This window comes from Urocitellus parryii, chromosome X (genome assembly GCF_045843805.1).
Source record: "Urocitellus parryii isolate mUroPar1 chromosome X, mUroPar1.hap1, whole genome shotgun sequence".
NCBI classification, from domain to species: domain Eukaryota; kingdom Metazoa; phylum Chordata; class Mammalia; order Rodentia; family Sciuridae; genus Urocitellus; species Urocitellus parryii.
The window spans coordinates 34,589,857-34,661,945 of NC_135547.1; positions in this window are offsets into that span (position 1 = coordinate 34,589,857).

Sequence of the window (72,089 nt, forward strand, 5' to 3'; positions counted from 1 at the left end):
ATTCCTCCTGGGATATTTGAATTTTAAAAGGGAACAAATGTTTAATGTCCCCCAGTTATCTGGCAAAGGAAAGTGGTTTTGGGGAGCATTAGTTAGAGCTATGGGGATGGGAGAGGAATTGTTGAGAGGTCCTTAAGTCACACTTTGCAAGCAGCTGCCAGAACATCTCCACAGAAGGCTGGTCTTGCCTACAACAACTGCCAACTGTGGCTCTGAGAAATGTAAAATTATGCCACTAGTCCTCTTTACTAGTGGACTTTCAAGATGGGTTGTTTAGCCTGAAGATCATCTGTCCAAATTAAAATGGGAAACTGCTGTAAGAATAAAATGTGTCCCATCTTCATACAAATGTCCATTTTCTGAAGTATTCAAACATTCCACAACTTGTTTAAAGAGTTCTTTTCTTTCTTCTATTGCAGTTTGTGGGTGGGGGGGCAGGCAGAGAAAGGCTAGTTTTGGGAAGTTGAATGCTGCCATCTGCTGACTGATGGGCAGCACTCAGCTGGAATAGGGAAATCTACCAGACAACAAAAAACAAAAAACTCCACACAGCTAAAGGAATGCCATCAGATATACAAACTAAAAATTAACTTCAATATTTTTATGGCTTCTTATTTTACCACAATTGTATTTTATTGATATAAATAAAATATGGTTATTTCAGAAATTTGTAAAATATGGAAAAATGTATATGGGAAAACACAAACTATAAGCTATAAGCCCTCAGATTCTAACATGTTAGTGTATTTTTTTCCAATCTTTGTTTATTACATACTTTTTCAGTGCTGGGGATTGAACCTAGGTCCTCAAACATGCTAGGCAAGCACTTTTTCACTGAGCTACACTCCCCAGCCTGTGTTTTACATTTCTTACAATATTCTTTCATTCAAAATTCAAATTTTCCATTCAACAAATTTTCAATGGGAACCTTTTATATATCAGGCTTTGGTGAAGAGCTGGAGATGTTCAGAGTGCCTGCCTAGCATATGTAGGGACCCTGGGTTTGATCCCCAGCAACACACACACACACACACACACACACACACACACACACACGTGCATGCATAAAATTTAGAAAGTGCCCGCCCTCACAGAGTTTTCCTCCAAGAGGAGTGAAGGGACAATAAACAAATAAAAATATAATGGAATGTTAGAGCATGATAAATGCTGTGAAGCATGACAAGGGGATAAAATGTGATTGTAGTGCTTCTTTAGGTATAGGGTAGTCATGGAAGTTCCCTCTGAGGTAGTGGAAGAAGTCACATTTGAGCGGCAGTCTGAATGACGAGGGAGGGGAGCCACACAAACTTGTGGGTGAAGAGCCTCCTAAGTGAAAAAGTGCTCTAGGCTTATGGAAAGGCAAGTGCAAATGCCCTGAGGGCAAGAACATGCTGTGTTAGAGGCTTGCAAGGAAGCTTGTGTGGTAGGAAAGGTGTGTGATAGATGAAAACCAGAATAAGATAAAACAGCATGGGCAAGGATCAAATCAAAAAAGGGCCAATCCGGGGCTGGAGTTGTGGCTCAGCGGTAGAGCGCTCGTCTAGCACTGGGTTCAATCCTCAGCACCATATAAAAATAAATAAATTAATTAAAGATATGGAATCCAACTACAAGTAAAAATTAAGTATTTAAAAAGGGCCAATCTATATACAAGGCCCTTGGTAGCGCATTACCCCATCAATCCATTTAACTTAACAAGAGTTGCAGCCTGAAGGATGAGCAGTACACACAAGAATGCAGGGCTGGGAGTCTAGCTCAGTGGTAGGGCTGAGTTCAACCCTCAGCACACTCACAAAAAAGGAGGAATGTATTAGAGGGGAGAGGAGGGTGTCTGGCATATTAAAAACTAAGAAGCACAGAGATAGACAGCTGGAGAAAGGGAGACAGCAGGTAGGTGCTATAATTTCACAAGATCCTAGGTAGGAATTTATTTACCACTTAGGAGTGGGATAGTGTATAATGTCAGACTTTAGTATGCATCCGGGTCCTCTGAAGGGTTTGTTAAAACGCAGATTGCTGGGGTTCACATCCAGAGTTTCTGATTTAAGAGGTTGAGGTAAGGCCTGAGAACATGTAAGTTCCCAATTATCTACAGCAAAGGGCTGATAAAGTTGGTCTGAAGATTACATGGGGGGCATAAATGCTATGACTGACGCCAAATGAAGCAAAAATGGAAAATCTAGTCAGCCTGTTTCTTTGTTTACACACTATCAAATGACAGAATGCTAAACTCTTGGCATTGTCCAAATTGACAGTTTGTGCTCCTGTGTGGTGAGCCATTTCTGTGTACTGTGGCTGCCATTACAAGATGGCGCTGGTCTCCGCTGTAGTCTGTGACAAACAACTCCTTATCAGAATGAGTTGGCACGCTGTGACTTGGCACCCTATGAGAAAAGTCCACGTGGCAGTTGTGCATTGGGGCTTTATCTGCTTTATTAAGGCTGGGGCACACGGGAGTAGAGAGGGAAACAAGCTAAAAGACATGTCTAAACAAAGGCCTGAATAAACTGCTGAAGGAAGAATCCTGTGTCGTGTTTCCTTTGCTGGCGAGGGGTCGCGGCACTCCTGTATGTCTAATGTTATTCAAAGTAGAGGGTGACAGAGTTATGTTATACCCCTGCTGTTTAATAAAGACACCATTTGGAGCTTGGACAATATTGCTAGGTTTATTGACTTATTCTGTTTCTCTTTACCTATCAGCAAGCAAGACACTGAAAACAATATTTCTAACCAGTATTCTCTGTCAATGAGGATATGAGAAAATATTACCTTTCTGAGCAGCAATTTATCAATACATGTTACATTCTAAATATGTACTATTTGAACTTGCAATTCTAATTCTATAAAATTATCATATGGAATGCATGAGAGGTACACTACAAAGATGAAATGCTATACTAATGAAATGAGTCTCATCATAAAGCATAGCTTATAAAAACTTGCTGGATGGTCTGGGATTGTAGCTCAGTGGCAGAGTGCTTGCCTAGCACATGTGAGGCACTGGGTTTGATCCCCAGCACCACATAAAACTAAATAAACAAAATAAAGGTATTGTGTCCATCTACAATTAAAAGTAGTTTTTAAAAATTAAAAAAAATGCTGGAAATAGCCTGTCCAGCAATGATAAATTGGATATATATTGTGGAGAGCTTTGCTGTGGAAGAACTCTTAGTGACAGGAAAATAAATATGGAGGTAGATAATACAGCATTTGTGTGTGTGTGTGTGTGTGTGTGTGTGTGTGTGTGTGTGTTTTGTACTGGAGATTGAACCCAGGGCCCATGCATTCTAGGCCAGCATTCTGCTACTGTACTACATCCCCAGTCCTTTTTTATTTTGAGAAAGGTATTGATAATTTGCTGAGGCTGGCCTTGAACTTGTGATCCTCCTGCCTTAGCTTCCTGAGTAGCTGGAATTACAGGCATTTGCCACCATGCCCATCTATGTGAGTGATTTTTAATTTTTGTTATTTTATTTTATATTTTCTAAAATTTCTGCAATGGCCATGTATTATTTTTGTGATCAGAAGAAACATTCACTCTCCAAATCACTTGACATTAGGAAGCATCATTCACACTGTCATTCTCTATATTCAAGATTAGTACTTGGCAACTATCTACAGCAAAGGGCCATAGGTATAGTTCAGTGGTAGAATACTTGCCTAGCATGCATGAGGCCCTGGGTTCAATCTCCAGTAACACAAACACACACACACACACACACACACACACACACACACACAGAGCTGTAGCAGTCTATACAGTCCTTAAATCAAACTCATGATCCTTTTTCTTCTTGACACAATGATATAGGTAAAGAGAGTCTTACTAGCTGTTAATTTGGTTCATAAAGCAGTGCCAGATTAGACTCCATCTTTTCTTATATCTTTATACTGTACTACATTTTCCTTGTATAAGCAAATATTAAATGTGAGGACAGAATTTTTTTACAATAAAAATACCAGCCTTACATGGAAGTATCACATAATTATAAACTCATCATTACCATTTTACTCTAACAGACTTAAGTGAACAGAGGAGTTAAGGTTCAAATTACATTTTGACAATTCATATCAGAATCACCATTACTTAACCCCAAATATCAGTGGACAGAAAAAGTCACATTAATTTTTAAGCTTTATTTATTTAACATAGTCACAAAAATGACAGTAGAAGACTTAAAAGTTCTTATAATAAATCCATGTCAAAAATAAAACTATAAAAAATCTTATAAAAATGTAAAATGTAAGATGCAAGTTGAGCATTTTAATAATCAGAATAGAATTCAATCTTACAACTTTTGTGGCATAGAACATTGAATTATAACAGAACCTTATCAATTACCTATACTGATGAAATGCTATACTAATGAAATGGAGTCTGCTTAGGACTCATGTAGGTTCTAAAGCTTAAGGGATAAGATTAAAACACAGAAACAAATTCTCTAATGCCAAAAATTTGGGAAAAAGCTATTTTCCTAAAAAGCTGTCATTTGAAATCACCTCCTTCTTGCTCACTTTCCTGTTCTTTTATGCAAACAAAGTTAAACATTTTTTCTTTCTTTTACTCTTAGTCTCGAAATATTATTCCATTAAAACTTACATAAGGTGGGCTTGGGCTATAGCTCAGTGGCAGAGCACTGCCTGGAACTGAGGCATTTGCCTGAGACACTGGGTTCGATCCTTAGCATCACACACAAATAAACCAATAAAAATAAAGCATTTTGTCCATCTACAACTACAAAATTTTTAAAAAAACTTATGTAAGGTGGAATACTTTAATAAAACAGTACAAATTTAAGTGTTTAATAAATGTATATAGGTTCCTGAATATAATTCACTACAGTTGTCCTGTTAACAGTGGATGTTTAAGAAGAAAGGACATTTTGGTCTTCAGTTGATGAAAGATCCTGGTTTTCTCATAATTTTCAGCTTAGAGAATCTCTCGTTGAGTGAAAGTTTAGTCTGTGAAGGAGAGAAAAGCTTTGACTTTGGAGGTTAGCAACCTTACAAAATACTAATGAAATGTGGCTACTAAAAATACACAGGGAATGGCTGGAGAAGACTCTTGAGGGAGATACTGAAGCCTCTTGAGTTTGAAGAAACTGTGTAGAGTACTTCTCTGTGACTTTAGGAGCATAAGTAGTTTGCCTGATCTTCAGTAAGACAGAGGCCACATCTTAGTTCTCACAGGCTAAACAGTGGAATAAAAGGGCTTTAATGGAAGAACAGTGAAAAACGCATACTATTGTGCCACAAAGTAAGTGCATAAGTTCCACAGAGGAATGAGGGTCAGACTTACCTTTATAGAGTGGAGATAAAATACCTTGACTATGCCCAGGGGATTTGTGATCTGCTTTGTGAAGACAACCCTAGGGTCAAGTGACTTCCAATTGGTATTATTAGTTTACAACTGCTTACAATACTTCTAAGATTGTCCAAGACTGAACTTCCAGTTTCATCTTTATATGGACTGCCACTGAGCCCAAATTTCTTTCCCTATCTTCCAGAAATACCTTTCTCATCCCAAAACCTTAATTAGAAACCAGATTGGTACTGCTCTGAGGCACCGGTAGTTTGAATTTATTAGAATATATTGCCTATTTTCCTCTTATGAGTTATATACTTCTATGCACAACACAATCAGAATATGAATGGAGCAGTGTTCTCTGATTAATTTAGTCTGTTGCTAACTGAAGACTGGCAGAAAATTCTTTCAGTTTCAATCCCTGCTATGAAAATCATTAAAACTACATTAGTACAGTTTCTTGCTTTAGTACATGGTCCAGTAAATGTAGCTGTCTCCCTGACAAGTGAGAATCATGTTGAGCCTTAAGGCAGCCACAGTTGTAAATGTATACTAATTTGGGCTAAATCCATGTTTGACTTTGTAAGGTCCTTGCTTAGCATCTGGACAGCCATCTAAAGTGACAGCCACCATTTTAAGAAAAATTTCACTTTCCTGCCCAAGGGCGTTTCCAAGAGAGACTAACAACTCCCTCATACCAACCCAATCCTTAACTGCTGCATTAGGACCCCCCACCCCTGCTCTAATCCCTGAGCCTCCCCCATAAAAGTTCCAGAACTCAAGCTTGTTTTGCCTCTCTCTGTCTATGGAGAGATGTCCTTTATTTTGTCAGCTCTGAAAAATAAACTTTCGTGTGTATCTCTGCCTGGTCTCCGTCTTTCATTTCTCGCTCGCCCATCTCCCAGTTCCTCACTTTCCTTTCAGACTTTAAATTCATATAAAAAAAAAAAACTAATCAAGTTGGATTATTTTCTTGACCTTTGTGCCTTTCACAAAGGTAGTATACAGAGAAAAGATTTCTAGTGTATTAAGGGCTCCAGATAAGCTCTGGTTTACCACATTTTTTCTATACATAAAAGATACCATTTATATATCAAGTAGGCCTAAAATAGACATGAATTCCTTAACATCTGTTGAACAGATTTATTGTACAATTCTGTTTACCTGATTCCCCAGTGCTCGAAAGTTGAAATTCAGGAATACTCCTTTGGGCTGGTATGAGGAACTCTTGGTTGTAGTATATTTAGTTCTCATTTGAAAAGCTACAACTCCACGACTCACATATCTGTCAATTAAGCATAATATTTAAAAATATATACATGACAGCCACTAATTAGATGAGTAACTAATGAGCCTTTCAACTTAACCTTCTAGATCTCATTTGTACCAGCTGTGGATCCTAATTAGAATAAGATATACTCCATGTTTGTATAAGTAACTCAAAGTATACTCTACTGTCACATATAACTAAAAAGAACAAAAATACAAAACAAAGTATATTCAAGAATCTTAAGATTCCTTTTAGAGGCCAGAGTTGTGGCTCAGTGGTAGAGCACTTGCCTAGCATGTGTGAAGCACTGAGTTTGATCCTCGGACCACATAAAAAAAATAAAATAAAATAAAATAAAAGTATTGTGTCCATCTACAATTAAAAATTTTTTAAAAAGATTCCTTTTAGCCGGGTGCAGTAGTGCATGCTTATAATCCCAGTGACTAGAGAACTTGGGAATCGATCTAACAAAAGTGGTGAAAGACCTCGACAATGAAAACAACAGAACACTAAAGAAAGACACTGAAGAAGACCTTAAAAGATGGAAAGATCTCCCATGCTTTTGGATAGGCAGAGTTAACATTGTCAAAACTGTTATACAGATTTAATGAAATTCCTATTAAAATCCCAATGACATTGTTCATAGAAATAGGAAAAGCAATCATTAAATTCATTTGGAAAAATAAGGCACCCACAATAGCCAAAGCAAGCTTTAGCAAGAAAAGTGAAGCAGGAGGCATCACAATAACAGACCTTAAATGATACTACAGAGCTATAGTAACAAAAATAGCATGATATTGGCATCAAAATAGACATGTAGAAACATGATACAGAATAGAAGACACAGAGACAAACCCACATAAATACAGTTATCTCACAAAGTCACCATAAACATACATTGGGGAAAAGATAGCCTCTTTAACAAATGGTACTGGGAAAACTGGAAATTCAAATGCAGCAAAATGAAATGAAACCTCTATCTGTCACCATGCACAAAACTCAACTCAAAGTGGATCAAGGACTTAGGCACTAGACCAGAGACCCTGTGCCTAGTAGAAGAGAAAGTAGGCCCAAATATCCACCATGTTAGCTTAGGATCTGACTTCCTTAACAAGACCCCTAAAGCACAAGAACTAAAATCAAGAATCAATAAATGGGATGGCATCAAACTAAAAAGCTTTTTCACAGCAAAGGAAACAATCCATAACGTGAAGAAAGTGTCTAAAAAATTGGAGAAAATCTTTACTACATGAACCTCAGAACATTAATCTCCAAAATATATAAAAAACTCAAAAAGCTTCACACCAAAAAAAAAAAAACCCAATCAATAAATGGGCTAAGGAACTGAACAGACATTTCACAGATCAACAAATATATTAAAAAATATTCAACATCTCTAGCAATTAGAAAAATGCAAATCAAAACTACACTGAGATTCTATCTTACTCCAGTCAGAATGGCAATCATCAAGAATACAAGCAACAGGGGGCTGAGATTGTGGTTAGGGGCTGGGATTGTGGCTCAGCGGTAGAGTGCTTGCTTAGCACAGGTGGGAGCCGGGTTCAATCCTCAGCACCATATAAAAATAAAGGCATTGTGTTGTGTCCATCTACACCTAAAAAATAAATGATTTTTTTTTTTTTAAATACAAGTAACAAAAAAATTTGGCAAGGATGTGGGGGAAAAGGTACATTCATATGTTGCTGGTGGGACTGCAAATTGGTGCAACCACTTTGGAAAGCAGCATGGAAATACATCAGAAAACTTGGAAGGGAGCCACCATTTGAACCAGTTATCCTACTCCTAGCTTGATACCCAAAGGACTTAAAATCAGCATGCTACAATGACACAACCCCATTGATGTTTGTAGCAGCTCAATTCACAATAGCTAAATTATGGAACTAACTTAGGTACCCTTCAACAGATATTCATCTGGAATGGATAAAGAAATTGTGATATACGCACACACACACACAATGGAATATTACTCAGCCATTAAGAAGAAAGAAATCATGTCATTTTCTGATGAATGGATGGAACTGGAGAATATTATGCTAAGCGAAATAAACCAATCCCAAAAGAACCAAAGGCCAAATGTTTCCTTTGATACATAGATGCTGATTCAAAATAAGGATGGGGGAAGAAGAATAGAAGTACTTTGGATTAGACAGAGAGGAGTGAAGGGGGGGGGGGATATGGGTAGGAAGGACAGTAGAATGAATCAGACATTATTACCCTATTACATATATGATCATACTACCAGTGTAACTCTACATCATATACAACCAAAAGAATGAGAAATTACACTCCATTTATGTATGATGTGTCAAAATGCATTCTATTGTCATGTATAACTAATTAGAACAATTAAAAAAAATTAAAAAGACCCTTTGTAGAAACTTACAAGGAACCAGCCAAAATCACCAAGTCAGTCTGGTTGATTTCTTTTTAGGTGACCTACAGTAAACTTTGCTCATTATAATAATAAATTCTCTGCCCAAAGGCATTCCTGTCTGCAATTATTTGAACATGATCCTCTAACTGAGCATGCTCAAGAATGTGCCCACCTCTACATGTGATGATGAGTCTTTCCTACATGAATATGTGTAAGCTTTCCCAATAAAAGCCCTTGCTTTCTTTGAGGAGAACAATGGTTTAACAATAATCACCAGTACTCTCCTTGTTGCGTGTAATAAACCTCTCTCCTCTCTTTTATCTCCTGGTTGTGCTCTTTGGCTTTGTACTCAACATGATGTAAATCCATTGTGACCAGTTATAGAAATTTGTTTAAACAACAGAAAATGAATATGCTAGGTAGGCTTTTAGGGATTTGGACCTCTTCTTTACTTGTAGTTGTGGAGAGACAATATGAGAGAGTAGAAAACCCACTGGTTTTGTAGACACAAATTAAATTTGAATATAGTTTCTAGCTCCCATTAGTTGTATGAGTTCAGGAAAATAAAATACCTTTTTGAGCTAGGGCTATATCTCAGTGGTAAAGCATTTGTCTAGCATTCGGGAGGCACTGCATTTGATCCCTAGTACTGCAAGAAAAATAATAAGTCCCTCCTTAGTTTATTCATCTGTGACATGGAAATATTAATACTCTGTACAGGACTGCTGGGCTAATAAATTAAATCACAAATGTAAAGATGTTTACTTGGTGCAGTGCTTAGCACATGATAAGCATTTCAGTAAATGCTAGCTATTCTTATTCATCTGCTTCTAGGTCTAGTGTACTTTCATTCCTTTCACAGGTGCCTTCCAAGGGAGGTAACATCATTCTTTCCTTTCTGGCTGCATAGATGCTCCTGAATCATTGGTGGTATTTTAGGACAAACCATCCCAAAATATTACTGTAGGAGACCAGAATATGCTGCCCCAAATCTCAGAGCTAATTAGTTTGAGCAATAGGAAATATAGGAAAAACTTTGAAAACAGAGTAGATGTTACCTTTCATATGAGAAATTTACACCTTTAAAAGAACTCTCCATTTGTAAGGATATTTCTCATTTTGCCTCAGAGAAGGATGAGCAGCAAAGAATTTTAAATCTCCTTCTTCTCCTTCTCCCCCTCCCCCTCCCCCTCCTCCCCTCCCCCCTCCCCCTCCCCCCTCCCCTCCCCCTCCTTCTCCTTCTCCTTCTCCTACTCCTTCTTCTTCTTCTTCTTCGTACTGGGATTTAATCCAGGGGTGCTACATCCCCAGTCCTTTTAAAATTTATTTATTTATTTTTTTAATTTTGAGACAGGGTTTCCCAAAGCTGCTTAGGGCCTCTCCAAATCACTGGAGGCTGGCCTTGAACATGTGATTCTCTTACCTCAGCCCCCTGAGTTTCTGGGATAACAGGTATGTACCACCACACCCTGCTAAGAGTTTTAAATCTTAATATTGAAAACGAGAAAAAATTACACAGCACTAAATTCTTTGGGGTGACAATTCCTGCATGTTTTAAGCAAAATACAACATCAACACATTTATACACACCATAGGAAAGTGATACATGGAAATCTCAAAAGTAAAAAATAAAAGCAAGCCAGGCAGTTTCAAGAATTTTCTGGTTCTGTATTAGGATTGTTTACAAAAATTGTTAAGGATTGTTCAGACTCTAAGGCCCCCTGCTGGAATTTATATTTAATCTTATTTTTTCATATTTCTCCCTAAGAATAATTAAATTACTTGTATAGATGTCTGTCTGCAATTACCTCTCATAAGTTCTTTTATTTTCATTGGAGTTGCGCTCACTTTCTGGAGTTACCTAAATGGAAAAAGTTGAAACAAATAATGCAAAAGCCTAACTTAGCACAGGATGTTTATTGTCTGCATTTGAAATTGAATCAGTATTTTCAGTGATAATATTCTCTTTGCTTTATCCTTAGTCTAACATTCAATTTTTGACTTTTTGCCCCAAATTACAGCTATAAGAATGTCAAAGCCCAGTGGACATTTAGAGATCAAGCCGTTCAACTCCCTCTCATTACATATGAAGAAGCTGTAATTCAGAAGAGTCTAATGATTTCCCCAAAGCCTTACAGCTAGTAGTGACCTGCAGGAAAAGTCTTTAGGATCTTAATGTGGCATGGATCCAAACACTGATTATCTGGAGCTAGGTAAATGAAAAGGGTGACCTCAACATTTCCATACACACACACACACACACACACACACACACACACATACACACATATGTATATATAATATATGTATATAATATATACATATATATGCACATATGTATATATGTGTATATATATATAATTTTATACAAAATATATATTATTTTAAATGATATATAATATAAAATTGTATATAAAATATTTATAACAAACCTGACACTTTGACTGTATTCATGGGGGGGGGACTGTATTGTCCCAATAACTTAATTTTAGAAAGTGTCATTTATGTCAATTAGACATTTCAAGTGCAAGTTAAATTTTTTAAAATAATTAACTGATATCTCTAATTCCTATAATTACTGTCCAAGTGACAACATATGTTACATCTATATTTGGTCAATGAAACAGACCAAATAAACATATCAAAGCTTTTGATTCAAATGTTAGTTGGCCCAGATCACTCTAACTGAACTGGTTGCAGTGCATCCAATTATATGTAGATGGTGTTTAAGATGGTACTGCTATTTTTATATGAAGTCTTAACCATAGATATAATTTTCAGGTAAATTTGTTATTAAAAATTCTACAAATAATATAAGTTTATAGAGCAAGAAGATTGTACAAGCAAAATAACACATGGAGCTATTCTTAAGGGTTAATGTTACAGATCAACTATTCTCTTATTGGAATGTTCATGTTTAGGTTGGAACCATATATTAGTACTTTCAAGTAAACATGCTACTGTAAGCAATCTCAAATTCAGGATAGATGTGTGTCTAATGGCAATGTCTCCATAAGTTAAACAGGGCTTCCTGGATGCATACCCCATATTGTACTGACTGAAAAATATTTTAAAATTAATCATATCAATGTGAACATTTGGTTATTATAATTAATAATCTGATGTAATCATAATCATAGTAAATGAAAAAATAATAACTTCAACTTAGAGAATGCTTACCATAATCCAGTCTTTATCTTAAAATGTCTATATATTTTTCAATTAATCATCACAACAACCTATGATATAAATATAATTTCCATTTTACAGTTGAGTAAATCAAGTTGACTTAATCAAGGCAATAAATGCAGCCAGTCAGTGCAATAGCTGGGAAGGGAAGCCAAGTCTCTGAGATCCAGACTAGTACTTTTATACTATATCATATTGCCATTTATGCTAGGTAGAGAAGTACTGGAAAATATACCAGTGTATCATGGGCAGAAATAAGTACTAAGTGTTTCATATGGGAGTTACATCTTCTCAATAAAGTATTTGACCTAAATACTTATGTCAAACACATGTTTTATATTAAAAATGGAAATTTCCAGCAAAATACTTGATTAGCTTAATGAACATACTATTTATATCATTTCTTGCTATTGTTTGTTCACAGACATTCAGTAAATAATTAATAAAGTAAAGTTGATGTCCTAGGGATACGATGGTTGTTAAACATATTGTTTAAAATAATACATGCTACTAGTATGTATTAGTTGTGTCATCTTTTCTTGCTCTTATATAATGCCTATTTAGAAGCTAAATGATGTAATGGATTATATTGGGATGAGGGGTAATAGAAAGAATGAGGGAAACTTTGGTAACTAATTGCCTTTAAAGCTAGAAACACTTGGCTATTTGTATAGATATATAATGATATGTGGTTTCTTCATATATTGATGTTGGTAAATAAGTTTAAAACTTATGAAAGCAACCATCAATATAAGTAGATGTCAAAACTCATAAAAACAAAAAGCTGCAAAGGGAAAGCCTAGTCAGATGAAAATGATATATAAAACCATATAGATTCTAAGCTATAAAGTTGAAAGTGCTGACACTTACCCCTCGGTTCACATTCAGTAGGTTATTTCTTTGTTGTATCTGCCTATGGAAGTATTCATTCCTTTTTTTCATTGCAAAAGACCTGACATCAATCATAAAGGATGAAAAATTTTTTAAAAGTAATCTTTTACTTTGAAAGAAATTATTCAGAATAAATGTTTTCAAGCAATATTCTTTTCTTATTATATATTGGCAAATTAGCATTTTTAAGATGAGATAATTTGAAATTAACTCTTTTTTAAAATTCTTTATTTTTATTATTATTATTTTTAATGTTTTTATGTGGTGCTGAGGATCGAACCCAGGACCTTGCACATGCTAGGCAAGCACTGTACCGCTGAGCCACAACTCCAGCCCCCGAAATTAACTCTTAATACAAGAGAGCCACCCCTAAATGTCTAAAGTGAAAGATATAGACTATTGAAACCAGCAAGAGAAAAGTGATTCATCACATTCAAGGAAACTTCCATAAGATCATCAGTAGACTGCTTAGAAGAAACTTTGCAGGCCAGAAGAGTGTGGAAAGGTAATATTTAAAGCAATGAAAGAAAAATAAAACTGCCAACCAGGAATATTGTATCTTACAAAATGGTCCTTCAAAAAAACGAAGGAAAGCGTTGGGAATATAGCTCAGTTGGTAGAGTGCTTGCCTTGCATGCACAAGGCCCTGGGTTCAATCCCCAGCACCCCCCCACACACACACACACAAAATGAAGGAAAGAAGCTGGGGGTATATTTCAATGGTAGAGCATGTGGTTTAGCCTACATGAGGCCCTGTGGTCATTCCCTGACACCCACCCACCAATGGTAAGTTTATTACCACTAAATTCATTCTACAAGAAATACAAAAGGGGGCTGGGATTGTGGCTCAGCGGTAGAGCGCTCGCCTAGCACCGGCGGGACCCAGGTTCGATCCTCAGCACCACATAAAAATAAAGGCACTGTGTTGTGTCCATCTACACCTAAAAAATAAATATTAAAAAAAGGAAATACAAAAGGAAGTCCAAGTTGAAATGAAAGGATAGTAGACAGCAATATGAAGCTATAAAAAATAAAATATTCTCTGGTAAAGGACAATATAAGAAAAAAAAATATAGTAACCCATACTTCTACACTTTTGGTGCATACGATTTACAGCCAAAACAAAAAAAAAGTATAAAGTTATGTTAATGAGTATACAATATGCAAAGATGCAATTTGTGGCATTGATAACATAAAGTGGGAATGGGCAGAGCTATAAAGGAGTATACTTTCTATGTAAAAAGTTAAGTTGCTATCAGTTTGAAATAGAATGTCATAGCTTAAAGATGTTTTATATGATTGCAATGGTAACCATTAAGAAAATCTCTTTAGAATACACACAAAAGAAAATTAGAAAGGAACAAAAGACTAGCAAAACAAAAAAATCAATAAAACATAAACATAAAGGAAAGCAATAAGAAAAGAAAGGAGGGACAAAAAGCTCTGACACACACAAAACAAGTAACAAATGTCAATAGTAAGTCCTTCCCTATCAATAATTACTTTAAATGTATATTGATTAAATTTCCCAATTAAAACGTATAGATTGATTAAATGGATTCAAAGAACAAAGATCCAGCTATGTGCTATCTCCAAGAGTCTCATTTTATTTTTTTATCTGACTCAAAAGCCTAAGCTTTTTTATTTTCAATTTATAATTAACACATATTGATTGTATAAATTAATGGGATACACTGATATTTCCATACATGCATATATCATGCTTTGATCATGTCCATAACCTTCCTTTACCCTTTTCTTCCTCCCCTTTCTCCTCTTCCCCAGCCCCCTTCCCTGTCCCTAATAGTCCCTCTTCTACTTTCATCTTTCTTCATATATACATATCCGGTGGTATAAAGTGATGATATCTCATTGTACTTCTAATCTGCATTTCATTGTGATTAATGATGCTGATAATCTTTTCATATACAAATGGCCAAGAAACATATGAAAAATTCTAAATAGAACTAACATATGATTAGTATCCTGTTATGCTACAACATGAATGAATGAACCTTGAGAATATTGTGCTAAGTGAAATAAACCCATCACTTGTTGTATGAGTCCACTTATATGAGATATCTGAAGTTGTCAAAGTCATACAAAAAGAAAGTAGAATGGTGATTGCCAGGGGCTAGGGAAAGAGAGACAAGAGGAAACTATCGCTTTATGTGTTTGGAGTTCCAGATTTCCAAGATGGAAATGTTCTAGAGATCTGTTTGCAAAACCATGTGAATGTACTTAACACTTCTGAACTGCACCTTTAAAAATGGTTAAGATTAGGGATGGTGGTGTTGCTCAATAGCAGAATATGTGCTTAGCATGTGCGAGGCCCTGAGTTTGAGCCTTTAGCACCAAAAAGGAAAAAAAAAAAACAGGTTAAGATGATACATTTTATATTTTTAACCACAATTTTTAAAAATGAAAAAAAACCCATTTTTAATAAACTAATGTTTTTAGTTGGTATATGTCTTTAAATTCATATGGTTCAAGTTTTTCCTTTCCTATATTAGGAAATTAAGACCCAGCAATATTAACTAATTTGTCTAATGTCATATTTTGAGACAGATTTGGGACATGGAGTCATGACTTCCTAAGTTGCTTCCACTCACTCATGCTACTTATAGCCCCTTAAAGGCCAATTCCTTAGAAAAACAGACCAGATTCTCACTGGCATCTTTTTTTTAAGAAATGAGAAAAATAGTGGCGATTAGGCAACAAATGAGGCTAGGTGAAAGTGACGAATTTGAGAACAAAAAAGAGGAAAATAAAATATAAAAACTTTTACTTTCAAAGTGAAATACAGTATTTTTAGTATATTAAAGATCAGATAATCAAAGGTTTCATTTGTCAATTACAATCAGACCTGAAACTATTTGAGGAATTACTTGGAATGATATCTAGTATTGATATCCAAAGAGATGCTGAATGGTAAGGAGATATTAGTTATCACTCTATAATTGGAGATGGGGAGGGGTGTTTTGTTTTGGTTTTTTTGTTTTGTTGGTATTAGGGATTGAATTCAGGACTTTGCCCATGCTAAGTACTTATCTGACTCACTGAGTTATATTCCCAGCCCCTATTACTGAAGTTTAAATAGCAAGCACTCCAAAACTGAATAGCCCATTCCTTCTGAAGGTCTTGTCTATGCTTAGAAAAGCTTTCATCAGAGGGATGGTCAAGCTAATTTAATGATATACAGAGTTTGCCATTCATTTTATGTAAGTTACTTAGTACAGGCACAAAAGATAGGCTGTGTTCTGCTATTTCTCTCTATTTACCCATCAATTCAGCCAAAGAAGTCATTGATTGAGAATGCAGTCACCATGTCAGAAAAGAGGGGGGAAAATATGAAATTGTTATCAGGTATTTTAGGGGATTTAAACATCCAAATTTAAAGCTGGGCATGGTGGTGATAGCCTGTAATCCCAGCTACTAGGGAGGCTGAGGCAGTAGGATTGTGTTTGAGGCCAGGCCAGGCCATCCTTGACAAAAATAGTGAAAATCTGTCTCAAAAAAATAAATAGCCTGGCACAGTGGAACACGCCTGTAATCCCAGAGACTTGGGAGGCCAAAGCAGGAGGTTCACAAATTTGAGGTAGCCTGGGCAACTTGGTAAAACCCTATCTCAAAATAAAAAGGTTGAGGCTGGGGTTGTGGCTCAGTGGTAGAGCGCTTGCCTAGCATGTGTGAGTTGATTCTCAGCACCACATATAAATAAATAAAAATAAAGGTCCACCGAAAACTAAAAAAAAAAAAAAAATTGTAAAAAAAAAAGGTCTGAGGACGTAGCTCTGTGGTAAAGCAACCCTGGGTGCAATCCCCAGTACCACCAAAAGAAATAAGTAATAAAAGAAAAAGGAGGCTGGGGATGTGGTTCAGTGGTAGAGTGTTTGCCTAGCATATATGAGGCCCTGGGTTCAATCCCCAGCTCTGCAGAAAAGAATGAAAATGGAAAAACCCAGATTTATACCTTGTTCACAATAAATCCTATTAAGGGTTGTTATTCGGGGTATTAACAGTTTTTAATACTGGAAATATTTCTTGTAAATCTTCACAAATAAGTGATATTCTGTATACAATCATATTTTATTTGAGATGTTTGCCCAGCTACCTCACTTTTTATTAAGACTACATTGGGCTTCTAGGTTGACTTATTTGTTTAATGCAGAAATTTATTTAGCATCTGTGGCATGTCTTTATTTTCTGGTGAAGCTGGCTTGAAGGGGAAATTTTATATGGCACATGAAATTACTGAAGTCTTCATTTTATACTTAGCACAAAAGCAAACTAGTTCTAAAATATATTATTAAACCTATCTAGTCAACTTATATATGCATATTAAGTGGAAAGTTATAGAGGAGAATTAATCTTTAGAAGACCAATTATAAATATATATTAATTTTTCTCTATGTGTTCATTCCTTAGTAATAGTTCCAAATTTGTTAACTTTAACCTTAACTATTTAAGGACTATTTATTTGTTTTGAGGGTATAAAAATTATAATGACAGAAGATAAAGGAAAAAATTAAACATACCTATTCATTGTATTTAAATTTTTTTCTTTTGTGATGCTGAGGATCAAACCCAGGACTTTGCTCATAAAATGTATTTGCAAAATGATAGAAATATATCACTGGACGATAATGTAAAGGGAATTTTCAGTGTCTTAATGAAAGTATTATAGCACTTAACAAAAATGAATATGTAAAGTTAAATAAAACATGGAAAATCCCTAATAAATGCAGACACATGGATTGCTTATCATTGCTATTAATCACATTTTAATTTTGTGTAACAAATTATGTTTATTTTTTAAAGATATTTTTTAGTTGTGGATGGACACAATACCTTTATTTGTTTTTTATTTTTATGTGGTGCTGGGGATTGAACCCAGTGCCTCACACATGCTAGGCAAGTGTTCTACCACTGAGCCACAACTCCAGCTCCACAAATTATGTTTATACTGCTAATGTGAGATGGAACCTTTTGCATTAAAGTGATGTCTGCATCAGACATTCTATGTATACACAATAACTCACACACATTTTAGAAATTTTTTGTTGAAATCACCAATTCTGTGCAATGCTTAATATAAACTCAAATATTTAACTAGACATTTATAGACAATGCAAGCTGAAGGCAATCACTGAAAAATTTGAAAACTAAATTTTTATTCAATAACCTAATAAATTGCAATAAAAAGATCTTCTGTTTTTGAAAACTAAATTCATAGAACTATTTATATTTCTCTGATTCTTTTGCTAATATAGACAAACCTATGCTAATAGTTTTAGAAGGCAACAGTGAATATATGTAATATATTCAAAATATACTTAGAAGGTTAGTATTGAATTTATGTACAAAATAGGCATCCTCTTTTATGGTCTGATTTTAGGAAAAGCAGAAAAGTTCAGCTGTCCAAAGACACATCTATTATTTGTCTCCTAAGACTCTCTGAGGACTTTTTAGGAAGAAGATAAAGGAAGGATACAAATTTATTGGCATAGATTTTATATAAATTCATAGTAGTTATTTTTAGACCAGTTTGCCTCACAGGTTGGAAGATCCAAAGAGAATAGAATACTGACTAAGTCAATATATTCTGAATTCTGATTGTGGGGTAGGCTCAGTAGAAAAGGCTGAGTACATAGAGCTCTGCAAGGAAAAACAGACCTAGATAAAACAACTTAATGAGACAACCTAGGAAACTGGATGATAGCTACAATATATCAGTAAATTGAAAGAACATTGATTATATATATATATATATATATATATATATATATATCTTTACATATTATATATATCTTTACATATTATATATATCTTTACATATTATATATATTCTCTATTTCATTAATATCTTTGTCCCAATACATGTCTGTTAAAACAAACACACATTTAGCCATTAAAATATAGAAATAGAAAGCATGTCTTTACATTTCCATATCACTTAACATGTACTAATGCTTAAGTATTCTTCGTATTTTTACCTGTCAAATTCGGACTCAGTTTCTGGTGATGATTTGAATCTTCCTCCTGGTGAGTATCTTCGATATCTCTCTGATTGGCCATAAGATCGCCCTGATTGACCATGATATCTCTCTGAATAATCATGATATCTCTTTGAATGACCATTAGATCTCTCCAAACGACCACGAGATCTCTCCAAACAACCACGGGATCTCTCCAAGCGACCACGAGATCCCTCTGAGCAACCATGAGATATCTCTGATTGCTCATGAGATCTTTCTGATTGGCCACGAGATCTCTCTGATTGACCATGAGATCTCTTGGATTTGTCAGGAGATCTCACTGATCGGCTATGAGATCTCTCTAGGTGGCCTCGATTTCCTTCTGATTGATGCTGTTTTTCTTCCGATTGGCCTTGATTCCTCTCTGACTGGGTCTTATTATTGTCATTGCACTTCTTCTGTAAAGGACCCCAATTATACAAAACAAATGAAACATATGCTCCACAATTTGATTAAGTCACAATGATATTTCTTAAGACCATTTCTATGGGCAATTATTTCTCATGAAATTCTACTGTGATTACTTTTTATATACTAGTTTTTAGAACTACCTTGTAGAATAGCTCTGTTGTCCCTTGTCATTGGCACAAAGAATATTATGCAAATAAAACTTTAATAAAATGAAAATATGGAAAATTAGTCGCTTTATGAATTTTAATATATTCCAAGATCATGTTCTACCTACCATTTTTGGATCTATATTTTGTTAAAGAAACAAAGATCATATGACTTTATAGTTTAGGAGAGGCAATATTTAATAACATTTCATAGTATACATCCTTAGGATCAAATACTGTTTTTGCCAGCTTGATGATCATTTAAGAAAACAATCTATAAATTCAATATAAAAACACTTAATTCTAGAGAGAAAAACAAAGTGCAGGAAAGAAATCTATAAAGGAAGCAGAAGGTTGGCTTAATACTGTTCAAGTAAATTGACCTGGTAATGACTCAGTCTTTCTATCTTTTCAACTTCTAAACCAAAAGGCAATAGTGTGAATCAGCCAAATGGAAATAATGAAAGTTTGACAAATCTCTATGATATTACATAAAATAAGTGGATAAAGTTATGCTGAGAAATCAAGCTTTCCACTAGCAAATGTTGCCTGGCAAAGAAAACATGCCCTAGATTTGGCATTATGCCTTTCTTGTATTACACTGCCAGAGGTGAAAGCAACTGCTAAATAGTAGGGAAGGCACCAGCACAAAGAATATTCTGAATAGAAAGCGTCAATAACATAAAAAACATGAAAAAAAAATTTACTAGAGCCTAAGGCCATAGACACTCCCCAGCATTTCTACTGAAAAGTAGACTGGGTGAAATACACATGTATCTCTTCTAAGTGAATAGTATTGGGAGCACGGTGGCTCAGCAGAAAAAATAGGATTGAGGCCTAACTCCTGAAAACTCTTCTCAAAGGAATTGTGGTCCTTTCATAAATGTTTACAATATGAAATAGTTTCAGGGGCCATAGAGTACATTTCTAGCATGTGTGAGGCACTGGGTTCCATCCTCAGAACCACATAAAAATAAATAAAGCTATTATGACCATCTACAACTAAAAAAATATAGATAGATAAATAGATAGATAGATAGATAGATAGATAGATAGATAGATAGATAGATAGAGTTTCAGGATTAAGATATAGCTTAGTGGTAGAGTACATGCTAAGCATGAATGAATCCCTGGGTTTAATCTCCAATACTCCCCCCAAAATAAATGTTTCACCTTTAGAAAATGAAATACACATTAGTTATCCTTCCTTATATGCAAGCAGAAACTTCCTATCAAAAAGAATTATGTTGAATAAATCCAATTTTATCCTATTTAGTAGATTATTTATCCTATTCTTAGTAGATTAAATCTTTCAACGTATATAACTTGCTTATTAGAGTTGCAAGGCATTGTTGGGTGCAGTGATGCACACCTGTAATCCCAACTACAAGGAAGGCTGAGGCAGCAGGCTCACAAGTTTGAGAACAGCCTGGCCAACTTGAGACCCTGTCTTGAAATAACTGGGAATGTGGTAGTGCACTCGGCAAGCTTGTGTTAGGACCTGGGTTCAATCTCCAGGATCAAAAAAAAAAGAAAGAAAAAAGGAAAGGAGAAAGAATTGCAACACACCATCAGACACTAATTATTCTATTTATTGGTAAAATAATTATGGTTAACTTTCTTATATTTCTTTACTGTATTTTTGTGATGAGTTTTGCTATACTGACAGTCTCAAAAGTTTCAAAAATGGAGCTGGAAGCTAGGCATGGTGGCATACTCCTGTAATCCCAGCAGCTCGGGAGTCTAAGGCAGGAGGATCTTGAGTTCAAAGCCAGCCTCAGCAAAAGCAAGGCACTAACCAAATCAGTGAAACCCTGTCTCTAAATAAATACAAAGCAGGGCTGGGGGTGTGGCTCAGTGATCCAGTGTCCCTGAGTTCAATCCCCAGTACCCAATTGGGGCTGGGGTTGTAGCTCAGTGGTAGAGCGCTTGCCTAGCATGTGTGAGGCACTGGGTTCCATCCTCAGCACCACATAAAAATAAATAAATGAAATAAAGGTATTTTGTCTATAATTTTTTTAATTTCAAAAATATGAGTTACATAAAGATACTATCAATTTGAAAACAGTTTTACAATATTCAGTTTATTTCTGCATCATGGACTGTATCAAAAAAAGCTCTCATTCTTCTTTTTTAAAAAAAATTATTTTTTTTTAGTTTTTGGTGGACACAATATCCTTATTTTATTTTTATGTGGTGCTGAGGATTGAACCCAGTGCCTCATACATGCTAGGTGAGCACTCTACCACTGAACCACAACCCCAGTCCAAGCTTTCATTCTTCTTTCCAAATTTTATCCCAAACCTCCTCATCCTACAAGATATAAATCAAATGTCATCTCTTCCATCAGACTTTCTGAATTCTCCCCAGTCAGGATGCATTACTGCATCTCTATAATGTAGAACATATACCCTATTAGAACATGTATTTCATCCTGCCTGGCATTACATTTCTTTCTTCTCTTTCTCTCCTACTACCACATATGGTATTTGAAGCAGGCTGCTTTAATACCATTCGGGGGCTGCATAGAGTAGGCGCCTAATAGGTATTTGATCAACTTAAATTAATCGTTCAAATATTTGAAAATGCAATATGTTCCTCTCCAAAATAAGTAAATAGTTTGCATTTACATAATTTAACAAAAATGGTTTAAGCTGCCAGAACCACCATTTTTTACTAAATGATCACATAACGCCATAAAAAGAATCAGTTTATAGGCCAAGCTGAAACATTAACACCAATGTTAGCTTATAAATCTGGAGGAGCACCTCTCAAATTCTTGTCCAGTGACCAGCTTACCTATAGAAGCTGAGGTAAAGGATTATACAACCATAGTCTGTCCCACTTGTTAGTTCCAGAGTGTATTTCATATTCTATTTCATCTCACTTCTGGTTTTTATAATTAATTTACAAGGCTACTAAAATTTTTTATACTATAACTTAAAATCAAACACTCTGTAAGAGGAGAAAAATTAGAATGATTATATAGGATAACTAACAATAATATATTTTAGCATTTTATAAATTCAGAATTTCTATTGACCAGGGACTGCCTAGCAGTAGAGCGCTCACCTCGCACGTGTGAGGTCCTGGGTTCAATCCTTAGCACCACATAAAAATAAATAAATAAAATAAAGATATTGTGTCCAACTACAATTAAAAATAAATATTAAAATAAATTTCTATTGACCAAAAATAGCAAAACAACCCAAAAGTTTATCACAAAGAGACACAGGGGCAAAACTTCAACTAACAAAAATCTAATTTAGATTGTATTCAAGTCACCATGGAACAATACTAAGAAACAATCCCATCTCTCAATGGAATTTAAAATAACTCTTAATATTAAGATATATAATTAAACTTAGGAATTTTTATATCAATTAATTCTTGGTATTTATTTACCTGCTCAATTGAAGGCTGCTTACTTAAAGGGCTTTGTCCAGACTTTGCTCCAGAAGGTTCTTCGTGTGATTTTTGATCATCAACCTTTTTGTCAAGCTTGTTTTGGAATTTTGTGCACCCTTTGAAAAATAATTATTTTCTGTATTTTTAGTCAGCAAATTCAACATGTCTTTCAGAAATATTGTGCATGACCTCATTTTAAAGCTATGCACTGGGTTTTGTAAAACTTTTGATATTTCAATAGTCTAATATCATCTAGGAGTCTCACTGAATTCTAGAACAATCTTTGCCATACTGTTTCCATTTGCCTACCCTAATAGGGTAATCTTCTTTGTGTATAATACCTCAAATTTTATTTCATATACTATGTTGGGACATAGTATCTGAAATTAATTGAAGGAATACTCCAATAGAGAAAGAAGAGATAGAGAGAAACTGGCTGCCTTGTATTGATTGTATGGCTATTTGCTTCACCTATCTGCTTTGCTTTGGGTACAAAGACAGCTTAAGAAACAATCAAAGAATATAGATTTTCAAAAGCCTCAAAAAATCAATTTTATATTTGGCTAGGAACATGAGAATGGACCATCTCACCAATCTTAGCTGCTTTGCCCTTATAATAACAACCATTCCTCCTTTTTTCAGAATATGTTAAGCCACTTAAAAGATTCACAGGAGAATTATACTGAAGCTGGGTAGGCAACTCGGAGAATATGTGCAATGTTTAGATGGTCTCAACCTTTTCACTAGATCACATAGAATCTTAATCATTAAAAAGAATTTTCTACTATGGCAATCTGCAGTATATTCATATGAAAATACACTCTCTGAACCAACCAATGTGGTTAGTGTTACAGAGGATATTATTCACACTCTACCCCAACTGTCTTTGCCCAACAACATTCTTTTTTACAAAATGTGGATGCTGCAGTACCCAGATTATTGACCATGCTCTTAACCTTCCTGCATTGCCTCCTAAATGTGGAAGGACCAACCAACCAGAAATGTACAAAACATTTCTTAGCCCATATGGTTACTTATCTCATCTTGCCCTTCTTTAGTGAAATAACTTAGATAAATTTTTAAAATTATTTCATTTGACATGGCATAGAGTCTTACCAACCCTATATGAGTCCTTGACTAGAAAAAAATAAGTAAAATAATGTAACTTTACAACAGCATGGCAAGCTCTTGAATTTGCTTACCTTGTCAGTTACAGATATTTCAGACTCTTTACCATGTGTGATTTTTAGTATACTTTACCTTTCTGCCTGCGTTGTCTATGAGCATTTGATCGCCGTTTTGAAGCTGTAGGTTTTTTATTGTTCTGTTTTTTATTCTTGATGTCTTCCACACAGGTAGTTTCTATCTTTTTAAGGATTATAATGTCATCTGTATCAGAAAGTACAGATTAAAAAATAGAAAAAGCCAAATAACAACACTGTATCTCAAGTCAGTAGTCATATTTCAGAACATTTAAAAATTTAGTAGACCTGAAAAACGATTTTACTATAATAATAATCAAACTGAAAAACCATAACAAATATCAAACAATACAGAGATTTTACAGTTAGTTTTTGGAAATAAGAAAAACATTCCTGTCAAACAGATCTGTGGTAACTGCACTTACAAAAATAAAAAAAAAAAGCTTCCAGATTACAATAGCTCAAGGGAGGACCATTTAAATAAATGTTATTTCAGTTCCAGAGAAATATAAAGCAATAGTATCATTTTGGAATAAATGTAAGTGACAGACAATTACCTACATATATTTTCTTAAAAAGTAAGAAGGTAAGGGCTGGGGTTGTGGCTCAATGGTAGAGTGCTTACCTAGCATGTGTGAGGCACTGGGTTCAAGCCTCTGCACCACATAAAAACAAATAAATAAGCTGGGCACAGTGGCTCATGCCTGTAATTCCAGTAGCTTGGGAGGCTGAGACAGGAGAATTGTGAGTTCAAAGCCAGTCTCAGCAACTGCAAGGCACTAAGCAACTCAGTGAGATCCTGTCTCTAATAAAATATGAAAAATAGGGCTGGGGATGTGGCTCAGTGATCCCCTGAGGAGTTCAATCCCGGTATAAATAAATAAATAAATAAATAAATAAATAAATAAATAAATAAATGTATTGTGTCCATCTACAACTAAAGAAAAACATTTTAAAGATTTTAAAATTTAAAAAGCAACACAGTGATACTAAAAAAAAAGATAAGAAAACTAAGAAATTAAAATGGAAGCTCATAAGGGATACCACAGAAGTGAGGAGCTTGTATACTTGTATTACTATATATCAGGAAGCCTTTATTATAAGGAAAGTTCTTAGGTATTCAGGTAGAAAGCACTTACATGGCATGATTTGAATGATGGGAGACAACTTGATACCTTCCTAACATCTGGAATGGAAAGGAAAGCTCTACAGGTAGAAAGTTGTATTGGTAGAGAATAGCTTACTTACGTCAAGGCATCTTCAGAAATAAACACAAACTAAGCATTTGGAAGGAGCTAGAGATATTAGAAGAAAGAGGAGTAGGTGAAAACAGCATGAAAGAGTCAGATGGCAAAGATTAACCATTCCTTTACTGTTTTGTTCAGTACTAGTCTTGCCTTAAGTCTCTAAAGATCTGATCCTGATTTTCTTTGAGATGCTGATATCTTCAAAGGTGAAGCTCAACAATCAACTGAGTGCATTTCTTTTCCTTTTTTGATGGAGTGACAAACTTGTCTAGGATGTGTGTGAGGCCCTGGGTTCAATCCCCAGCAATGCGCTCTCCCCTCAAAAAAAAAAAAAAAAAAAAAAAATCTGTGGAAATCTCCGGTACAGATTTTTTTGTTTTGGTAGTACTGGAGATCAAACCCAGGACAGCATGCAAGGTAGGTAAGTGCTCTATCACTGAGCTACACCCCTAGCCCCGATTTTTTTCATATTACAATTATAAGGGAGTATACAAATAGGATATCTTACAGACACATAGGAAGATATTTAAATCTTTTTTTATTTTATTATTTTTTTTAGTTTTAAGTGGACATGATATCTTTATTTTACATTTATGCGGTGCTGAGGATCAAATCTCAGTGCTTCAAACATGCTAGGCGAGCACTCTACCACTGAGCCACAACCCCAGCCCCAGATATTTAAATCTTTAACCTCCCTAATATCCCTGAAACAATCATTACCTAGCTTACAGGGAACCAAAGATGGTGAATTCTAAAGTAGGATCACAAAATTGTGTAGAGGAAAAAGTGAAGAGCAAGCTCCTTCCTGGGTCAGTACTTTTCACAGTGACATGAGAACATGCTCTGGGATCAGACTGTTTTGTAGCCCTCATATACAATTCTCAATGACTTAATTTTTCCATTCCTCAGAGTCATTGAAGATAACTTCTAATGACTAACATTGTCTTAAATATCACACAAAATTTCTTGGGGTTCATGCAGACCTACACTACAGTTGAGAAACATTTACCAGATACTTTTGACTGGGATGGTGGAATAACACCCTTCAATTGAATAGTACTTTAAAGTATACAAAGCATTTCTATATAAAAGCTCTTATACAGTACCTAGTATATATAAATAAATAAACAAACATTTACTTTCCAAGTACTGTGCCCTGGCCCTGAAAGATCAGCAGAGAGTATTCTATCATTGAGCTAGAGCTCCACCCCCACTGACTCTCTTTATAAACTAAGTTCACATTTTAAAGGAAACTTATTTTAGTGAAAACTATAAAACTGCCTAGATCCAGCAGCTTGGGAGGCTGAGGCAGGAGGATCACGTGTTCAAAACCAGCCTCAGCAACTTAGCAAGGCCTTAAGTAACTCTGTAAGACCCTGTCTCTAAAATATAAAAAAAGGGTTGGGGATATGGCTTAGTGGTTAAGTGCCTCTGGGTTCAATCCCTAGTACACTTCCTCCAAAAACATATATATATATATATATATATATATATATATATATATATATAAAAATTTCCAAGTTAACTTCTGCTTGCTTCCCAATAAAATGGAAAAGCTTTGTATAATACAGATCTTTTATCTCACTTCTTGGAATACTAACTATTCTATTTCTCTTTGCACTTAGAACACTGATATGGTCACACTGAGACAAGCCTGTAGGGCATAGTGCTTCTCTAAACTAATGCAGAATCTAGACATAAGTATTCAAAATGCCAACAGTGATGAAAATCAAGTAAATAGGAAATTTTAATTTTGAAGGCGCTTCAGATTCAAATGGAGAAAAATAATATACTTCAGCTATGTAATACTTGTGTGTGTGTGTGTGTGTGTGTGTGTGCATGTGGTACTAGGATTGAATCCAGGGTCTCATGCCCACCAAGCACATTCTCTGCCACTGAGCTAAATCCCCAGCCCATCCATTTTATGCTGCATTTTCTGAAAATAAATCTAGCATTTGAGTGTTCATAAATATTTCATATTAAATTCACAAGTGTTCAAATTGAAATGTAATTGAAAAAATGCATTAGGAAAAGATGTCTGTGCCCCCAACTTAGAAATATGCCATGAGACAGAAAAAAAGGCATTTGTGTATATAGCCTAAGTAAGAGTATCAATGAATTTACAATGACATTCCTTTAATTCTTTTTATAAATGTTTCCTTATTTGAGTTTCCATCGTCCCCTCTAGATCTAAAATTATATAACAAGATTAGAAAATTGAAGGGAAAAAAGTAGTATAAAAATATTTCTGGGTGGAATGTGATGATCATTATTATCCAAAGTACAGGTATGAAGTCACGAATTGGTGTGAATATATTGTGTATACAACCAGAGATATGAAAAATTGTGCTCTATATGTGTAATAAGAATTGTAATACATTCTGCTTCATATATAAATAAAAAATAAAATTTAAAAATTCTGTTTCATAGAAATTCTTTTAGGTACATAGTAAATGTTCAATAAATATCTTAATTCAATTTAATTGGCATTCAATAATAGTGACACTAAAAGGTTTGCTCAAGTGTACTTATGTGGCCTGTATAAAGCACTTAATGTTTTCTATTTTGCTTTTTTTCCCTCTCTGAATATATAGGTGTATGTCAAGTGGATCAGAAATAACAGATGGTTTCATAGCAGAAAAAAGAAAAAAATCTGCAAAAAACCAAGCTCTTTGATTTTTCAAACATAACATTCTTTTAAAAAATTAATTAGTTAGGGCTGGGATATAGCTCAGTTGGTGGAGTGCTTGCCTTACATGCACAAGGCCCTGGGTTCAATCCCCAGCACCACACACACACACAAAAACAACTTAGTTAAAAATAAACCCTTAATTAGTTTTTTAAATGTCTCCTAATTATTCACACCCTTGGCATGAGTTTTGGAGTTTGGTTGGTTGGATTTGTTTTTTTACTGAAATCATACATAATTTTAATTCCTGGACTTTGAAATCCCAGACTACCATCTGATTTGGTGCACTGTAAAGGAATTGTAAAACAATATATACAGTGCTAAAAATCAGAGATCTTGTCAGCTGTGATTTAGAGATAAAACCTACTTCCTTCTCAGCCTTTCCATAGGGAAGGGAAAACAAATGCTTCAAACCTGGGTAAAATGTCTAAGGACCCTTCCCATGTAAGCTATGAGGTTATGAAGGAGGTGTCCTTAATATAAGAATCAACCCTTTTCCAGGTTCTTGTGTTCTTTCCCTTAGTTTTCAAGATGTATCCTTACAGAGATATGAGGTTTTGCTTATGCTACTTTCTGTAATGATGTCACCACTGTAACCACCTGAAAAAAAAAGACATCTCAAGGAAGCCATCTCTCAAGAACTATTCTTATCTAGGTATCACCAAAAAAAAAAAAAAAAAAAAAAAGCCTATTTGAAATTTTGGCCTGAGTAAGTTAGTCTCAGGATTAAAGAAAGGTAACATTCTGTAAACAGTTTTAAAATTGTTCACACTACTTGAGATACTGCATGAATAATTTTCTTTTAAATGTGTGTGTGTGTGGTGCTGGGGGATAGGACCTTACGTATGCTAAATATGCCCTCTACCACTGAGCTACACCCCCAAGTCCCTAATTTGTTTTTAAATGGGAAAACAAACATGCAAAATTTATTATGCACCTAAGTGTGGGAGTATTAGACTCTGAATAATTAGATTTTATATAAATTATGTAATTAATTTTCTTGTGAAAGGGCTGGGGTTGTTGCTCAGTGGTAGAGTGCTCGCCTAGCTCTGGATTTGATCCTCAGCAACACATAAAATAAAATAAAGATAGTATTGTGTCCATCTACAACTAAAAAATAAATATATTTTTTTAAAAAATTTCTTGTAAAAAGCACAATCATATTGTATTATGTTTTCCAGTGGGTCAAAAGCTCTATTTTATATTTATAAACATTTAAAGCACAATTTTTGTAAACAACATTTAGAAGTTCAGAACACTAGGATCCTCAAAATATGTGACAATAGTGGCGTACTCCTGTAATCCCAGTGTCTCCAGAGGCTATGACAGGAGGATCATGAGTTCAAAGCCAGCTTCAGCAACCCAATGAGACCCTGTCTCTAAATAAAATACAAAAAAGGGCTGAGGATGTGGCTCAGTGGTTAAGTGCCCCTGGGTTTGGTCCCCAGTACCAAAAAAAAAAAAAAAAAGTGACAATTAGCTAAAGGATACAGCCTGTAGGAGGAAAAAAATTGACAAAATGACAGCAGGTTTCTCTCACTTTCTAAAAGATTCTGATTATACGTAATTCAGAACACTTTAAACAATGCAAACTGCATATATTACTTAATAGCATCCTCAACTAGATTGAGGTATTTAAGAAGAGGCCATCGTTTACTGATTAATGTACTAAGTGCCTAATACAGAGTAGATACTATATTTGTGCATGTATAATCCAATACATCTGTCAGACAGAAAGGGTTCCTTTCTTTCTAACCATCCTAGTTTTGCCTTCATCTCCTTTTAGATCAAGTGGTGAACAAGAAGTGTAATTCCTATAAAGTTCTTGGTGTTACCATTCAAATTTTTTTTTCCTTCTTCCCCCTAATCCCAGCCCTGGACAGTGACCCAATTATTTTTTTGCAGTGCTAAGGGTTGAACCTAGGGCCTCACACATATTAGCCAAGTGCTCTACCAGTTACTGAGCTACACCTTTACTCCCATAGATAATATTTTTTAAAAGTCATCTTAATGCCACAAAATATTTCAGAACTCATGATGGAGTTAGAAATGGTGACCAAGCAGCAGTATGGAATCCACAAGGGTCTTTGTCTTACAAGAAAGCCTGTTGCTACCACACACACACACAAAATAAGGTTAAATCTATTTTCAGATACAATGATCTTGTATATATTGTATATAGAATTTCTTAAGGATACATACACATACTACAGTTAATAAATTCATGAAGTTTAGGATATAAGATTTATAAACAAAAATAAATTACATTTCTATACACAGTGTGAGTATCCCTAATCTGAAAATCTGAGGTGCTCTAAAATCCCCCACAACTTGTTGATATTTTTAGAGCTTCAGGTTTCAGAGTATTTTATATTTTGGATTTTTAGATTAGGGATGCTCAACTGGTAGTCCATGCAAACATCCCCAGATCTGAAAAACTCCAAAATATGAAGCATTTCTGGTCCTAAGCATTTCAGATAAGGGATACCCAACCTGTACTAGCAATGAATAATAAAAAAAACAAAATTAAGAAAACAATTCCACCAAGATGTCTCAATAAGGAGAGAGAATAGTCTTTTTTTTTTTTTTTGTACTGAGGATTGAACCCAAAAGTGCTTTACCACTGAGCTACATCTCCAGTCCATTTTAATTTTTATCATTTATTTATTTATTTTGGCAGCAGGGATTGAACCCAGGGGTACTTAATCAACAATCCACATCTCCAACCCTTTTTATTTTTTATTTTGAGTTGGGGTCTTGCTACATTGCTTTGGGCCTTGTTAAATTGCTGAAGCTAACATTGAACTTGCCATCCTCCTGCCTCAGCCTCCTGAGCAGGTGGGATTACAGGCTTGCACCACTACTCCCAGTTGTATTTATTTTTTTTATCTTGAGACAGGATCTTGCTAAATTGCTGAAGCTGGCCTGGAACTTGTGATCCTCCAGCTCAGCCTCCCAAGTAGCTAGATTACAGGGGTGCACTATTGCTGGGAACAAATGGTATTGGGACAACTAGATATCCACATGCAAAAAGATGAGGTTAGATCCTACTTCACATCATTTAGAAGAATTAACTCAAAATGGACTCCCCACTTATAAGGGCAACCCTCCTAGGTATTTTATTTTTAAGTTCCACCGTTGGTGGCTCCCTCCCCTTTGTTTCTTCTTCTTTTTGCTGTTCTGGGGGTTGAAGCCAGGACCCTATGCTCTTGGCAAGTACTCTACCATTGGGCCCTAACACTAGCCCTTACCCATTTCTAAGGTTCTCCATTCCTGCTTTACTTCTTCTCTTTCCAAGGTTTTAGCCCTGGCTCCTCCTGCTCCTATGGTTTCCTTGCTCCCTGCTCCCTACAGAGAAGATCAGCTTTCATTGCTCTGCTTTCCCTCCATATTTCCCCCACTCCCACCCCAGGGGACTGAAACCATGGGCTAGCTCTTGCACCCTACCACTGAGTCCGCCCCATCCTCTCCTCATTTTAAAGATGTCCTTGTTTTTCCCCTACTCTATTCTTCATTTCTATTAAGAGGAGATACTGGGGATTGAACCCAGGGGCGCTTTACCACTGAACTAATTCCCCAGCGTCTCCCATTTTTAGTTGCAGTTTGACACAATACTTATTATTATTATTATTATTATTATTTGTTTGTCTGTTTATTTATTTATTTATTTATTTATTTTATGTGGTGCCAAGGATAGAACCCAGTGCCTCACACATACTAGGGAAGCGTTTTAACACTGAGCCACAACCCCACCCCCCAGCCCTTTTTATTTTTATTTTGAGACAGAGTCTCTAAAGTTGCCCAGACTGGCCTCGAATTTATGATCCTCCTACCTCAGCTTCTCCAGTCGCTGGGATTCCAAGTGTAGGCTACTGCACCCAGCTTATTTCTATTGTTTTGACAGGAGGTTTCCTTACATTTGCCAAAGCTGGCCTTGAACTCCTGGACTCAAGCAATCTTCCTGCCTCAGCCTCCAGAAGAACTGGGACTTTGCTCGCAAAGGCTATTACTCTTTTCTAAATTCCCGCTATATGCTCTGCTCTTCCCACTTCCAAGTTCCGCGGGCTGGATGTCACTGCTCTACTCCTCGCCCCAAGGGGCTCCACTCTATTTCCGTGATCTTTTCTCTCTATCCGTATCAACTTTTTCTCATTTCTATGGTACACTCTCCATCCACAACCCCACCTCTTTCCAAGTTCTGCCCCTCACTGATCCCCGACCCTCATCTCTAATTTGAACCCCGCCTCCTTTTCATTGCTCCTCCCATTTATATGGTGCACCCTCTTCACTCCTTTGTGCGATTTAGGTCCGTCCTCAAAGCGATGCCTTTCCCCCTCATTTCCTACGTGACCCTGACGGGTCAGGTCTTTCCTTCCCTCTCAGTTGTTTCTTTCCCTCCTCTGCTACTGCGCCCCCTCTGTTTCCATAACTACCAGCCCAGTTAGGCTCTCTGGCTGGCTCATTTACAAAGTCTACCCCACCCCTACCCCAAACCTTCCTTTTCTAAGGTGTATGATAGCAAGTGAATAATGAGATCCCTGGGCTGGGGTTGTGGCCCAGTGGTAGAGCACTTGCCTCGCTGTGAGACCTGGGTTCAATCCTCAGCATCCCATAAAAACATAGATTAAGTAAAAATAAAAATATTGTGTCCATCTTTAAAAATCTAAATAAAATAAAATCGGTCCCCCATGGGAATTACGAGTCTTGGGAAAGGAATTAAAACTTTAAGGGCTTCACTGTCCATTTAAAGGTCTGAAGTAAGAGACTAGGAGGCGCCAGGGTAGGAGCAGTGGGCGAATAGCGACAAAACCACCTGCCAACATCTACAGAAACCACTCGCCAGCACCTACGAAGACCTGAGTCCACTCCCCAGCACCACATAAAAACCAACCAACCGGCCAACCAATCGCCCCTTCTCCCACTCCTTCTACGCACTTCCAGGGAGTCCCTAGCAATCGGTCCCTGGCAGTTAGTCATTTATGACACACTTGAATATGAGGAGTTCGTGTGACCTCTCAGGCCTGAAGGAGGAACGCGGCTTGGAGTCATCTCTCAGGAAAAGCAAACACATCCAAAAGATTGCCTTTTAAAATTTCCCTCAGGTGTCCCCACCAGCAACTTCCAGCACACCCCATGCAATTTCTGTCAGGGTTCCCCTACTAAAGGATAGAGGCACGGTTAGGGAGCAGAGACCAGGGACAGCACGGAGGGTATTTTTGAGATGGGGCGAGTTTGGTAACATGAGGTGGAAGCCTCTCCTGAGAGAGGGCGGCAACGCCATCGCCAGCCTGTGCTAGACAGGAGGAGGTCTCCCACTCAAACACATCTAGCCCTGACTCTGGGGGATGGGTTCTGGCCTCTACATACCTAGAGACATATCCAGAAAAGCCAGCTTTCCCCCACTGTTGGGGTTTGTTAACACTTTCCCAGAAAGTGTTAGGTTTGAAAGCGTAGCCATCTCCTCAAGACTGCACCAAACTCCTAGGACCAGCATAAATAGCACCCCCTCCTGGCTCCACGGAGCTCCTAACTGGATCTGCCAATCACAGTCTTTCCCTTTCCTGTTGCTAAGGCTCAAGGGGTGGAGTTTGGTGCACACGCAACACTGGGCCACCAATCAGAAACCTGGCTCATCTGGAAAAATAAAAGGCCCACCCATCATCCCATCATCCCCCACTTTTTCAAAAAGCGGTCTCTAGGGAGAGCGCCTCACCTCCAGTTACTTGAAATGTATCCTTTAGACTTCCGTGACCTCTGTGATTTTTAGGTCACTACCTTATCTGCTTCTCTTGCTCTTAACCCCATTTCTCCACTTTGCTATTGGCATTGCTGGCAAATAAAACTCTGTCTTCACACAATGGGCAGGTTTTCTGCTTCTCTCAAATTGGAAGAGCTACCACAAATCTTAGTGGCTCAAATCTATCCACAGGCTTCAATGCCACCAGCTTTTGGATGACCTCCTTAAGGGTGTGTCCATGATTTTTTTAAAGAAAAAGTGCAAATGTTGTTATTGCCTAAATTCTGTTCGATAAACACTTTCCCCACTTTAGAGGAATGTTATATGTCACTGGTTCTTCAGCGGATATAAAAATCAAATTAATAAATTTTGGTAGGGAGGGTAGCGGGGATTGAACTCAGGGGCATTCAACCACTGAGTCACATCCCCAGCCCTATTTGTACTTTATTTAGAGATAGGGTCTCACTGAGTTGCTTAGTGCCTCAACGTTGCTGAACTTGGCTTTGAACTCCTGATCCTCCTGCTTCAGCCTCACTAACCACTGGGATTACAGGTGTTCGCCCCGCGCCCGGTCAAATTAAAAAAATTTGAAAGCTGAACACTTGAGCTGTTAACAGAAGTCACAACAAAAATGTCCGAGGAAGAGGAGTGTGGTGCCACGCATCTCTCTCTCTCTTTTTTAATTTATTTTTTTTTAGTTGTAGATGGACACAATACCTTCATTTTATTTTATTTTTTATGTGGTGCTGGGTATGGAACCCAGTGCCCCACACATGTGAGGCAAGCACTCTACCACTGAGCCACAACCCTGACCCGTGGCATGCATCTCTAGACCCCAGGAATCTGAGGTTGGAGGACTGCTTTAGAACAGTAGTTCCATGTCAGCCTGGGCAATGTAGTAAGAACCTGTCTCAAAAGAGAAAAAAAAAAGTCTAAAGAAATTTTTAAATGGAACTCATTTAACTATTGTATTTAAGTAAATGCTTAGCAGCTAAGACCTAAAGATTAATAAGTTATTTCTCAAGGCATGTACAGTTGCCTGAAGATAATAAATACATGCAAAATATTAATTTAGGTACTTTACTCTGTCATTAAATATTGAGTTCCTACTGTTTAGGCTCCGGGAATACATGTATCTACACAAGGTTTTTAGAACTTAAATAAGAAAATCCACCTAAGGAATCAAGAAAAATTGATTTATATCTTGAAAGATTAGGCAAAACTTGAGGAGGGCAGGAATGATATTTCATTTTTGGAAGAAGGGTAAATTGAATTGAACCCAGAGATGCTTAACCAGTGAGCCATATCCCCAGCCCTTTTATATATTTTTTTTGGAGACAGTGTCTCCCTGAGTTGCTTAGGGCCTTCTTAGGGTAGGAGTACCTCAGCCTCCAGAGCCGCTGGAATTACAGGCGTGCGCCACTATGCTCAGACAGGAATGATATTTCTTGACAGGGAAAGCAGTGCTACCAACACATTCTGGAAAGTTCTAGAAATTCTCTGTGGTAGGGTACTAAGAAATGAGTATAAAGAAATCAGCAGAGGGCTGGGGATGTGGCTCAAGCGGTAGCGTGCTCGCCTGGCATGCGTGCAGCCCGGGTTCAATCCTTAGCACCACATACCAACAAAGATGTTGTGTCCACCAAAAACTAAAAAATAAATATTAAAAAACTCTCTCTCTCTCTTAAAAAAAAAAGAAAAAGAAATCAGCAGAGAGGGCTGGGATTGTGGCTCAGCAGTAGAGCGCTCACCTAGCACAAGTATCCAACTACAACCATATGTGTGTGTGTGTGTGTGTGTGTGTGTGTGTGTGTGTGTATAAATCAGCAGAGATTAAATCATGGAGCCATATTAAAATCACCTGTTGGACTTATTAAACTCTCAGTTTCTCAGTCTTGGGAGAAGGAACAAAAATGCACATTCCTAACAAGTTCCCAAGTGATATTGATGCTGCTGGTCTAAGGACCACATTTTGAGAACTTGGCTTCAAACACTGGAGACAGAACCCAGTCCTTATACAATTTCTCTATTTACACTCACTGTCTCAGTGATCTTGTCCAGTTTGACAGTTTTCAAAAGTAGAGGTACAACCAAGTGTGGTGGCACATGCCTATAATCCCAGTGGCTTGGGAGCCTGAAGCAGGAGGATCACTAGTTCAAAGCCAGCCTCAGCAACTTAACGAGGACCTAAGCAATTTAGCGAGACCCTGTCTCTAAGTAAAATATAAAAATGGCAGGGGGTGTGTATCAGTGGTTAAGTGGCCCTGGGTTCAATCCCTGGTACAAAAAAAAAAAATAGCTGTATAAAAATGTCTTCCAAATTTGAATCTCTAGCTCAGACCTCTGCACTGAAAATTTCTGGCCTGAGCAAATAGAAGAGCGAAGCTGCCATTTATTGAAATGCAGCAGAATGTGAATGGAGCAGATTTTGTGAGGTAAAAAGGATTTATAAGGATTTGTTTCAGAAAAGTAAAATATCTGAGTAGAGATGTTGAGTAAATATTTGTCATATAAATTTTCAGCCACACCCTACCAGCCTTCAATTACCACTCAGTTAATCCCAGAAGGGAATTAATTCACTGATTGGGTTAAGACTCTCATATACGAATCATTTCTCCTCTAAATCTTTTGTATTATCTCCCACATGAGTTTTTGGAGGAAACCTCACATCCAAGCATAACATTCCTCCCCTGGCCCCCAAAATTTCATAACCATCTCACAATGCAAAATACATTTTGTCCCTTTCCAAGAGTCCTCATAGTCTCAACAGTTCCAAGATTACACAGAAAGTCTCCTCTGAGACTCAGGGCAAGATTGCATTGTAAGCTCCTATAAAAATCAAAAGTTGGGGCTGGGGTTGTGGCTCAGTGGTAGAGCACTTGCCGAGCATGTGTGAGGCCCTGGGTTCGAGTCTCAGTACTGTATATAAATAAAATAAAGGTCCATTTACAACTAAAGTAAATATATATTTTTAAAAAATCAAAAGTGATTTACAAATATCCAATATATATAAAGGCACAGAATAAACATTTCTATTTAGAAAAGTAGGTCATTGAAAGAAGGGGTAGGACCAAAGCAAGATGAAAAAGTCCCATAGCACCACATCTAGCATCTGGGACACATGGCATGGTGATATTCTGTCCAAAGAGCTCGTATAGCTCTGTCCTGGTGGCCTTGTTGGTTGCAGCCCAAGTGGCCTTCCTGTTGGCTTGTCTCAACTCTATTCCTACAGCCTTCCTCAGTACGTAACATAGTACTGGCATTTTAAAATCTTGGGTGTCTCCACTGCAGCTTCAGCTTTGTCCTCACATCTTCACATTTTGCTTTCTCAGGGGGTGCCCACAGGGACTCAAATCTACTACACTTTGCTTAGCCTCCAAGGCCTTCCTTTGAAATATTGGTGGAAGGCTCCATGACTCCATAACTAATTCCAGCATCCTGTATTCCTGGAGAACCAGTACAATGTGGTTGATACCAAGGTCTACCACCATATCCAGCAGTACCCAAGCCTCCAGGGACCATAGCTGCAGTAGCCTCTGAGTGCCTGGGTAGACAAGCATGTTGAAGCAACTTCCTAGGCCCTCTTGTGCAAGAAGGGTACCCCACTAGTCTATTCTCAAGGGAATTTTTATTTTTACTTCCTTGAGTCCAAGATGGACATGATATTGTCAATTCCTGAATTATCCTCAAGCCATCTTTCTTATTGTCTTTGGTCATTTTTAGCATGTCTTTAGTGGTGGTAATGTCTTTAACAACTGCAACTTCCTTAGCCCCAGTTTTACTCCTACCTTTTGAGTTCAAGTTTTTCAAATCTTTCTACTCTGCTCCTTATTATCACAATAAAGTTGGCTAAAAGCCATGCCACTGTCTGAATGCTATGCTGCATAGAAATTTCTTCCACCAGATTAAGAAGGACACAGGGAAGATGCAGACAACTTCTCAGCCAGAACATAACATGAATGGCTTCTAGTCCAATTATTTACAAGTATCCAATATATAAAGATACAGAATAAACATTTCCATTTAGAAAAATAGAGGAATTGAAAGAAGGGATAGGGCCAAAGCAAGACTGAAATCCAGCTGGACAAACAAGTAGCATAGCACCACATCCAGTATCTGGGACACATGGCATGGTGATGATCCGTCCAAAGGGCTGGTGTAGTTCTGTCCTGGTGACCAATAGTATCCTCCTTTTCCTCTAAACCCTCTTGAGCCCTATCTTCACTGTGCACAGTCCTATTGGCATTCTGGTCTTCTGAGCTTCCACTAGAATCACTCATTAAGCTCCACTTACAACAATCTAAAGCATTTACAGCTTGTGCTGTTAAGCATTTGAAAATTCTTCCCACAAATTTCAAAAAAAGCTCCAAAAACCTCTGAACCACATGGTCAAGTTAGCCACAGCAACAACCCCACTCTTGGCATCAATTTTATTTTAGTCAGCTTTTTCCGCTGCTGTGACTAAGGACCCAACCAGAACAACTATAGAGGAGGACAAGTTTGTTTGAGGGCTCATGATTTTAGAAGTCTCAGTCCATAGAAAGCAGGCTCCATTCTCAGGCCCAAGGTGAGGCAGGACATCATGGTGGAAGAGTGTGGTAGAGGGAAGCAGCTCACATGGTGATCAGGCAGCAGAGAGAGTTCTGCTTATCAAAGACAAAATATATGGGCTGGGGTTGTGGCTCAGTGGTAGAGTGCTCACCTCTCATGTGGGAGGCCCTGGGTTCGATCCTCAGCACCACATAAAGATAAATAAATAAAATAAAGGTATTGTGTCCAACCACAAAAATAAACAAATAAATATTTTAAAAAGACAAAATATGTATCCCAAAAGCATACCCCCAATGCCCACCTCCTCCAGCCACACCCTACCAGCCTTCAGTTACCACTCAGTTAATCCCATAAGAAGATTAATTCACTGATTGAGTTAAGACTCTCATAACCAAATAATTTCTCCTCTAAACCTTTTGCATTGTCTCACACATGAGCTTTTGGGGACATCTTGAAGACAAGCCATAACAGAGGGACATCTAATATTCACACCATAACAAAGAGGAAAAGTTTATTTTGGCTCATGGTTTCAGAAGCTCCATGATTGGCCAGTTCCAAGACAGAACCACCTTAGTAGAAGGCCATTGTGGAAGAAAGCTTCTCAGAACATGAGAGTGGGGAAGGAGAAGAAAAAGGAGTGGGGGAGAGAGGGGGAGAGGGGGAGAGGGGGAAGGGGAGAGAGAGAGAGAGAGTCATGCCAGGACCAGATACAGTCCAAGGCCACACCCCAAGGTCACACCCCCCAGTGATCTGCTTCTTCCAGCCATGCCCACCTGCCTATAGTTATCACCCAATATTCCATTCATCTATCAATCCTGCAAATGGATTAATCCACTGATGAGGTAAGAGTCCTAATCATTGCCTAAAATCCCTACCTCTGAACCTTGCTTCATTGGGGATCATGCTCTCAAAACATAAGCTTTTGAGGGACAGTCTAGATCCAAATCACAATATCCACTACATCTATTCACCATATAGAAGCCAAAGTGAGCCTTTATTTACTTATTTACTTTTGGTGCTATGTATAGAACCCAGGGCCTTTTGTGTGCTAGGCAAATACTCTGCCAAGTAAACTAATATCCTCAGTCCCCAAAGCGAGTCTTTTAAAGCATCAGTCAAACCATGTCATTCTGCTCAAAATCTTCCAATGGTTCTCCATCTCACTTTAAGACCCAAATGATCCTACATGATTAGCCCATTTGCTTGTTCTGCTCCAGTTGTAAAAGTCTTTGCTGGTCCTTGAACACTCTAGCCATGTTCTCTGTCTCAGGACCTTTGCACTTTTTGTTTCTTCTGCCTGGCATTGATATGCTCTTTTTTGAATATTTCCATGGTTTACTATTTTAGGTTTTTGATCAAATATTACTTTCTCTGTGAAGACCAATATATCCACTGTATTTTAAATTAAATTCTCACCCCTGGTACTTGCAGTCCTCCTTCCCTAGTATATTTTTCTCCATTGTATTAATAACCACCTGATATTCTATGTGTATATGTTTGTTGTGTGTGTATTTATATTTATTTATTTAAATTTTATACTCATTGTTATGATTTAGATATTAGGTATCCCCCAAAAGCTCATGTGAGAGATAATGCAAGAACATTGAGTGATGAAATGATTGGGTTATGAGACCCTTAACCTAATTAGTGAACTAATCTCCTGATGGAGATTAAATGAATAGTAATTGAAGGAGGGTAGGATGTGGCTGGAAGAGGTGGGTGTTGAAGGTGTGCCTTTGGGATATATATTTTGCATCTAGCCAATGGAGTCTCTCTGTCTGCTTCCTGGCCGTGTTTTGAGCCAGTTTCCTCCACTACACTCTTCTGCCATGGTGTTCTGCCTCACCCTGAGTCCCAAGGAATGGACCTGGCAGTCTATAGATGTAGACCTCTAAAAGTGAGCTCCAAATAAACTTTTCCTCTCTAAAATTGCTCTTGTTAGTCTTTTAATCACAGCAGCCAAAAAAAAAAAAAAAAAAAAAAAAAAACTAAACTAAACTAAACGTAAATTGGTACCAAGAAGTGGGGTTGTTGCTGTGATTAACCTGACAATGTGGTTCAAAAGCTTTTAAAACTTCTTGAAATTCATGGGAGGAAATTCGGAAACTTTAGAGATGCAAGCCAGAAAGGCCTTAAATTGTTGTAAATAGAGCTTAATGGGTGATTCTGGTGGGTGTTCCAAAGACCAGAATGCCAATAGGACTGTGCACTGTAAAGACCAGGCTCTCGAGGTTTCAGAGGAAAAGAGGAACACTATTGGTAATTAGACTAGACACCATTCATGTTCTGAGAAGTTATCTGCATTTTGCCTGTATCCTAAGACTTTCTGTGAGGCTGATTTTAAAAGTGATGGACTTCTTAATCTGGTGGAAGAAATTTCTAGGCAGCATAGCATTCAGACAGTGACATGGATATTGCTGGTGGCTTTTAGCCAAGTTCATTATTATATTCAGGAGCAGAAAGCAGAGTAGAAAGATTTGAAAAACTTGAACTTGAAAGGCAGGAGTAAAACCGGGGCAAAGGAGTTGTTAAAGACATTACTGCCACTAAAGAAATGCTAAAGACAATTCACAATAGCTAAATTGTGGAACCAACTTAGATGCCCTTCAATAGATTAATGAATAAAAAAATGTGGCATATATACAGAATGGGATATTACTCAGCAATAAAAGAGAATAAAATCATGGCATTTGCAGGTAAATGGATGGAGTTAGAGAAGATAATGCTAAGTAAAGTTAGCCAATCCCCAAAAAACAAATGCCGAATGTTTTCTTTGATATAAGGAGGCTGATTCATAGTGGGATAGGGAGAGGGAGCATGGGAGGAATAGACAACTCTAGATAGGGCAGGGGGTGGGATGGGAAGGGAGGGGGGCATGGTGTAATTAATGATGATTGAATGTGATGATTATTATTATCTAAAGTACATGTATGAAGACACAAATTGGTGTGAGTATACTATGTATACAACCAGAGATATGAAAAATTGAGCTCTATATATGTAATAAGAATTGTAATGCATTCCACTGTTATATATAAATAAAAATAATAAATAAATAAATAAATAAATAAAATGCTAAAGACTTTACCCAAAGACAAGATGGATTTGAGGACCCCTGTGAAAGCCTTAACCTAATCAATGAACTAATATCTTGATGGGGATTGAGTGGTAACTGAAGGTATGTAGGGTGTGGCTGGAGGGGGTAGATCATTGGATGTGTGGCTTTGGGGTATATATTTTGTATCCAGGACCTGGAATTTCTTTCTGATTCCTGGCCAGGTTTTGAGCTACTTTCCTCCTGCACACTTCCAAAACCCAAGGAATGGACCTGGCTGGACCTGGATGTCTATGGATGGAGACCTTTGAAACTGTGAGCCCAAAGTAAACTTTTCCTCCTCTAAAATTGCTCTTGTCAGGTTTTTTAGTCACAGTGGCAAAAAAGCTGATGAAAACACTCGCCTTTCCTTTTTTCCCCACTAGAATGCAAGCTCCACAAGGATGGAGATTTTTGTCCAGTTTCTTCACTAATGTATCCCTATGACATAAAACTGAACCTTGCATAAAAGAAGTGTTCATTAAATATTTTTAATAAATAAATGAATGAATGAATGAATGAATGTAATACCATTGGGCATTTATCTCTCACTTTCTGAATACCTTTTCTTTCTCTGGATATCAGCTTTCTTTGCTTATTTGTATATAGAAACTAAATGTGGCCATTCTTCCACTGTATGTTATCTTAGTTCAAACACTGACAACTGAGTGGCCCAGAATCTGATTGTCTCAGCTCAGATGGGGATGTCCAGTTTTTGGCAAATTAATAGTAGCCAGCATCATACATTAAAAAGCATAGTTTCAATTACCCATTTGTATGTAGATGTGTTTCTGTCTTTCCTGTCTTTTTGTGTGAAGAAGGCACTTTTCAGAGAAGTTTGTGGATTTCAAAGTGTCTCAGGAAGTAACAACTGCATTGATAACTTGGCTTAAAAATAGAACATGTAAAAAAAACTCATGATCTTCATAGGAGTCAAAAGTAGGATGTGATTGTTCAAAAAATTAAATTTTGACACTTCAGTTTTTGTGGAGGACTTTCGCCTTTACTTTGGCTCATCAACAAATGAAATTCCTTCTCATTTTTGTGAAAATCCTATCACTAGAGTCTTACTGGGATGCAAAGCCTGTCTCCCATTACATATCAAGGTAATTCCCAGGAAACTAGAACAGAACCATATGACTTAAGCTTGGTCAATCAGGTGCATTCACCCAATATAGAACGTGCTATTAGTAAAACAAAGAAGAAAGGACAAGGTCAAATTCATTCTAGCTACAGCAGTAGCAGAGACTAGAGCCAGTCTCTAGGAGCAGCAATGGCAGTGGTGAAAAATAACAGTATCCAGTGGTTAGCAGTGTTGGCCTCATTGAATTGGTTTTGAAGTATGATTTTAGCTGCAATTCTGTTTTTAGCCTTTCTTGGTTCCTGCACTTTTTCCTGAGCTTGATTTTCTAGGCTTTCTGGCTATTTCTTGGGCAATTAATAGACTTCCAATAAATTCTGTCTGTGCTTGAAGCAACTAGAGTTTGTCACATACCCCCAAGAACCCTTTTCCTATTGGCGTCAATAAAAATATCTAGGGCTGGGGATGTGGCTCAAGCGGTAGCGCGCTCACCTGGCATGCGTGTGACCTGGGTTTGATCCTCAGCACCACATACAAACAAAGATGTTGTGTCCGCCAAAAACTAAAAAATAAAAATATTAAAAAATTCTCTCTCTCTCTCTCTCTCTCTCTCTCTCTCTCTCTCTAAAAAAAAAGAAAGTTTTAATAAAAATATCTAGTATAATGGGCATAATGCAATGATTTTGGCTTTACTTTTGGCTTCATCTGTTAACTGGTGACCCAGATGGAAACCAGGGAAAAATTACTCAGGTTTGTGAGGAGATTAAAATCATGAAACATAAAATATTGATTAAATAAATAATGGATGTTTAGCTTGTAGAAGAGAAATTTTAGGGCACAGAAATAACTGCCTTCAGCCAGGTGCAGTGGCTCATGCCTGTAATCCCAGCGGTTTGGGTGGCTGAGGCAGGAGGATGATGAGTTCAAAGCCAGCCTCAGCAATTTAGTGAGGCCTTAAGCAATTCAGGAGACCCTGTCTCTAAATAAAATGCAAATTAGGCCTGGGAATGTGGCTCATGGTCACCTGCCCCTGAGTTCAATCCCTGGTACAAAAGTAAATAAATAAATGTCTTCAAATAATCCTGTGCAAGAGAGAACAAATTTACTATTCAGTCTAGCAGGAGAGGGCAGCACTAGCTCAAGAGGATGAAAGTTATAAGAAAACAGATTTTTGCACTATGTGGAGACAAACTTTCTAGTAATTAAAACCACAGTGATGGAACAGAACTGTAACAATGGCATAAGCTGCCTTGAATTGAGGAATTTGACACTAGAAGTAATTAAGGAGAAGCTGGATTACCGACTTATTTAATGAGTTATACTCAGTGACTTCTGAGGTTTCTTCTAAATCTGATACTATAGGAAAAGCAAACACATGGTGACTTCTCTGACAAATCATTTCAGGACTAAGAGACCACATACAATTTCTCAAGTTTTTTTTTTTTTTTTTTTTTTTTTTTTTTTTTTTTTGAGAGGGCGGCTACTGAGGATTGAACTCAGGGGCACTCGACCACTGAGCCACATCCCCAGCCCTATTTTGTATTTTATTTAGAGACAGGTTCTCACTGAGTTGCTTAGCACCTCGCTTTTTGCTGAAGCTGGCTTTGAACTCTCGATCCTCTTGCCTCAGCCTCCTGAGCTGCTGGGACTACAGGCATTTGCCACCACGCTGGGCTCTCAGGTTTTTAAAACACTAAATAGACATATAATAAAGGAAAACATAAGTTAAAATTGCCACCTAGAGAGATGATGGCAAAGTAGATTTTATGTACTTCAAATGGAGATTAAGCAATGTGATACTTCAGTAAACAATTAGGTATAGTTTATATAATGGTTAGCTATCGTCTCTTAGGCAGATTTCCCTTGCTGAGTACAATATCAAATCACCTTGATTTAAAGTTAAGTTCCCTAAATAAAGAGCTCAGTTAAATTGTTTTTATCAGACACTTTTAGGAATAAAATAATTCCTCTTGTTAGGTTATGTCTTATTGATTGATTGATTGATTGATTTTGCTGTTCTGGGAATGGAACCCAGAACCTAGTACATGCTAGTCAAGCTCTCTGCCACTGAACTTTATCACTACTTCTGGTTATGTCTTTAAGATAAGCACAATTGCCAGGCAGGTGGCACATGCCCATAATGCCAGCAGCCCAGGAGACTGAGGCAAAAGGATCGGGAGTTCAAAGCCAGCCTCAGCAACTTATTGAGGCCCTAAGCAACTCAGTGAGATCCTATCACTAAATAAAATATAAAAAGGGGCTGCAGATGTGGCTCAGTGGTTAAGCACCCCTGGGTCCAATCTGCAATATCAAAATCATCACCATCATCATCATTATCATCATCATCATCATTATTTATTGTTTGGTTGATAACTATTGGTCCTTAAGAACCTAAATATAGGGGCTGGGGTTGTGGCTCAGCAGTAGAGTGCCTGCCTAGCACGTGTGAAGCCCTGCGTTCGATCCTCAGCATCACATATAAATAAATAAAAAATAAAGATATTGTGTACAACTAAAAACTTTTTTGAAAAAGAGCCTAAATATATGTTCCAACAAAATGTTTAGGATAAGCTCTTATTGCTTCCTTTATAAAAATAAACTTTTTAAATTATAAATTTAGATTATCAATGTCACACATTTTTTTTCTAGCAATCTAGAAAACGACAGAAAAGAAAAATGACAAAATATTCACTACAAACATTTTATGTTTTTCTTCTGGTCTTTCTTTTTTTGTGGTGCTGGGAATTGAACTCCAGTTTGGGCACAAGCCTCATATTTTTAAATAAATTTCAAAATACTGTACAATAGCACCACTTTTGGCTTCTTTGCAAAATGATTCATTTAAAATGATGCTTACGAAGGGTTTGCAATAATAGTGAAAATGTCTACATCCTAATTTTAAGTGAGGAGAGCTGAATACAAAATATATGACCTAATTATTTATAATTATCTGTAAATATTAATAGAAAAATTGGCTTAGAAATGAATTTATAGAATGATAACAAAAGGTTATTACTTTTGCTTCCATTTTCTGGGTTTTTTTCCTGACTTTTCCATTTTAGTTAGTTAGTTAATTTATTTATTTATTTTTGTGGAGCTAGGGATCAAATCTGGCCCCATGCATGCTAAGCACATGTTCTGCCATTGAGATATATACCCCCAGTGCCACCTTTTATACTTTAAATGCTTATATGAGACAAACAAATAAAATAAGCATTATTTAAAAAGTAAATAATCTTTCATAATTATATCAGGTTCTTCAAATTGAGTGTGGTATGCTGGAATGAATAGGGACTAAGAAGAACTGGGTTTAACTTCCAGCCTCCTACATTTTACATTTGAAATAGGCCTTGATGGTGCTCATTGATATTTCTAAGGATTAGCCTCCAGATGTAGTTTCTGCACTGGAACAAGACCTCAATTGGGGCACATCCTAAAAAGAGAGAGAGAGAGACAGAGAGAGGAGATAGATTCAAATCATTGGTTATACATATGTTTAGCATCAGTAGATATGATCAGTTTTCCGAAATGATTGTACCAAACTGCACTCCAACATCGAATGTATGGCAAGTTTTCCCATATCTTTCCCAACAGTTGGTATTAGCAGTCATTTTTTTCCCTTCTCTTGTTTATCTATTCTAGTAGGTATGTTGTGCTATCATTTTTTTTTTAATTTTAGTTGTAGTTGGACACAATACCTTTACTTTACTTATTTATTTTTGTATGGTTCCGAGGATCAAACCCAGTGCCTTGCATGTGCGAGTTGAGTGCTCCACTGAGCCACAATCCCAGCCCTAGTAGTGGTATCATATTAGTTAGCATGAGGTCCTATTGGAATAGGTGGTTCTACCTCCAATTACTTCTGTCTTTATCAGAAGGCTACATGAGAGACACAGCCACACAGGGAAGCAGGCCATGAGATGGTGAAGGGATAAATTGGAGTGATGCAGCTATAAACCAAGGAGCACCAATGATTGCTGACAACCATAGAAGCTAGGAAGAGGCAAGGAAACATAATTCCCTAGAGCCTTTAAAGGGAGCTTAATTTTTACAACACCTTAATTTTGGACTTCAAGCTGCCGGAATTGTGAGGGAATGAATTTCCATTATTTTAAGTCATGCACTTTGTGGTACATTGCTACAGAAGCCCTAAAAACAAACAAACAAACAAACAAACAAAAAACCCCACACTATAGGGGCTGGGGCTGTAGCTCAGAGGCAGAGTGCTTGTCTAGCATGTGTGAGGCACTGGGTTCCATCCTCAGCACCACATAAAAATGAAGTAAATAAAATGAAGGCATGCTGTCCATGTACAACTACTAAAGAAATTTTTTAAAACCCCAATATATATGATAATAACTCATTTATTGAACACTAGTATGTACCAGACATTTACACACATTGTCAAATTTATTCCTTTCAATAATCCTGTAACGCTGATATTACTAACCCTTTCTTTCTTTCCTTCCTTCCCCCCTCTCTCTCTCTCTCTCTCTCTCTCTCTCTCTCTCTCTCTCTCTCTCTCTCCTCTTTCTTTCTTTCTTGTAGTGAGGCTTAAACCTAGGGGTGCTTAACTACTGAGCCGCATCCCCAGCCCTTTTTTTGTTTTTGTTTAGAGACAGGGTCTCACTCTGTTGCTCAGGGCCTCGCTAAATTGATGAGACTGGCTTTGAAATCGGAATCCTCTAGCCTCAGCCTCCCACGCTGCTGAAATTACAGGTGTGCGCCACTGCACCTGTAATTTCATGGCACACCTGTAATTTCATTTGAAATAGGCTTTTATTTATTAATCTATTTATTTATTGGGTATCAGGGATTGAATTCAGGGGCACTCAACCACTGAATCCATCCCCAGCCCTTTTTTGTATTTAGAGATAGTGACTCACTGAGTTGCTTAGTGTCTCACTTTTGCTGAGGCTGGCTTTGAACTCAAGATTCTCCTGCCTCAGCCTCCTGATTTGCTGGGATTACAGGTGTACACTACTGCACCCAGCTCATTTATACCAGAGTATATCCTATATTGTATGTGAATTGCTCATGTGTCTATCTTCATTGTACATATCACCATTTGTATTCCATTTTAGTTTATTTATTATTTGTACATCTTCTTCACTGGACCAAAATCCCTAAAAGTCAAGCATTATTTTTCTTTTGTTCACCTCGTAGTTTGGTGATAGTAATAATAACCAGCATCTCATACTCTGATGACAATAATAATGGCTCACATTTATTAGGACTATACTGTGAGATAGATGTGATGCTACACATCTGCAATCCCAGTGGTTTGGGAGGCTGAGGCTGGAGAATTGCAAGTTCCAGGCCAACCTGGGCAACATAGCAAGACCCTGTTTCAAAATAAAAGATAAAAAGGGCTGGGGATGGAACTTGGTGGTAGAGAACCATGGGGTTCAATCTCTATTACCAAGAAGAAAAAAGGAAAAATAAAAGACTGTAGTATGTGTATACCAATTTACAATCCTACCAACAGTGTATAAATTTTCCAATTTCTTGGCATCCATGCTAACACTTGGTATTTTCTTTTTAAAATAGTAGCTATTTTACTAAGTGTGAGGTAATATTGTGATTTTGATTTGTATTCTCTGATGATTGGTGGTGTTGAGCATCTTTTTATGTGGTTGGTGGAGTTTTGTATATCAACTCATATATATATATATATATATATATATATATATATATATATATATACACACACACATACATACATACATACATATAATTTTTTTTAGTTGTAAATGGATACAACACCTTTATTTTTATTTATTATTATGTGGTGCTGAGGATCGAACCCAGTGCCTTATACATGCTAGGTAAATGCTTTACCACTGAGCCACAACCCCAACCCAGCCCTTTTATATTTAATAAACCATTTTCCAACTTAAAAGACAGTAGAAAAGCAAGGGTTGGGCTGGGGATGTGGCTCAAGCGGTAGCGCGCTCGCCTGGCATGCGTGCAGCCCGGGTTCGATCCTCAGCACCACATACAAACAAAGATGTTGTGTCTGCCGAGAACTTAAAAAAAAAAAAATTTAAAAAAATTCTCTCTCTCTCTCTCTCTCTCTCTCTCTCTTTAAAAAAAAAGCAAGGGTTCTTTTTTGTTTGTTTGTTTGTTTTTTGGTACTGGTATACAGATTTCAGTAATTTCCAGAAGGAATTTTTTGCATGTCTAGTTTTAAATTTTATATTATTTAAATTTTAAAATTTCTGTTGCATCTGATATAAGCCCTCTGATATAAATCCTTTGAAAATAAACCATCTTTTACATCAGAAAATTTATGTAAAATATATAACACAGTGCCTAGTGTCAGAAAATACTACCCAAGAGTACTTTAAACAGAAGGAGATTGGGAGTACCTCAGAATCAAGAAGATCACTCTGACCTTCCCCTACCTTTTTGCTTGAGAGCAGGCCATAAAGAAATCCTATGACCTATCTTTCCTGAACATAGGTCATAATAACCTCATTCTAGACAGGTTTTATACTACACCAGGAGAGGGAATGAGAAGTCTGGGTTGGAGGTAAGGTACAGAATGAAACACAGAGGGCTTAAGAAGAATCTGGAAAGGACTTGCTGGATTTCTCACCTCAGTCTATAACCATTAGATCATAGTTTTTTGTCCAGTAGCATTTCTACATGGCTGTTCATTCTTTATCCCACTTAAGTATGAAAATAGACAGTTTATTTTTTTCCTGGAACTTTACATCTTCATTTCTGAAGACTCTTGTTTCAGATAAAACTGCTTAAATAAATTTGTTATGCCTTTTTTTTTTAACCACTTTTATTATAGAAGTGTCAACTGTGACCAGTATGGTGGATGAGGAAAGGTATTGCACCTTTCTGCTCCTATACTAGCATATAAAAATATAGTAAATATCATTTACCTAGTACATACTACCTAACAATTTCATTTGTTCTAAGGGAATTTTTATCAAATATGTGTAATTTTCCACGTGGATATTTCCGTGGTTTAAAATTTCAAACAGGGCTAGAAAAATATAGATTCTTGTCACAAAAAAATACATAAGGCATTAAGATGTTATTGAAGAAAATGAAGCTATAAATATTTATTTACAAATATAAGTTTATAAAGTAGCACATTTGTATATGAGTTATGACACAGGTATAACAAATTTAATATTGGTACTATTTCTGAAATATCCTTTTCTTGGACAACATGTAAAATACCATTTTTGCCTTGCTAGCATAATTTTTAAAAATTGACACAATGAGCCAAGCGTGGTGACACATGCTTGTAATCCCAGAAGCTCAGGAGGCTGAGGCAGGGGGATCACAAGTTCAAAGCCAGCCTCAGCAACTTAATGAGGCCCTAAGCAACTGACCTGAGACTGTTTCAAAATTAAAAATAAAACTAGGGATGTGGGTCAGTGGTTAAGCACCCTGGCTTCAATCCTTGGTATCAAAATAAATACATAAATGAATAAAAATTTTAAAAATAAAAATTGACACAATGACATCTCCTGTATGCTGAGTAGCAAAGGTAAGATTTAAGAGTATAGTTTTATTTCACTTTGTTTATTCCAATTTGAGTTCAAAACTGTAGACGTTAAAGTTTAATTTTTGGCTAACACCCCCTAAGGAAATTCTTATAAGTCATTTTTCTCTATTTATGAAAAGACAAAAAGTTTATTAAAGACTTGAAGAAAACTTGGCTTACTATTGTTTCAATGAAATATGTTACATTTATAAAATCTTAAATTTGATGTCAGAAAAAGAGTATTCAATTTATTCCTTTTGGCATTTACCATTTTCATGATTGCAAAGGAAAATTTACTTTTATTTATTTTTTATTTTATTTTATTTTATTTTATTTTATTTTATTTTATTTTATTTTATTTTATTTTATGGTACCGGGGATTGAACCCAAGAGAGAATAACCACTAAGCCACATCCCCAGCCCTTTTTATATTTTTATTTAAAGACAGGTCTCACTAAATTGCTTAGGGCCACCCTAAGTTGCTGAGACTGACTTTAAACATGCAGTCCTCCTGCCTCAGCCTCCTGAGCCACTGAGATTATATGAGTGTACCACCACACCCAGCAGGAACACTTAATTTTTTTTTCCTTTTTACTTGTAGATGGACACAATACTTTTATTTTAACTATCTATTTTTATGTGTGCTGAGGGTCGAACCCAGTGTCTCACACATGCCAGGCAAGTGCTCTACCACTGAGTTACAACCCCAGCCCAGAAACACTTACTCTGTGTGTGTGTGTGTGTGTGTGTGTGTGTGTGTGTGGTGCTAGGGATTGAACCCCAGGCCTTGTGCATACAAGGCAAGCACTGTACCAACTGAGCTATATCCCAGCCCAGAAACACGTACTTTTTAACCCTAGAATTCAAGTTACATGGATCATTGACTTAAAAAAAATAAAAAGAAAAGAAAAAGCATCAACTTGCCTTTCAATGTCATGGTTTTTTACACTGAGACACTGGAAAATGTATCCCATGAAAATACCTAAATATCACAACATTCTAGGCTTTTGTGATTTTGAAAATACCCTTTCTAGGAACCTGGAAGGACAATTCTGCCTTGAATGATGCTACAAATTAACATAACATTTGCCTTTTAGTGTTTTTTTTTTTTTTCCTTAATGCAGTGCTGAGAATCAAACCCAGGGCCTAGCACATGTTAAGCATGTGCTGTGCTTTACCACTAAGGAGCAACCTCAGCCTCTAAGTGTTTCTAGTAGTGTTTTGTGCTTTTAAAAGAAGTGAACTTGGGCTGGGATTGTGGCTCAGCAGTAGAGCACTCGCCTACCACGTGCAAGGCCCTGTGTTCGATCCTCAGCATCCTGTTAAAATAAATCAATAAAATAAAGGTATTATGCCCAACTACAACTAAAAAATAAATATTAAAAAAGAAGCAAACTTTTAGTAAAATATTTTAATCTTCCTCCAAATGGAGACGTTGTGAATATTATTAATTGTATTACAAAATAATACAATTATATACTACAAAGTGAAGTTTAAGAAATCATGTTTCTTAATTTGTATACGTTTATATAATTCAAGTCCATAAATCCACAATTTTTTTTTCCTGGCTTAAATTTACTTTGATTTTCTAAGTCATTTTTTTTCCAATTTTTCTCTTTTGTTCTGTAACAAGTAGGCCCAACTTAAAAATAGAAATAACAACTCTAATGTGGTACAGAATTTTTCAGTGGGAAAAAAGCCCTTAGGATTGTCTAATCCATCCCTGTCATTTTAGGAACAACAACAACAAAAAAAAAACCAGCTCTGACATGAAAGGGAATCCTTTCTCACCAAAGGTCATCTAGATCTTGGTAGAGAGGTCAGGAGGGACACCTGAGACAGTTGTGGTCAGAGCACCTGTTAGGTAGTAGCTAGTAGTGAACAACAGTGAATGTATGGCAAGATCACAGGTTTACTTTAAACTTGTGAGTGTTGTGGTAGCAAGTAGCTATCTACCTTAAGTTACTCTTAAAGTTTTCTTTTAAGTTACTGCCAAGGCAGATGAGTAAACAGTTTGTTGCAGATAACCTTTGTAGAACAACATCAATACAAAAACCTTGAGATTAAAAAGACAAAAGTAAAAGAGATAACAAATACCAAATGACTCCTTTGATATAAGGGGAGTTAACAAGGACAGGGTAGGGACGAAGAGCTTGAGAAGAATATTTACATTAAACAGGGATGAGAGGTGGGAGGGAAAGGGAGTGAGAAGGGAAAGTGCATGGAAATGGAAGGCGATCCTCAGGGTTATACAAAATGTCATATAAGAGGAATGGAGGGGTAAGACAAGATAATACAAATGGAAGAAATGATTTACAGTAAAAGGGGTAGAGAGAGAAAAGGGGAGGGGGGAGGGGAGGGAAGGGGAGGGGAGGGGGGATAGTAGAGAATAGGACAGACAGCAGAATACATCAGACACTAGAAAGGCAATATGTCAATCAATGGAAGGGTAACTGATGTGATACAGCAATTTGTATACGGGGTAAAAGGGGGAGTTCATAACTCATTTGAATCAAACTGTGAAATATGATGTATGAGGAACTATGTAATGTTATGAACGACCAATAAAAAAAAAAAAAAAGAAAAAAAAAAAAGTAAAAGAGATAATGGCGGGGGTGGGGGGGAGAATGCCTCAAGAGAGAAGGATTTCTGGGACTAACCTGACAGGACCCATAAAGGTCAAAATAAAACTAGGAGTTATGATGCGAGTGTCTCTCATTAGCTCAGAAGGGGATATTCTTTAGTGGCACAGACACACTAAGATAACTTCTGCCCAGCTATTGACCCCAGTGCATACATTAACATGGGATTGACTTGTAGATGAAGCCCCCCTGAATAGGATGGCCACCATGACAGTCCTGGAGAGGAGCAACTAAGGTCAAAAACTTCACCGCCTGATGTGAAGGAGGAGTTGAACACCTGATTAGCGAAGGATATAGAAGAATGCTGCAGTCTGGCTGGGCACAATTCAGGAGCCACTTGCCAAAAGAAATGAATTTTATTTTTAGAACACACACACCGCACCACACAGCTCCTCAGGAAAAACCCTCAGAGCCCAACTGCCACCACAGCTTCCCACAAGCCTCTCAACCTCCCCCACTCCTCCTGCTCTTGAGGCCGATTGGCTGGGTCCCGTGGGTGGAGTCAAAAAAAGTCCCCCAGTGAGCAGCTCCGTGGTCTGAAAGGGCAGGGAAACAGCCCAATGAGCATCACCGCAGAGGAGCCAATCAGTTGGCAGCTAGAAGTTTGCTGGGGCCGTTGTGAGCCAATCATCAACTGGCAGCTGGAAGTTTGCTGGCAGCTGGAAGTTTGCTGGGGCCCCTTCGGCTGTGGCTGTGGCTCTCAACAGAAGTGGACCCCAGTTCTCCTGGTAAACATCAAATAGTAATAAATTTGGAGACAGCCTTATCTCCTTTGTCATTCTCTGCTTGGAGATGGTCCATTCTCATGAGAGTGCTCTCTGCTTGAGCCTCACTTTGCTTTTACCTTATCTTTACCTCACTTTCACTCTACTCTCACTTATAATAAAATTCTCTTGCATGGCTTTTAGTGTCTGACTTTAAATTTTCTTTTGTGGGAACACAAGAATTGGGGTTTGGTGTTTCATCTCCCTGCTTTCCTGTGACAAATCCATTAGGGTAAAGGAAGGTCATTGTCTACAAGTTCTTCTTGGTGCTGGGGATCAAACCCAGGGTCTTGTGCGTGCTAGGCAAGCACTTTACTAACTGAGCTACCTACCCATGCCTTTGTCTGCAAGTCCTTGAAGGGACTTTACTTTGTGCATTTTCTGTTTGGTTTTAAAAAATAATTTTCACTGTTTTTTCTTTCCTTGAAAGGAGTACACTCATGGTAGGACATTTCAAAAAGATGTAGGCATGAAAAGAAGAGATACAAATTATGTATAATCCAAGAAATGCATAAGAATGATAAACACCTAAGTTATAATACTGTTTACTCCTAAGGGGAAAGGAAAGGGTGTAATGACAAAGGGATTCACAGGGACTTTTGATTGTATTGGTAACATCTCATTTCTTGGGCTAAGTATTGGGTACTTCAATATTCCTTATGCTTTTTATTTAACACTTTGTATGTCTAAGTTAATATAGAATACATGTTTTAGCATAAGGGAAAAATGAAAACAAAAACCAAAGAAACAGCTCCAGAAAAGGAAAGAAGGTAGCTATTTGCGCCACAACACCCAGTTAAGAATTGATAGAGGAGGACTCAACACTGGTTTACTAGTCTCATTATATTAACCTTGGGAAAGAAAGGTGGTGCTGAGGTATTTTAACTTTTTGGGGGGCCAGGGATGAGGGATTGAATCCAGGAGCGCTCAATCCCTGAGCCACATCCCCTAGGTCTTTTTATTTTTCATTTTGAGACAGCTATTCTTGCTAACTTGTTTAGGACCTCACTAAGTTGCTGAGGCTGGCTTTGAACTTGCAATCTTCCTGCCTCAGCCTCCTGAGCTGCTGGGATTACAGGTGTGTACCATTGTTCCTGGCTGTGGGAGACCAAACTTGCACTTGACTGAGTTAACTCCCCTGCTGGGCGATGTGGTGTCAGGCACTCATGCTGCTTGACTGCCCCACTCTTCTAGAATTCCAGTGACTGTGTCTTCCTGCCTGGGCGTGGCTTCCTACATTCCCAAGGGTGGAGCTACACTCACCTGTTCCTTTGAAATATAACCCCTTGCCCTGATTAGGGTAGAATGTTCCTTCCATGGAAGTGCCTTGTGTGTGTCCCCTCCTCTTACTGTGCCCTTGGGTGTGGCCTACCCAGGTGTCAGTCAACCTGCTGACAGTGGACATCATGAAGCTAGCCTCAGCCCCCTGAAACCTGACCCCTTGCCTCATTTGAATAGCTTCTCCTCAATAAAAGGGGTCAGGGGTCAGTGCGTGCTCGCTCTCTTCCTGAGGACCCTTAAGGTCAGAGGAGCCATCACAACGACCCCAAAGAAAAAGGTATTTGTGTCTCTTGTGTGGTTATTTTGCACAGCCCAGTCAGCCCAGTTTATCTGGAGTGACCCCTGAGCCTTTTAGTTGCAAAAGCGAAACAGAAACCTGGCATCTGACTATTTTTTTTTTTTTTTTTAGTTATACATGACAGTAGAATGTGTTTTGTTTGGCAGAATACACATACATAAAGTATAACTTATTCTCTTAGTTTCCCACTCTTGTGGTTGTACATGATGTGGAGTTATCCTTGTTGTCTATACAAATACAAGGTTAAAAAAGTTATGACCAATTAATTCTATTGTTTTTCCTATTCCCCTCCCCACTTTCCCTTCATTACCCTTTGTCCAGTTCAGTCTATTTCTATTATTCCCTTCCCCATCCTCCCTTCTTTTGGGTTAGCATTCCCAAATCAGAGAGAACATTAGTCCTTTGCTGTTTTGGAATTGGTTTATTTCACTTAGCATAATATTCTCCAGTTCCAGGGCTGGGATTGTGGCTAAGAGGGAGAGCACTCGACTCGCATGCATAAGGCACTGGGTTTAATCCTCAGCACCACATAAGGATTAAAAAAATAAAGATATTGTGTCCACCCATGACTAAAGAAATAATTTTAAAAATTAAAAAAAAAATATTCTCCAGTTCCATCCATTTACCTGCAAATGCCATTTCATTCTTCTTTATGGCTGAGTAGTATTCCATTGTGTGTGTATGTGTGTGTGTGTGTAAATATATATATATAAAATATATAAATAAATATATATCAAATATATTTATAAAATGTGATATATATCAAATATATATAAATATATAATATAAATAATATATATAAAATGTGATATATATGTATATATATCACATTTTCTTTATGCATTCATCTTTTGAAGGACATCTAGCTTGTTTCCATAGCTTGCCTATTGTGAGTTGAGCCATTATAAACATGGATGTGGCTGCATCACTGTAGTATGCTGCTTTTAATTCCTTTGGGTATAGACCAAGAAGTGAGATAACTAGTTCAAATAGTGGTTCTATTCCAGGTATTCTAAGGAATTTCCGTACTGCTTTCCAGAGTGGTTGCTGTCTCACCAACAATGTATAAGAATACCTTTCTTCCCACATCCTCGCCAACATTTACTGTTATTTGTGTTCTCTATAACTGCCATTCTTACTACAGTGAGATGGAATCTCAGTGTAATTTTAATTTGCATTTATCTAATTGCTAGAAATGTTGAACATTTTTTCATATATTTTTTGACCATTTGTATTTTTTCTTCTGAGAAGTGTCTGTTCAGTTCCTTTGCCCATCTATTGATTGGGGTTTTTATTTTTCTGATGTTAAGTTTTTTGAGTTCTTTGTATATCTTGAAAATTAATGCCTTATCTGAGTACTGGTGGTGAAGATTTTCCTCCATTCTGTAGGATGTCTGCTCATGTTCTTGATTGTTTCCTTTGGTGTGAAGAAGCTTTTTAGTTTGATACCATCCTATTCATTAATTCTTGTGTGTGTGTGTGTGTGTGTGTGTGTGTGTGTGTGTGTGTGTGTTTGGTGCAGGGGGGATTGAGCCCAGGGCCTTATGCATTCGAGGCAAGCACTCTACTAACTGTGGTATATACCTAACCCCCATTTATTGATTCTTGATTTTACTTATTGCACTTTAGGAGTCTTGTTGAGGAATTCAGTTTCCAAGCTAACATGTTGGAGAATTGGGCCTACTTTTTTTCCTAGTAAGTGCATGGTTTCTGATCTAATGCCTTGGTCTTTGGTACGTTTAGAGTTGAGTTTCATAAAGGGTGAGATATGGGGTTCAATTTCATTCTATTACATAAGGATTTCCAGTTTTCCCAGCAGCATTTGTTGAGTAGGCTATCTTTTCTCCGATGTATGTTTCTGGTGCCTTTGTCTAGTATGAGATAACTGTATTTATGTGGATGTGTCTCTGTGTCTTCTATTCTCTTCCATCGGTCTTCATGTCTGATTTGGTGCCAATACCATGCTGTTTTTGTTACTATCACTTTGTAGTATAAAGTCTGGTATTGTGAGGCCTCCTTTATTGCTTTTCATGCTCAGGATTGCTTTGGCTATTGTGGGTGCCTTATGTATCCAAATGAATTTCATGATTGCTTTTTCTATTTCTATGAAGAAAGTCATAGGGATCTTTACAGGAATTGCATTAAATCTGTATAATGCTTTTGATAGGATAACCATTTTGATAATATTGATTCTTCCTATCCAGGAACATAGGAGATCTTTCCATTTTCTAAGGTCTTCTTCAATTTCTTTCTTTAGTATTCTGTAGTTTTCATTATAGAGTCTTTCACCTCTTTTGTTAGGTTGCTTCCAAAATATTTTTTTTGACGCTATTGTAAAGGGGATAGTTTTCCTGATTTTTCTTTCAGCTGATATATCTCTGGTGTATTGAAATGCAATTGACTTATTGGTATTGATTTTAAAGCCTGCTACTTTGCTGAATTCATTTATGAGTTCTAGGAACTTTCTAGTAGAGTTTTGGGGTCCTTCTAAATATAGATTCATGTTGTTGGCAAATAGTGATAGTTTGAGCTCTTCTTTTCCTATTCATATCCCTTTAATTTCTTTCTTTTGTCTGATTGCTTTGGGGAGGGTTTTGAGGACTATGTTGTATAGGAGTAGTGAAAGGGCATGTCCGGCTATTTTAACTTCTTAGCTGTTAAAACATAGCTAAAGCATCTTAAAATTTAGAAAACTTAGCTAAGAAGATTGAAACTTTAGGGTGAGAATTTTGCTGCCATTTTGAATTACCTACCCTTGAATAAATGGGAGGTGACAATAAACACATTAGAAGCGGGGAATTGAGCAAGTAATCATCTATGCTTGCTCCTTTTCTTATCCGTTGTATTTAATTATGGATATCAAAATATGCATTTTTATATTTATTAAATCAATCCACAAACCTTCACAGAGTCATGGCAAGGCTTTCATGAGCAACATGCTTCAAGTGCTGTCTATTAATAGCTATTGTCTTTGCTTCTTTTTTCTTTCCACTACATTGGACACAGTGCCTCTGCTCCTTCATCCTCCCACTCCTGGCCTTTCTTTTTTTCTTTTTCCCCCTTATTAGGGTTGCCAGGTTCATGGGTTCCATTATATAAGCCCACATAGAAAGAACAGACATAATTGAGGTCCTTCCTAAAGATTAGAGCCCAGAAAAATATGCATGTCTTCCCCCCCCTTCTTTCTCTCTTTTTCCCCCCTCATCTTTCTCATGCGATGAATAGAAACAGTTTGTGACAGGTCCCCGTGTGCTCATACCCTCTGGTACACAGCTGGCGAATTGTTTAGCCCTCGGCATGTAGTCTGACCTGCACCACCACCCAGAACTGAGGCCCAGCATATAGCTTCTGTCATAGCTGTGTGCAGAAACTCCCACAACCAAGTATTGAGAGGGAGAAAAATGATAAAAATGCTTGAGTATGATATATGCTAATTCTTTCTATATACTCACTTTCTTTCTGTATGGAAAAGGTTACAGTACAATTAGCCACTTAACTACAACTTCTAATTAATTAATCAGAGTATTTTGTTGTCCTCTACTTGGAAGAGAAAGTGAAATATCACAATTAACCTGTTTTGGGAGACATAGATTTTTTTTTTCTATTTGTTGACAACCCAAGCCAAAAACAAACAAACAAACATGTTCTTTTAAAAAAAAAAAAATTTAGTTACAGTTGGACACAATACCTTTATTTTACTTATTTATTTTTATGTAGTGCTGAGGATCGAACCCAGGGCCTCACACATGCTAGGCGAGTGCCTTACCACTGAGCCACAACCCCAGCCCTGAACATGTTCTTTCACCTCTATGTAGACTGCTGGAGACTGATATTTTTCAACATGATAATCCAAAAATGTATCACATGTTTAACCATCAAAAAATATTTTAAAAAGCTTAAATTTTTGTGCACATATTCAACCAAGAAAAGCAATATATGTCTTTTTTTGTTGTTATTGTTACCGGGAATTGAACTCAGGGGCACTTGACCACTGAGCCACATCCTTAGCCCTATTATTTTGTATTTTATTTAGAGACAGGGTCTCACTGAGTTGCTTAGCACCTCACTTTTGCTGAGGCTGGCTTTGAACTCAGGATTCTCCTGTCTCAGCTTCTGGAGCCACTGGGATTACAGGTGTGCATCACCATGCCTGGCTTTATTTTTTATTTTTATTTTTTTTAACACTGCAGCTCAAACCCAAAGATGTTCTGCCTCTGAGCTACATCCCCAGCCCTTTCTGTCTTATTTTTGAGACAGGGTCTTACTAAATTGTCAAGGCTGGCCTTGAATTTGTGATCCTCCTGCCTCAGTCTCCCAAGTTGCTCGGGTTACAGGTGTGCAGCACCATGCCCAACATGAAAGACAATATTTTTTAGAATATTTTTAATTATTTATTTTTTGGCAGTTCTGGGATGAGACCCAGGACCTTGCTCAGGCTAAACAAGTACTCTACCTCTGAGCTACACCCCCTAGAATATTTTTATTTTACAAAAATTTTAGCAAAAGTAAATTTAGCTCAGCCTACACTTAATCAGTAAATCTATTCAGTCAAGACATCTTATTCCCTAAGCATTTTGCCCAGGTTTTGTTACATATCACCTATCCCTAAAGCCCCATCACAGATTTGGTATTTAAACAATTTTATTCCAAGTAAATTCAAAGAAGCATATGTTTTCAAAATACGATTTTTTTCAGTTTCATTATATTTTTCCCTTGTGATATCAAATATCCTATGTTTATTGGGTAAAAAAAATACATTCAGTAAGAGAGCTATACCCCTCATTAATGTGATCACTTCATTTTCTGGGTTGAATCCTATCTTTCTTTTCTTCATTCAGATATTCAAAAATTATCTATTTTCACAAGCTCAGTGAAGCATTACCAGCTGTATAGTTAAGCATATATATTAAGCAACTCTGAGATTTTTCTGAAGAATATATGAGCTCAATGTTAAGAACCTTCTACAAAAGAATAGGAGGGAACATTTTGTGGTTTCTCTGCTATTATACAAAGTACTACATAATAATAATAACAATTATCTTCTTTCTTTCATTAAGCATCCCACTGAAAATCCATTCATTCTCAAGTGCTTTTGTTAAGTAACATTCACCATTTGTTCTGATTTTTAATACAAAAAGGGTTTGCCATAATTGCAGCCTTACTTATTGAATTGAGATTTTAAAATAGATTCAGCATCTGCTGATGTTCATATTTCAGAATACAGAAATAAGTAAAAATAAATGAACTGAAACACCTTTGAAAAATAGCAAATAAATGTCTTTGCCTTTAGATTTTAAATTTGGTTTTCACTTCTCGAGTTTATTTTTTGGTTTTAATAAGAGTGAATGCTTGTTTTTCAGATGTTTTTTATTGCTTTTTTGTGACTAAATAATTTTGCAGCAGCATGTGTAATGTTATTTGGACATGTACTTTAGTGATGACACTACCCAGCTAGTAAATGAGCATACTAACCCTGGGATATAGCAAACTGTTACTAATTCCCTTCACCTGGCAAGACTTCCTGGAGGCTTCCCTTTCCCCTGAAAAACTGGTGAATTGTGAATAGCTGCCTTAGTTGCGTTAGGGCAGGAGATGGGGAATATATTTAACTCTACAAGAGTTTGACTCCTCTTTGTGAACCTTGTTTCAATTTGAAATAGATATTACTGTAAGTGTTCATTTAAACATTTTGTATTCAAATGAAAAGCCTCCTCCCTGTATACAACTACATGATCACTATGTGTATATCTGGTTTTTGCAGTGAAAATTAAAAAGAATTAGTCAGTGTTAGAACTGCACACCAGGAACTGGAATTGGGCTGTCAGCCCTCACTTCTGCTCCTTGAACTGGAGGCAATAGAGAGCAGGTTCTCTGGGTGTGGACACTTAAGGATGAGAAAAAGGCACTGGCCCAAATTCTTCTGGAAGGTACAGTTGCAAAGATACAATAACACATTTTGTTTAATCTGTTATTAGTATAGGAAGGTAAACTAGAGGATTCCTTAGTTCTCCATAAATAGAAGCACACTGGATTATCATTGGAAGAAATATATATACTCAGTACACTGTAGTTCGTGGTTGTTAAATGTTCCATATAGACAACGTCTAATAGCTTTCAGGTTGCTATGTCTGGTATTGTTGGAAACTTTTGGATCATTTTCAGGGGTATGTTTAAGAATAATGTCTAGTGTTTCAGCTCAGTAGCAGAGCACATGCTTAGTGAGACCCTGGATTTGAAATGAGAGAGAAAGTGAGAGGGTGGGGGAAGAAGAAGGGAGGGAGGGAGGGGGAGAGAAAGAGAGAGAGAGAGAATGAATGAATAATACCTCTAGTGGTAGAGGAAGGGGAAAGAAAAAAAGAACCCAGAGATTATTATGTTCATATTAACATGTAGTGAAATGTTTAGTGTGTATATATGTATGTATTTATAAAACACATAGAAAAGGAGTGCTCTCTAATGGAAGAAGCATCAACATGTGTGCTTTATTCATTCAGTCAACCACCAGATAGTGTAGATCAAGTGACTAAAGAACTCTAAAGAACTCAAAAATCCCTGTTGTGAGGCTGGGGTGCTAGCTCAGTGGTAGAGTGCTTTCCTAGCATGTGTGAGAAACTGAGTTCGATTCTCAGCACCTCATATAAATAAGTAAAATAAAGGTTTATTGACAACTAAAAAATATTTTCAAAAAAAATCTCTGTTGTTCATGGAACTTACATTCCAGAAAGGGGAAGTGGACCATAAACAAGATAAATAAAATAAATAGTATATTAGATAATAAATTAAGGAAGATAATAAGTTGTGTGGGGGTGGGGAGGAAGATGAGGTTTTAATATTGAATAAACTGGTCAGGAAAGACCCTGATGAGTGACTTGTGCTTTACATAAGATGGCACAGAAAAAGCCTAGCTGGCTGCTTAGGCTATACCTTATAAGGTATCTACATGTTGTGGAGAGAGAGGCACAATACAGTCTACTTACTAGAGACAGGAGGCAAGCTATACCACTCCTCAGTATTTATCCTAAAGAACTAAAGTCATCATACTACAGTGATACCTGCATATCCGATGTTTATAGCAGCACAATTCACAATAGCTGAACTAAGGAAACAGCCTAGATGTCCATCAATAGATGAATGGATAAAGACAATATGGCATATATACACAACAGAGTTTTATTAAACCATAAAGAAAAATGAAATTATGACATTTGCAGGAAAAGGATGGAACTAGAGACCATTATGTTAAGTGAAATAAGCTAAACTCAGAAGGTCAAGAGTTTTCTCTCATATGTGGAAGCTAGAGAGGAAAAAAGAAAAACAAAGGTGGGGGTGGGGGCGTCTCATGAAAAGCAAAGGGAGGTCTGTAGAGGAAGGGAACCTGGGGTGAGAGGAGGGCAGGGAGGGGAGAGTGCTGTGAAGTGATATTGGTCAAATTATTATATTGTGTGCACGTACACAAATGTAGCAACAAATCCCCCATTTTGTACAACTGTAATGCACCAATAAAAACATTTTAGGAAAAGAAAAAGATACTTGGGAGGCAATGTTCATAATGAAAAACATTACTGCCAGATAAAATCTCCTTTAGTATAGAGATAGACAAAGAACTGAATTATCTTAATGGGTAGTGTAATGCAACTATAATAATCAGTTATATTCATTGCCTCTATAGGGTTAGATCTGCCAAGAATGGAATCCTCTCTTATATGGCACTGATAAATAAACAAATTGTTATACTCTGAGTCCCTTACTTTAATGTATCTCTTTGTCAGTCATCAAAACTTTTTTTTTCCCATTGCAATTCTTTCTCATGATAGACATTGGTTATAGCTATATTTAAAATTTAAAACCAACACCCTCTTTCCAAGGAGATGCTTCGAACAAAACGCACAGAAATTACTTCTTACATGGACTATTTCCCTAAAAATGTTTGCCCAGGTGGTAAATTTTACCCATTTGGTTTTGATTCTTCTAATTTTCCAGTTTAGACCGTAACATTTCCTGACTTCATTTTTAAAAACTCTGAGGATGTATTGTATTTTGAGCATGTGGTTCTGTTGATTGAGTACAATTCACATGAAGACATCCATTCTTTAAAATGTATACAAAAATGCAATTTAAACCACTAAAGGATTAAGACTTTCATATTCTTGATTTTAGCTAAATGCATCCTGAGTTTCTGCCAGGTCTCACCCACACTAAGGTATGTTCAAAAGCTGTTCCTCTGGGATTAGTCACATCTCACTGACTTTGCTCACTGATTAACAGGGGAGTAAAGGTCAATTGCTTTCAAGCAAGGAAAGAGGTATTTCCATGCATTTAACCAATTTCTCAAATTGTAATATGAAACCTGCCAAGCAAGGATTATAAGCAGGAACCAGGACAGATTTCTTTAGTTTTGACGTACTAAATTAAATCTTTTCTTACCTTGATTTAGTTATCTTCTTAATGTTGAAAGGATAATCAAAAAATGTTACAAGGTTTCAAGTCAAAAATTTAACCACATTACATTCCTTTAAAATAAAGGACAAAACCTCAAGCTGGTTGTTTGAGGACATCGGTACTTCTTTCCCTTTTTTCTTTCTTTACATTTTTTTGTGATTACAACATCATATATACTCATATTTTGTGAGATCATTTTAGATTTCCAAATGCTTTCATGTGTTTTCCTCCTCTGTGCTATAACCTCTAGCTATACTTTGTAATACCTGAAAAATTATATCACTGTGGATCACAAAAATTTGGTTAGTTTTTATATATAAATTCCTCTTATAATATGTTACTAAAAGCATAGAATGATTTAAACTTGTTCTGAAGTTTAGAAACTGAACATTATCTAAGCATTGTGGCTGGCCCACCATTATATTTTAATGTGTAAGCCTTTTAATGATGAATCTCCAAACCACTCTATGGGAGTTACCATGGACACTAAGAGGCACTCCACTGCCAAATCAGATGGATAGAAAAACATAGTTCTTTTAATATATTTCAGGTATCTGCAGACTTCCAGAACTGGTTCTGTCACAAATAAATGGGACTTAGCCCTAATTTGTCAGAGCTTTTCTGACAGCATTTCAGCTACACATTCTTGTTTCATTCTCTTCTGCACTGTGCCTCAGTCTGTTTTTCATCTTTGTGAAAGACCTTACAGTGCAGATCACCGTGATCATTTCCTAAAGGTTAGCCGTGACAACCAGGCCTGTATTGGACTGATGGGACTGGCAGATAAGAAGAAATTTGCTTAGTGTCTCTTCCTCAACAAGACCCATTAATCCTTGGGAAGAAAGACTTATTTCTGCTTCTACCCTTTCACTTGGTAAGTATAATCCTGCATGTGTTCTTCTTATATTTAATGGTTGTTGCTAAACATACTCTCAAATAATGAATTTTAAATCAATTTATGTTCCTGTGAGGATCTTCTTTGATAGGGATTCATTATGCAACAGAGTTGATAGACTTAGGAAATCTATTCTTCTATGAAGAGGTCTGATATATTGGGGAATATAATTATGCTATTGTTTTACCGTAACATATATTTTGTCTTCTCAAATTGTTTTAATTAAAGGTTATGGAATGAATTTAGTTCTAAGCAGAGGGCAAAATTAGGATTTGCTCTTTACCGATCATATGGTAGATATTTTCATGTTATAAAATATTTCTCAAGTTTTTAAATAAATTTATATATCTGTATTACAATTTTGCATATGTAATAGAATTTTAGGGTTGATCTATGACATTGACTAACCAAAGTACCGTCAAAAATTTATCTCTTTTTCTCATTCTAGTCATTTAAATTATCTTCACCCTTAAACAAAATAAAAAATTAATCAATATTAGGCCTACACAAATTTAAGTCCCCTTTCCATGAACTGTTCTTTTTAGAGAGTAAATCATTAAATTAGACGTAATTCAGAAAAGTGTTGTATAATATTATTCATTCTCTTTTCACATTAATTACCTTTATTTATGCTACTGGTTCAGAATTTCACCTATATTGGCAAGACCGTTATTTGTTTTCATCTCCACAGCAAATACCCAACAGATATAGGAAAATAGGGAGACAGCTGGTAAACACACTCATTTCTCTGCCTCAGGGCTTACAAAGCAATTTGCCAAATCCATCTTTCTCTAGTTCATTTCACCTCATCATAATTTCCGAATTTTGTGTTTTTGCTTTCTAAGAATTGCAGCATATCTAATGTATAAAAGAACGTGAAGCTAAACTTGTTCTTCATCATTTTGACATTAATCAACGGGGTTTTCTTCTACTAAGTTCTGTAGCGTGTTTTCTTATTATTTTTAATTGTTGAATTAAAAATTATAAATAACAAATAAAATTGTATACATTTATGGTGTATACCATGATATTTTGATAAATGTATACATTTTGAAACATATAAATCAAGCTCATTAATATGTCCATTTCCTCACATACTTATCTTTTTTTGTGGTGAGAACACTTAAACCTCACTAAAATATTTTCTTTTTGATTAGTTCATCTTCCTTTTATTTTTAATTACATCTTACAACACCATGTACAAAGACTGTTGATATGAAGGTTGTAAATAATATATTTTCTAATATGCTGAGTTATACATTTTTGGTATGAAATTTCAATATAATTTTAGAATTTTTTAAAAATGGCTCTTCTATTATTCTTCTTGGTTTAGAGGAAGTCAGAGTCACAGGTATAGAAACACTAGAAATGTTGAAACAATTACCAAGGTGTTAAGGCAACTGGCAATTTCATTATGCAAAGGAGGAAAAAAAAACAGGATTAGTGGTTCTATCCAGGAGTGGAAAGTACATTTGAGTTGGGAGATAAGGTGATACTGTAGAACCAACAGCACAAAGCATCAGGATATAAAGACAGTGACTATTTGTGGACCCTCTCTCCTCTCTATGTTCTAGGCACAATATTCAGGCACTAAGCAGGTAGGATTCCAAAACATTGCTGCTGAAAGTCAGAACAAGAAACAAGAAATGATCAGAAAATTTAGCAGTCAAAAGTAACCATAAGTGATTTGTGTGTGTGTGTGTGTCTGTGTGTGTGTTACTGGAGATTGAACTCCGGGGGTCCTCTACCACTGAGCTATAACCCCAGCCCTTTTATTTCTTATTTATTTATTTATTTATTTATTTATTTATTTATTTATTTATTGTGCTGGAGATTGAACCCAGGGCCTTGTGCATTCGAGGCAAGCACTTTACCAACTGAACTATAACCCCAGCCTTTAATTTTATTTTGGAATGGTATCTCATGAGTTGCCCAAGCTGGCCTGGAACTTTTGATCCTCCTCCTCCCAAGTAGCTGGGATTATAGGGGTGTGCCACTGTGCCCGGTTCAATGAGTGTATTTTAATGCACACTCTATCATTATTAGAGTTCAGTGACTGACAAAAAGAGATGAAAGCAATATAAACAAGTGAATCAGAAATCGGAACATTCTCAGCAGTTTGTTTGTTTTGTTACTGGGGATTGAACATGCTAGGGAAGCACTCTACAATTCTCCGTGTTCTTTGTAGGCTCTTCTTATCCAGTGGCTTAATTGTTAATTTTCAAAGGATTTGTCCTAGAACCACTTCTCACTTAAATTTTCTCGCTGGGAGAGCTTATCCACTAACACAATTTTAAAAGCTGATGACTCACAAACTTCTATCTCTGCCTCAGACTCTTCTCCTGATTTACATCATCCAGTTTCCTAATTCCTACTGAAGTGGCACCCCCTTTCTCCACAGAAAAGTCTTAACTGGGCTTCTCCAGAAATCTTTACCATGGCTGATTTAAGGACTGTCAGCAAAAGAGTCTCTGCAAAAGAATTCAATGTAGATAAACTTCCTATTTTCGTGTTGCCCTGTTTTACTTGGCCACTGGCTGAGAAGATACCAGCACTCCAGGTGCTGGACACCCACTTACTAGTTTTTCACAAACATGTATCCAGTATAGTAGTTTGTAGAAATGTGCAAACAAGGCCTCTGGCGTTGAGCTGGGGCTACACAGAGATGTCTACATTTTTAAGATAAGTTACCAACTGGGTTCCATGGTAACAGCTGGCAAGGGGAGGAAAGAAAAGAGAGGAGAAGCTCTCCCCTTCTTAGGTGTTGTCCTTGAAGGGTTAACTTGCCCAGAACGGTGAAAGAAAAATCTGCTTTTATGTAAACTTCTGCAGATTGTGAACTTCTGAGCCCTTCCCCTACTGGGTATAAAACTCTGAAACTACCTGAATTCGGGGTTCAGGGGGTTGATTGATGACAGCAAAAGCTGTGTGCCCTCTGAACCTGGCTGCAGCCAAATAAAACTGTTTCCTGCTATCTTCGGTACCTTGCCTCATTTGTCCCTACAACACTAGGAAGCATTTGTATGTCTAGAGGCTGCTCAAATTCTCCATGTTCAAAATTAAATTCATCTTCCCTGATAAAGCCTTCTTCTCCTGTACCCCTCTCTAACTAATGCTACCATTCAGCCAACTGCTCAAGCCCTGAACCTAAGACTCATTCTTGACTCCTGCCTCTCTTTCTATTACCAAATTCTATCAACATTTTCTCAACATTTATCAAATAACTTACTCCTCTCCGTGTCTAATACCCGTCTCATTCATCTGAGAAATACATTATTGTCTTTCTCCTGGACTGTTGAAAAAAGCCTTTTGTACCTGTCTCCAGCCTTCTAATCTTCCCTTCTCTCCAATACTTCCTCCTTACTGAACAGTGTTTTTTTTTTATATACTGTAAGGGGGGTCCGGCGAAACGTCGGAGGGAGAGACCACTCAAGAGACTGACTCCATGCAATTGGCAAAAGGGGATTTATTGAGGATCCATTCCAGCGAGCTGGGACTCTGTGCTCACTCAAGAAGGGAGAGCAGCCCAGAGCCCAGAGCAGAGTTCAAGCAGAGCTTAAATACACTTTTTGGAGAGGGTGGGGGGCTTTGCATACATCAGAACAAATCATCATGAGGCGCGGGAAAATTGAACAACAACCCTGAGTTAGGATTAGTGCATACATTGGCGGGAACAGATTGGACAGGGGTGATTGGTGCTCCTAAGTGGGGTACACATTCAAACTGATTGGTTTAGGTCCTGCAATGCCTACATGCCATGCTACCTAGAACCCTTAGCTATTAAACAACCAGGGAATCAATGGAGATATTTACTGGGCAGTTCCAGCATTGTCCTAACAGCTACAGGGATTACAGGTTCCGGGGGTAGCAGAAGAATTGTAACAATACCTAGTCTTTACTTTTTAGCCCAGGCCTTGCCATTTAGAAGCTTTACAATGCCCGGTCTTTTACACTTTAACTCAGACTTTTGCAGCTTAGAATCAGCTTAGAAATTTTACCTTTACAATACTGATGATGATATTTCCTTTCTTGAATACCATCAATGGGGCTTGGCATGGTGGTGCACGCCTATAATCACAGCAGCTCAGGAGAATGAGACAGGTGGATCTCAAATTCAAAGCCAGCCTCAGCAACTTAGCAAGATCCTGTTTCTAAATAAAACAAAAAAGGGCTGAGGATGTGGCTCGGTGGTTAAGGGCCCCTGGGTTCAATCCCTGGCACCAAAAAAAAAAAAAAAAAAAGAAAGAAAGAAAGAAAGAAAAGAAAAGAAAAAAGAAAACCTTCAATGGGTACAAGGATGTAGCTTGGTGGTAGAGCATGTGCCTGGTGTTCAATCCCTACACTACCAAAATGCACCCCCCAACAACAACAACAACAAAAAACCCAAACCAAAATAATAACTACAAAACCTTCAATTGTTCCACATTGTATTTGGGATGAAATCCACACTCTTTATTATGATATCCGTAGCCCAGGAAAATTTTGACCCTGTAGATCATTTTGGTCTAATGTTTTTGTTCTAGCCACTATGAACCAGTTTTTTTGTGCTTGAACAAGTGTGGGGCCCTTGCCTCTCTCCTGGACTTTGCATAAGCTCCTCCTTCTTTTTGTCTTTCTAACTCAAGCTAATCCTTACTTCTCCATTTAGATATTCCATTCTCCAGGAAGCTTTGCCTGAATCCAAGTCCACTTAGGCACCCCTGCTTTGTGTTCCCTTAGCATCTTTTATTTCCTCTACCACAGCTCCTAGTACTCTGTAAATGTATTTTCCCCTTTTGCCCCCACTATGCTAAAAACTCTGTAAACACCCTTGCCACCTGACCTTTATAGCTCTCCAACCTAGCACAGTGTTCAGCACATGGCAATTGCTTACATATGTGTGTTAAATAAAGGAAAGATAAAAATATCGGGGTTATCAACTTGGAAGGCCACAGCATCATCTTATGAATGTGAAGCTTTTTGTAGAAACTCATCAAATGCATGAGAAGGATGTCAAGAAATTAATTGACTCAACTTGCCACCCAATGTTAGAATCTCTTCTACATCATCTTTCCCCCCTTCTTTATTTTTCATTTTATTCCTGTATTTATTTGGTTTTTAGTACCAGAAATTGAACCCAGAGGCTCTTAACCACTGAGTCACATGCCCAGCCCTTTTTATATTTTATTCAGAGAAAGGGTCTCACTCAATTGCTTAGGGACTTGTTAAGTTGCTGAGGCTGGCTTTGAATTTATTTACTTTTTTCATTCCAGAGTTTTAGACCTTTATTTTTTCCCATTTATGTTTTTTAATTTTGAAATCATGCAGACTTTATTTCCTGCTTGATTTATTACATTAGAAATCAATCACCTTATCATCATACAAAATACATGTATGAAGATGTGAATTTGGCGTCAACATACCTTATATACAATCAGAGATATGATAAATTGTGGTATTAAGGTGTGTTAAGAATTGTAATGCAAAAATCAATCAATAAATAAATAAAAGAAAAAAAATCAGTCACCTTAAGATATATAGAATCCCACCTCTGCATGTCAACTATTTCAAAATTAAATGGCACACTTATAAATATGTCAGAGGTCAAGGAAGAAAGCACAAGAAAAGGAAATAAAAAGAGATTTGAACTAAATGATAATAAAAGCTTAAATTTTTTAACTTTTTATTTGTTCTTTTTAATTATACATGACAGTAGAATGTATTCTGACATATCTTTCATACATGGAGTATAACTTCCCATTCTTGTGGTTGTACATGATGTGGAGTTACACTGGTGGTGTATTCATATAAGAACATAGGAAAGTTATGTTCAGTTCATTCTACTGTCATTTATTCCTACTCCCACCCCTGTTTCCTTCCCTTCATTCCCCTTTGTCTAATCCAGTGAACCTCTATCTATCCCCACCCCACCACTCCCATTTATTGTGAATTAGCATCTGCATATAAGAGAGAACATTCAGCCTTTTATTTTGGGGGGATTGGTTTATTTCACTTAGCATGATATTCTCCAGTTCCATCCATTTACTGGCAAATGCCATAATTTTATTCTTTATGGCTGAGTAATATTAATATTCCATTGTGTGTATATGTATATGTATGTATATATATATATATATATATATATATATATATATATCACATTTTATTTATCCATTCATTTGTTGAAGAACATCTAAGTTGATCCCACAGTTTAACTCTTGTGAATTGAGCTGCTGTAAACATTGATGTGGCTGTGTCACTGTAGCATGCTGATTTTGAGTCCTCTGGATATAAACTGAGGAGTGGGATAACTGGGTCAAATAGTGGTTCCTTTCCCAGTTTTCTGAGGAATCTCCATACTTCTTTCCAGAGTGGTTGCACTAATTTGCAGTCCCACCAGCAATGTATGAGTGTACCTTTTTTCCTACATCCTTGCCAACAGCTTGTATTCTTGATAATTACCATTTTGACTGGAGTGAAATGAAATCTCAGTGTAGTTTTGATTTGTATTTCTCTAATTGCTAGAGATGTTGAACATTTTTTCATATACTTATTGACCATTTGTATTTCTTCTTCTGTGAAATGTCTGTTCAGTTCCTTTACCCTCTTATTGATTGAATTATTTGTTTCTCTCTCTCTCTCTCTCTCTTTCTGTGTGTGTGTGTGTGTGTGTGTGTGTGTGTGTGTGTGTGTTTGGTGTTTTTTGAGCTCCTTATATATCCTGGAGATTAATGCTCTATCTGAGATACATGTGGTAAAGATTTTCTTCCAATCTGTAGTCTCTCTCTCTTCATGTTCTTGATTATTTCCTTTTCTGTGAAGAAGCTCTTTAGTTTGATACCATCCTATTTATTGATTCTTGATTTTACTTCTTGCACTTTAGGGGTCTTGTTGAGATGTTGGTTTTTAAGCCAACATTATGGAGACTTGGGCCTACTTTTTCTTCTAGTAGGCTCAGAGTCTCTGGTCCAATGCCTAGGTCCTGATCCACTTTGAGTTGAGTTTTGTGCAGGGTGAGAGATAGGGGTCTAATTTCTTTTTGCTACATATGGATTTCCAGTTTCCCCAGCACCATTTGTTGAAGAGGCTATCTTTTCTCCAATGTATGTTTATGGTGACCGTCTAGTATCAGATAACTGTGTTTATGTGGACTTTTCTCTGTGTCTTCTATGCTGTACCATTGGTGTTCATGTCTGTTTTGGTGCCAATACCATGCTGTTTTTGTTACTATTGGTTTAGAACTTTCCATCCTCCTGCCTCAGCCTCTGGAGCTGCTAGGATTACAGGTATGTGCCACCACAACTGGCCCCCTTTTTAATTTTTAATATGGGGGTCTCATGTTGCCCAGTCTGGCCTTGAACTCATGATCCTCCTGTTTCAGTTTCTTGAGTAGCTGGGATTGTAGGTGTGTACCACCACACCTGGCTTTACATCATCCCTTAAATGGAGACCTCTATCCTCTCTCTCTCTCTTTTTTTTTAGAGAGAATTTTTTAATATTTATTTTTTAGTTTTCAGCGGACACAACATCTTTGTTGGTATGTGGTGCTGAGAATCGAACCCGGGCCGCACGCATGCCAGACGAGCGCACTACCACTTGAGCCACATCCCCAGCCCTCTATCCT